The sequence below is a fragment of the Chiloscyllium plagiosum genome, chromosome 12 (assembly GCF_004010195.1).
Source record: "Chiloscyllium plagiosum isolate BGI_BamShark_2017 chromosome 12, ASM401019v2, whole genome shotgun sequence".
Taxonomy (NCBI): Eukaryota; Metazoa; Chordata; class Chondrichthyes; order Orectolobiformes; family Hemiscylliidae; genus Chiloscyllium; species Chiloscyllium plagiosum.
The window spans coordinates 28,914,064-28,986,152 of NC_057721.1; the positions used below are offsets into that span (position 1 = coordinate 28,914,064).

The window sequence follows — 72,089 nt, forward strand, 5'->3', positions numbered from 1 at the left end:
TCAAGTTCATTGCAAGCATTATATTATTTTTGTCTTTGAGATAATGACATAAAGTGCCTTTTGATTGTGGTGCTTCATGTCAAAATTTAATAATGTTAACCCTGACATACACAGGAGCCTGATATAATTTAGCTTTTAAACATTAATCACATCACCAGACAAGTTAAACCATGATATAGCACTGTTAATTGCACTTCGTACTTAAGCTCTTTGCCAAAGCGATTCATGGGGTGTTACACTATCTATATTTATCTTCTGTGATTTAATTTTTTGACGGATCAGCAATTGTCTTTTAGATGTCTAGCAAATGTGTACTTTATTAATGAAAAACCTAAATTTAATAAGACAGTATCCTTTTGTGTTAAATGAAACAACCTGCAATTTGAAGCAATGAGGGGAAAATGTAATCTATTATGCATTTAACACATTTAGTTCAACTTCTTACAAATATAATTAGAGTGTGACACAGTAATTACATAGGATCGGTCACAGATTCATACAATTGCATGTTCTTCAGCTTAGCGCCAGGACTACTGAGTAAATGCCTGACATAAATAAAAAGGGACAATTTGTTTTTATACAAAATAAATATCTGGCAGCAATTCTATCAAAGAAGTTGTGTTGAGGTCACAGATCACAGTTGTGAAGGGTGAGCATTTTATTAAAGTCATTAGCTCCTGAAATTACTGCCTTGATCTGTCAGGCCTGCTATTCTATATTTTATTTCTCATTCAATCTTTTCAAAATTATTTTCTTAATTCTTCTTTGCTGTTATACTTGGAGATTACTGAGCATTGAAAAGAAAGCTATGATGCATCTCAAAGAGTAACAAAAATGTAACTGACGCACACATTACATGAATATGTCATTATATGACAGTTACTAAATACTAGCAATTATCCAGGAAAATATACAATGTAAGTTAGAGATAATTTTACAAAGTGAACCACTCTGTTGAGGTCTCACCAGATGGGAGACCGGGTTATCATGCACAGGTTAATTCTGCAATCCACCTTAAAATCTTCATTTATCACTCGACATGTGATCAATAGTTTAAAAACCTTACATAAAACTAAATTACATAGTGCACATAACTATGTCATCGTTGCCCAATGCACTAGCCACGAGGTGCACATGATTAATTGTGAATATAGATCTAGCTAAATTGCATTATTGATTCGGAATAAGAATGAGTCTTTTGCAATGCGCCTCTTAATCCATAAAAGCTCTGATTCACAGAATCAAAATACAAATTGTGCAAACTTTACGAATCTGACAAAATAATGTCTTTCATTCCATATGCTCTCCACTTCTGTTGTGGCCACTGATCGATCACTATGACAACAGAGCTGAAAAGAATGCCCTTGATTACTGAACTACTACTGTTTCAGATTTGAAGTAAGCTTGTCACAGATGATGTCTTCAGATTAAAGCATTGTGACCCCGGCTGAGATATACCTGCATCACTGGTCAACTGCACAGGTATACGGTGGAAATCCTAGTGTAAACTATAATATTATGTTCAGTGTTCTGCCTAGTTACACAGGTGTCATTTGTGACCTCCTTGATTTTGAGGGAAGGTATTTTCAATCAACCTATTCTGACATGTTTGGACACATCTCTGAAACAGGGCCTTTTGCACTAGAGATAAGAAAATTACCAATGCACTACAAAAGCCCTTGATTTTTGGGGGGAACTAGAGTGCACTAAAAGCAATGTCAAGGCACTGTTCCTAATCAATGAAAAATGAGTTCACCCTGATGAACATCATTCACCTCCATTGGAAGCAAAGGTCTTGCTTCTCAGAAGAGAGAGCCATTGTAAAATATAAACCCATGCAATTCTTACCTTCTCCAAAGCTGGTGCAGTAACAGTTCCATCACAGTTTATTTGTCCAAAATTATGCTAAATTTGTATCATTTTAGGTCCAATTAAAAGACAATGGTTTTACAATTCCAATTATAATTTATCATGAGTGACCTTTGTACCACATATGCTAGGCCTAGCTGAGACAAGTCTTCAGCAACCCAACCTGTAAGATGGAGATCACCAACAAAAAGTATTTGAATATTTTAACAGCTTGCTTTCTGATTAGCCATGGTGAGCAGGACTGCTCATCCCAGCTCCCTAAAAAAACTACAGCCCCAATACTAGTCCAGGCTTTAAAGAAGTCTTTTGTTGTAGCCAATATAGTCTGAGACTCCTTTGGCTTAAATCTGGCAGAATTTAAGTGCATCCAGGAGGGTTTCTTGAAGCAATATGTAGTCCAATTAGGGGTGATTCTAGACCTTTATTGGGGAACAAGCCTGGCCAGGTAATTGAAGTTTCAGTGGGGGAGCACATTTCCATAACCTTTAAAATAGTTATGGACAAAGATAAGATTGGTCCTTGGGTGGAAGTGCTAATTTGGAGGAAGGCACATTACAATAGTATTAGGCAGGAACTGGACAAATTAGATCGGGGGTGGCTCTTTGAGGGTTAATCCAGTCTAAAGTCCAGTTAATCAGATTTCAGAACCAGGATGTTCCTGGAAGGATGAAAAATTAGGACGGCTAGATCCAGTAAAACTGGATGACAAAAGACATTGAAAGATTAGTTGAAAAGAAAAAGGAAGCCTATGTATGGTTTAGGAAACTGAAATCTGACAAAACACCTGAGGAATGTAAAAGAAACAGGATAGAACTTAAACAAGGAATTAGGAAGACTACAAAGGGCCATGAAATATCTTTGGCAAGTCAAACTAAGGAGAATCACAAAGAATTTTATATGAATGTTAGCAGCAAGAGGACAGCAAGAGAAAAGGTAGGTTCACTCAAACATAAAGGAGGAAATTTATGCATGGAGCCAGAAGAAGTGGGTGAAGTCCTTAATGAATACTTTGCATTAGTATTCACTAAAAAAAAGAGCACAGAAGATGTTAAGATTAGGAAGTGTCAAAATTGAGAAGGAGGAGCTGTTGGATATCATGAAAAACATTAAGATAATTAAGTCCCAGGGCCTGATGGAATGTAGCCCACAATAGTGGGGAGGGGCGTGCAAGAGAGAAGATTGCTGTGGCCTTTACAGAGATCTTTATATCCTTTGTAGCCACAGGCAAGGTCCCAGAACACTGGGGAATTACCAATGTTATTCCTTTGTTTAAGAAGAGGAACAGAGATAATCAGTTGTATGGAAATTATCAGAGAAGATTCTTAGGGACAGAACCTAATCAAATTTAGAAAAAAATAACTGAATTATTAGGGATAGTTAGCATAACTTTGTTGGGGGGAGGTCTTGTCTGCCAAATTTGATTGCATTTCTTTCAAGGAAGTGAGAAGGTGATTGATGAGGGTAGGTCAGTGGATGTTGTCTATATGCCTTTATTAAAAAGCACTTGACAAGATCCCTCATGGTCAGCTGATGCAGAAGATTAAGTCACATGGATTGATAGTGAGTTGGTAAGATTGATACACAATTAGATTGATCGTAGAAGACAACGGTTGGTGTGGAGAGTTTTTCTGACAGGACATCTGTGACCAGTGGTGTTCCACAAGGAACAGTGCTAGGAACTCTTAATTAGAAGTTATACAAATGACCTAAAAGAAAATGTAGATAATCTGATTAAAAGTTTGCAAAGTAAAAATTGATGGTGTTGAGAGTAGTGAGGAAAGGATATAGTGTCAAAGGGTACAGCAAGATATAGGTCAGTTGGAAAGTTGGGCAGAGAAGTGGCAGATGGAGTTCAATTCACACAAGTATGAGGTGATGTATTTTGGGAGGTTAAACACTAGAGGCAGGTATACAGTAAATAGCAGGACCCTTAGAAACATTGATATAGAGAGGGATCTTGGGGTGCAATCCCTATCTCCCTGAAAGTAGCAACACAAGTGGATAAGGTAGTAAAGAGAACATATGGCATGCTTGCCTTCATTCGTTGGGGCATTGGTGTAAAAGTTGGCAAATCATTTTGCAATTGTATAAGACCTTCGTCACACTGCATTTGGAATATTGTGTGCAGTTTTTGTTTCAACACCATTGGAAGGGTATCTAGGCCTTGGAGAGGGTGCAAAAGGGATTTACCACAATGTTGCCTGGGTTGGGGTCTATTAACTACAAAGAGAGTTTGGACAAACTTGGATTGTTTTTGCCAGACTGTAAGAGGCTGAGGAGTGATGTAATGGAAGTCTATAAAATTATGAGAGCCATGGATAGAGTGTGTAGTCAGAGCTTTTTCCCTGGGTGGAACTATCAAATACTATGGGGCATAGGTTTAAAGTGAAAGGGGAAAGGTTTAAACGAGATGTGTGAGGCAAGTTTTTTTATACAGAGGATGATAGGTGCCTGAAACATGCTCTCAGGGGAGGTGATAGAAGCAGATATAATAGCAAGCTTTAAGACACATTTATGAGACACATGAAAATAGAAGGAATACAGACCATGTGCAGGCAGATGGGATTAGTTTAGAATGGCATTATGGTTAGCAGAGACACAAAGGGCCAAATGGCCTGTTCTTGTGTTGTATAGTTTTATGTTCCATGTTCCAGGTACCACACAGGAGAACACAACATGATCAGAATTACAATTAAGTGTTGGAAATTGGATTAAAAGGTGTTTAGAAGAGAGGAAACAGAGACTAAATGGGTAAAAGTGTCTGGCAATGTCCATTATCATCCAATTGTGGGACCATATTCATTCACAATGAATATTGATGAATTGTGTATAAAAGTAGAGGTATCATTATCCAAGTGAGCAGACAAGATAGCAATTACAGAAACATGGCTCAGAGATGGACAGGACTGGCAGCTTAATATTCTAGTATACAAATGTTACAGGAAGGACAAAAAGGGAGGCAAGAGAGGAGGGGGAGTGGTGTTTTTGATAAGGGATAGCATTACAGCTGTACTGTGGGAGGATATTCCCGGAAATACATCCAGGGAAGTTATTTGGGTTGAACTGAGAAATAAGAAAGGGATGATCACCTTACTGGGATTGCATTATAGACCCCCAAATAGTCAGAGGGAAATTGAGAAACAAATTTGTAAGGAGATCTCAGTTATCTGTAAGAATAATAGGGTGATTTTGTTCGGGGATTTTAACTTTCCAAACACAGACTGGGACTGCCATAGTGTTAAGGGTTTAGATGGAGAGGAATTTGTTAAGTGTGTACAAGAAAATCTTTTGATTCAGTATGTGGATGCACCTACTAGTGAAGGTGCAAAACTTGACCTACTCTTGGGAAATAAGGCAGGGCAGGTGACTGAGGTGTCAGTGGGGAGAGCTCTTTGGGGCCAGCGACCATAATTCGATTAGTTTTAAAATAGTGATGGAAAAGGATAGACCAGATCTAAAAGTTGAAGTTCTAAATTGAAGAAAGACCAATTTTGATGGTTTAGGCAAGAACTTTCAAAAGCTGATTGGGGACACATGTTCGCAGGTAAAGGGATGGCTGGAAAATGGGAAGCCTTCAGAAATGAGATAATGAGAGTCCAGAGACAGTATATTCCTGTTAGGGTGAAAGGAAAGGCTGGGGTAGGTGTAGGGAATGCTGGATGACTAAGCAAATTGAGGGTTTGATTAGGGAAACAAAGGAAGCATATGTCAGGTGTAGACAGAATAGATTGAGTGAATCTTTAGAAGAGCACAGAGGCAGCAGGAGTACACTTAAGAGAGAAATTGGAGGGCAAAAAGGGGACATGAGATAGCTTTGGCAAATAGAGTTAAGGAGAATCCAAAGGGTTTTTATAAACACATTAAGGACAAAAGGGTAACTAAAGAGAGAATAGGCCCCTCAAAGATCAGCAAGGCAGCCTTTGTGTGGAGTCGCAGAAAATGGGGGAAATACTAAACGAGTATTTTGAATCAATGTTTACTGTGGGAAAGGACATGGAAGATACATAATGTAGGGAAATAAATGGTGATATCTTGAAAAATGTCCAAATTACAGTGGAGGAAGTGCTGGATGTCTTGAAACGCATAAAAGTGGATAAACCCCAGATCCTGATCAAGTGTACCCTACAACTCTGTGGGAAGAGCTGAAAATGTGTTGCTGTAAAAGCACAGCTGATCAGGCAGCATCCAAGGAGCAGGAGAATCGACGTTTCGGGCATAAGCTCTTCTTCAGGAACTCTGTGGGAAGCTAAGGAAGTGATTGCTGGGCCTCTTACTGGGATATTTGTATCACCGATAGTCACAGGTGAGGTGCCGGAAGACTGGAGGTTAGCTAACATGGTGCCACTGTTTAAGAAAGGTGGTAAGGACAAGCCAGGGAATTATCGACCAGTGAGGCTGATGTCAGTGGTGGGCAAGTTATTGGAAGGAATCCTGAGGGGTAGGATGTACATGTATTTGGAAAGTCAAGGACTGATTAGGGATAGGCAACATGGCTTTGTGCGTGGGAAATCATGTCTCACAAACTTGATTGAGTTTTTTGTAGAAGTAACAAAGAGGATTGATGAGGGCAGAGCGGTAGATGTGATCTATATGGACTTCAGTAAGGCATTTGACAAGGTTCCCCATGGGAGACTGGTTAGCAATGTTAGGTCTCATTGAATACAGTGAGAACTAGTCATTTAGATACAGGACTGGCTCAAAGGTAGAAGACAGAGGGTGGTGGTGAAAGGTTGTTTTTCATACTGGAGGCTTGTGACCAATGGAGTGCCACAAGGATCAGTGCTGGGTCCACTACTTTTCATCATTTACATAAATGATTTGGATGTGGGCGGCACGGTGGCTCTGTGCTTAGCACTGCTGCCTCACAGCACTGGGGTCTTGGGTTCGATTCCCACCTGTCTGTGGGAAGTTTGCACGTTCTCCCTGTGTCCGCGTGGGTTTCCTCTGGGTGCTCCGGTTTCCTCCCACAATCCAAAGATGTGCAGGTCAGGTGAATTGGCCATGCTAAATTGCCCACAGTGTTAGGTGCATTAGTCAGGAGTTAATATAGGGTAGGGAAATGGGTTTGGATGGGTTTCTCTTTGGAGGGTCGGTGTGGACTTGTTGGGCCAAAGGGCCTGTTTCCACACTGTAGAGAATCTAATCTAATCATATGAGGTATAGTTAGTAAGTTTGCAGATGACACCAAAATTGGAAGTGTAGTGGCCAGTGAAGAAGGTTACCTCAGATTCCAACGGGATCTTGATCAGATGGGCCAATGGGCTAAGAAGTGGCAGATGGAATTTAATTTAGATAAATGTGATGTGCTGCATTTTAGCAGGACTTCTAGATTTAATGGTAAGGTCCTAGAGAGTGTTGCTGAACAGAGACCTTGGAGTGCAGGTTCATAGCTCCTTGAAAGTGGAGTCACAGGTAGATAGGATAGTGAAGAAGATGTTTGGTGTACTTTCCTTTATTGGTCAGAGTATAGAGTACAGGAATTGGGAGGTCATGTTGCGGCTGTACAGGACATTGGTTAGGCCACTGTTGGAATATTACGTGCAGTTCTGGTCTCCTTCTTATCAGAAAGATGTTGTGAAACTTGAATCTGTTCAGAAAAGATTTACAAGGATATTGCCAGGGTTGGAGGATTTGAGCTATAGGGAGAAGGTGAATAGACTAGGGCTGTTTTCCATGGAGCGTCAGAGGCTGAGGGGTGACCTTATAGAGGTTTATAAAATTATGAGGGGGCATGGATAGGATAAATAGACAAAGTCTTTTCCCTATGATGGGTGAGTCCAGAACTAGGGGGCATAGGTTAAGGATGAGAGGGGAAAGATATAAAAGAGACCTGAGGGCAACTTGTTCATGCAGAGGGTGGTACGTATATGGAATGAGCTGCCAGAGGAAATGGTGGAGGCTAATACAATTGCAATATTTAAAAGGCATCTGGTTTGGTATATGAATAGGAAGGCTTTTCAGGGATATGGGCCGAGTGCTGGTGGGTGGGACTAGATTGTGTTGATATCTTGTCAGCATGGACGAGTTGGACCAAAGGGTCTGTTTCCGTGCTGTGCATCTCTATGACACTATGACAAGAATGGAATAAGAGGCACAATCAATAATTCAGGGTAACGGTTGAAGAAAACTGAAAAATCATGGACAGTGCTTGCCAAACTTTATTGAACTATGATCCCATTGCAAGGCTTGAAAATTCTCACCATTGGTGAAAACTGAGAAGTCTGATGGTTGGGGGAGAATACTTAGGAGGTTAATGAGTGGCAGAAAGAAGATGTGAGAGTGCAGGGAGAAGAGGGTGAAACTTGAGCTCATAGCTTACAACCCCAAAATTTCAGCTCACAATCCCACATGCAGTCTCAACCTAAAATTTTGGAATCCTGGCAAAGATCCAGAGTGGGCATCAATAGGTATTGTTAGTAGAATAGATGTTAACTCTGACTGAAAGCTAAAACATGAAAAGGATCCAGACACTGTGGACTGGATATCAAATGATGGACAGAGCTCTTGATCCTTTGTCCTCCATTCCGATATTTACCCTCTTCTGGCTCTATGCTTTGTGATTTCTAATTTTCCTTATCCTTTAACCTTCCCTGACCTCTGTTCTGTTCTAATTGTTCCTCCCCATGTTTTTAATAGGATAAAATCCATCAATTTTCCATTTCTCTTCAATCCTAAACAAGTTGTATTGGGCATGAAAGAAAATATAGCACAATTATTTATTAGGAAAGAAACAGTTCTATATTTATACCTCAACTAATAAGACAGAAACAAATTATCGAGTCATAAATCCCTTGCAGTTTGGGGGACCTTGCTGTGCACAATTGAGCTGGTATATTCTATCATGATAACAGATCATCACCCAAGGTCATCGATAGATGCATTGAACTTTAGTTTCAATGTTTTTTTAAAAAAGTAAGTGATTTAGCCAAAATGTCAATGGATATAAATGTAGTGTTTTCTGGAGAGAGAGAGAGAGAGAAAGACCATGGAATATCATTCCTGATGAAGTGTTAAGGAATTCCAAGGGGATGGAATTAAAAGGGAGAAAATGCATTACTAACTTGAACTGTAAGCTCTTGGGGGTTAACTCAGACTGTGAATGTGATGAAAGAAAAGTGCAGCAACCTGGGAGAGATATCTTTGTTTCTTCCCCTTTCACCATGGCAACCGTGAGGGCCCTTCATCCTACAGCACCCTTTCAATCATAATAACAGGGGTAAAAAGCCAATTCAGTCCTGGTCTGTATGTGCTAGTGGAAGACATTTTGCTAGTGAGGGTAGGTCCTTGTGTATATTAGCCTGGGTTTGAGCTTTAATGTGATGTGAAGATCACAGCTGAAGAGACATCCTACTGGTCACCTCTTTGATGCAGATAGAGGACTCCCTTGCTCTGAATGTTAGAAGTCAACTAGTCAACAAACCAATCAAGAGGAAACAGGACAAAGGAAGGGCTCTCTTGCTCTGAGTGCTGCTCGTCAGCCACTGTCAAAAAGAAACAGGATGAAAGGATTTCAATTAGCCTGTAGAGCTAAACATCTCAAACCTAACTGTTCAACGGCCAACATCACACCATGTATTCCTTACTGACCTGTATATCTATTAGCTTTCATTTTTGTTTGGACTCACTTCTCATTTCTAATCTGTGTATGTATATTGTGTCATTATTTACTCTCACATTTTAGCAACTAATGCACTCACTCTTCTGTTAACTTAAGAAAACCTGATTAAAATAGGTCCTTTTAAAATATATATTCATTTGGTCTGATAGAAACATATCTACATGGGAAAGATCCTTTGTAAATTAACCCTTTTATGATCAACTGAATACGTGGGTGAAAAAGATGAGGAAACACTTCATCCCTCATCAGGGTGCTTGACAATTTGATGTATCCCATCTAGAAACATGATAATGTTGGGTGCTCCCCTAGAGGTCTGGTTGTAACAAACTGTGGCCTTTTCTGGAATCTGCTCATTACAATTGTCTATGTTACAATAATAGCAATACAATAGAGCATAACTGTTTTGGGGATACTCCCATATATAACTCCTGGAGCTGTGAAAAGGTGGTGCCTGTTAACTATTAGACCACAATTTAAAATAAATTTATTTGATCTTATTAACAGGCACAAAACTAGTGTCAGGTGAAAGTTATACAAGTACATGCATAAGGAATACATGCATATGTATTCAATTTTTTAATCTGAAGTTTGTAGAGTGAATGAAATCTGCTCACTTGACACTAAGTTCACACATTATTGCTGTATATGAAAGTGAATAACAATCAGACAATATTATTTACTTTAATTTGGCATGTCTTCATTACAGAACTTAATAATGCAAACGTACGAACTTTAATACCTCATCTATTTGATTTGGCATTATCAGATAACTCCTGTGAACACATCATTCAGTGAAGGAATATATAATTAGTGCACCTGATTTCAACAATAGTCTTTTTTAAAAATGCTGCTAATTTTGTTGAAAATAGATAGATCTAATAATGTTTTCTCCCAAAAATAAATTCTGCAAAATAGATTATTTGCATATCAGCAATTGTTTCAGTACCTCAGATTCACGTTTCGCTTACTAGAAATTAATCTTCATGCATGAAAAGATTTGCTTTTGAACTAGGCTTAATATACAAATAATCAGTCTCACAGTATGCTACAATTTGCCATTGAGAAAAGAATATGGTTTCAAAGTGAAAATGAGAATTACAGCATTTTCAGGTAACAAGTATATGCAGTATTTCTTAGAACTTGTTTTCTGCTACGTGCTGGTTTGTAGGTTTCTGAAACTTGTGTAATTTATAAACGCTGTTTTTCATTAAGTTCATTGTGGTTTAAAAGTAAACTCTCTCATTACACATTAATTACATGTGAATAACTTCATAAGTAAAAACAAAATACACAAACGAGGACTTGGAACAAAATGAGAAATTAATATCATGCTATTTGAGGAAGTAAATGTTTGCCAACTGAACAGGTTGATTATAAAAAAAGATTGATTTGACCAGTATAGAAAATGCTGTGTGCACCAATGTACTAGTTACAATAGACTGTGTAGCACTGGGATTTTTAGAATCAACCTGTTATTACATACCTTTGGAGCAAGTGGGACTTTGCCTCGGAGATGTGGAGACCGTACCACTGCACCCAAGAGCACAGAATAGGCTTCATTATCAGATATTTTCTAAATTAATTTGTTCAGAGATGTTAATAGACATCTCTAGAGCTGGTAGGACTTGAACTTGGGCCTCCTGGTTAGTTGTGACACTAGGAGAAAGTGAGTACTGCATCCTTCACCAGGATGAAGAAGGGCTTATGCCTGAAATGTCAACTCTCCTACTCCTTGGATGCTGCTTGACCTGCTTTGCTTTTCCAGCGCCACACTTTTCAACTCTAGTTGTGATACTATTCTGACAAGAGCCCTTCAATTTTAACAACAGCTGGAACGACATGAAGTTCAGATTAATTGTGATAGCTGTAGTAAATGGGCACATTTAAGAGATGAAATAAGGCAATCTCAACTTCTTTGATCCAAACTAAACATCCTTTCCTTAGAACTACTAGTCTATGCTACACCAGCATTTACTAATGTAGGTGTCAACACTCAGGTTTGCTACCATATTTGCCTCCTTCTTCCCTTTCCCCACTGTTCAGTGATATATTGCCAGGCAGCTGCAAGAGTGGACCAGAATACAGTTAATGAGAACTGAGGAGAGACCTCCTTTAAGTATTATTTGTTCCTCCAGTCAGGGTCTTCAGTTGATGACATCTTTGATCCCTCCAGGTCTGTCTAAGCTTTCTCCTTCTTCCTCAAAATTGATTGCATTCAGCACTGTGAGATTCTAAACAGAAGCAATGAGTAGTCTCTGGCCTGCCATTATTCTGTTTGGAGTTTGGTATGGAAACAAAATAACTCTAGGTCCAGAAATTGCCACCAAAATGTTGGATTTGATCTGCACACTTCCTCCAGATTTATTCAGGTGTGACATTCAGTGAGTGATACCATGATGCTAAATACCCAAAATCCTTCATTTGTGGATGAAGATTCATCAGATGTCATTACAGTGCGTGTTGTAGCTGAGGTGACATTTACTTTTTGCATTTTTACTTGGATTATATCTTCATTTGATGATGTAAAAGCCCTTCACATAGCCATTTCAATCAGAGCTAAATCATAAGCAAAGCCAAAGACTCTTTGGCTCTTGTTGAGTTTCTCTAAAATTGTGTGAAATTGGTGAATAGTCTAGACTATACTTCAGATCTATATCTGATATAGTCAAAATGGGTACAGCAAATACAGAAATGAAGGTGGTGGTAACATAGTGGTAATGTCACTGCTCTAGTAATCCAGAACTCCAGGCTCATGTTAGAGGAATATTGGTTTGAATTTCGCAATGGCAAATAATAACATTTGAATTCAACACATCTGAAATTGAAAGCTAGCCTAGTAGTGGCCATGCAACCATCGTTATAAAGACTCATCTAATTCACTAGTGTCCTTTATGGAAGAAAACCTGTTATCCTTATCTGCTCTGTGACCTATGTGTGACTCCAGATGCGAAGAAATATAGTTGACCTTGAACTGCCTACCAAACCATGCAGTTCAAGGGCATCCCATCAATAAAATTTCTAAAAACTGCTAAAGTGGATTTATTTATGGCATGTGTTTACCTCCACATATTTGTTCTGCATTCACTGTGTCCAGATATCCATTATATACAGGAACAGGAAACGTTTTCCCCATTGAAGTCATGAAAATTGTGAATCTAAACAAATTTTTGAGTTGTCCGAGAAGCCAAAATGAAGACTGAGAAACTGTCAATGACAGATCATCAACCCTTTCCATGAACAGGATGTTTTACACTCTCATAGTTTCAGCTTCTGTTTTGGTACCATTTGAGAGGTTTTGGTTCTCTTGTGCTTTTATTGGGGGTTGCATTTCATCTATTTGTTGTTGATTGTATTTTCTCCGATAGTAGATTCGTGATAACAAAGTGATAATGAACATCTCCATAATGAGAAGCTGCTGGTTCATATCTGGAAGAGATAGATCTATAATGAGCTAGTTGAATGACTAATCTGTCAAAAGATTTATTTAATTTTGACACAGGTTACCTAGGCCACTTGTGCAGAAGTATAAATAATTCTCAGCAGAACCTCACAAATTGCTCTATCAGTAGCAAGCACAGATTTCAGCATAAGATAGTGTTACAATCCTATTTCTGATCTGACATTAAGGCCAAAGAGGCTCTGTACCTGTAACCAAACCTTTATTTGCATGAAAGAAGAGTCAAATAAATGTTTTATATGTATACTTTAAGCAGGCCTGCACCATAAGAAAAACTAAATTACTCTGTTTGTAAGGTATGTATTTTTTTTCCTAAGCACATTGCATCCCTAAGGAATATAGGTATACACTGGGTTAGTAAGATACCACCTAAATTATCTTGATAAGTAGTAAGTACAAGCTGTTTCCTCAACCAGATAGTAAAGGAAGTCTGTCATATAGGATTTGTTCAGTCCATCATCAAAGCTGTTCTTTGACTGAGTGCCAATGATAGATCTCTGAGTAACAAAGGCTAGAGATAATACTGATGTGGACAATCAGAAACCTTTTTTGAAAATGGTTTGCAGGCACATTTCTCAGATTTAAATCCAAACAGTACAATATTTTTTCAATTTAAAAGATATAGTACATTTCAAATAAAATATTATTTTAAAAAACATACATCCTCCTCTGGCAGTGGGTGAAAGTGGAGGTGCACAGGCGATGCCACCTGACAGTGCTGTTATGTTGATAATGGCAGCTTGGAGTTGAGTGAGAATGAATGAAATCTGCATATATAATACAAAATTAAAGCATCAAGTAAGACAAACATCTTGAGAATTAGACATGCATTTCAACAAATTTCTTGAGGTTGACAATTTGATGTCCCAAGGTGATGAGACAATTAATTAACTGATGAAGGAATTGATTTGACAAACACAGGTTGAATGTTATAAGTTTCAGGCCTGTCAAATTATCTCCAAGGTACAAGTGTCAATCATGTAAACAGACCACATGACTTACATTGTTTAAATATATGTTGGTCATTTGCTTCAATGGTCCACATTGCATATACTTATCAGTTAACACTTATCCTCATGCACACTTTGCCAAACTTTTAAAAGATGGGGTAAAATATTTGATGAGACAAGATTAGAAATGAATTGGTAGGGTGAAAAGTGTAGATGTGCAAATGTAAAGTGTACATGATTGTAGAAAATACCAGTCAAGGAAAATTACAGTTAATACAAAGTTAGAATTATTGCTAAGGAGGCCATTCAGCTCATGAAGTCCACAAAGGCTCCTGAGAAAATAATCTGCTCACTGATACTCAGTTGGATTCTGCAAGGGCCACACAGCTCCTGACTTCATTACAGCCTTGGTTTAAACATGGACAAAAGAGCTGAACTCCAGAGGCGAGGTGTAAGTGACTGCCCTTGATATCAACAAAACAAAAACAGAAATGGCAGGAAAGATGCAGCAGGTCTGGAAGCATCTGTAGTCATACATTAGAGTTAACATTTTGGGTTTAGTGACCTTTCCTTAGGACTCTTGACATCAAGGTAGCATTCACCTGAGTAGGGCATCAGAAAGCGCGAGCAAACTGAAATCAATGACAATCAAGAACTCTCTACTGGTTAAAATCATACCTAGCACAAAGAAAGATTGTGTAGTTATTGGGATGTCAATCCTCTCAACCCCAGAATATCAGAGCAGAATTCCTCAGGGTAGTGTCTGATATTCAATCATCTTCATCTGCTTCAATGACCTTCCCTTGATCATAAAGTCTGCTATGGGAATGTTCACTACTGATTGTACAATGTTCAGCACTATCCATGTTCACGTGCAATAAGACATGGACAACATCCAGGTTTGGATTGATAGTGGCAAGTAAATTCATAATAATTAATTACATCTCCAACAAGAGAGAACTTAACCATCACCTCTTCATGTTCAATGACATGACCATCATCGAATCCCCCACTATCAAGGTCCTGGGGATTACCATTGACTAGAAACTGAACTAGACCAGCTATATAGATACCATGGGTACAAGAGTATATCTGAGGCTAGGGATCCTGCGTCAAATAACTTACTCTCTGTCTCTGCAAATCCTGTCCATCATCCACAAAGCACAAGTCAGGAGTGTAAGCGAATATCCTCACTTGTCTGGATGATTGTAGCTTCAACACGACTCAAGGAGCTTGACCCCATGCAAGTCAAAACACCAAGCTTGATTGGTACCTCAACAATATTCACTCCCTCCACGACAAATGCGCATAGCAGCAATGTATACTATTTACAAGGTGCACTTCAGTAATTCACCAAAGCTCCTTTGACAGCACCTTGCAAACCTCTACCACCTAAAAGGAAAGGAGTTCCAGTTGCAGGGCAGCACCACAACCTGCAAGAACCCATACAAGTCACAAATTACCCTTTCTTGCAAATATATCGCCAATCTTTCACTGTTGTTGGGTTAATATCCTGGAACACCTTTCCGAACAGCAGTATATATGCACCTACACCCAATGGACTGGAGCAGTTCAAGAAAGCAGTGCATTATTATCTCCAGGGCAATTAGGGACATTAATAAATGCTGGCCTAGCAAATAGTGACTACATTCATGAATGAACAAAATAAAGCCCCACGCTGACTCTCGGAACAGCAATCCAGTCAGTTCCATTTTGAGCTTTATCCCTAAAGCCCTGCAAGTTGATTTCCCTCAAGGGTTCATCCCTTAAGGCACGGTGGCTCAGTGGTTAGCACTGCAGCTTCATAGCATCTGCGATCAAGGTTCAATTCCAGCCTTGGGCAACTGTCTGTGTGGAATTTGCACATTATCTCTGTGTCTGTGTGGATTTCCTCTCACAATCCAAAGATATGCAGATCAGGTGAATTGGCCATATTAAATTCCCCATAATGTCTGGTGCGTTAGTCAGAGGGTGATGGGTTGGTGTGGAATTGTTGGGCTGAAGGGCTTGTTTCCACACTGTAGGGAATCTAATCTAATATCCATTTGAAATTATTGTTCATTTCTACTGCCACAAACATAGTAGCAAGAGTCCAGGTCATTAATACTTGTTCCATATAAATGTTCTCCCTCACATTCTCCCCTTGCATCACTTGCTCAAAACATTAAATCTGTGTTCATTAGCTAATGAGAACTATTTTCTTTATTTTTATCTACCTTATCTGTCATAATCTTGTACAATTCTATCAAATCTCCTCTCAACCTCCTTTGTTCCAAACAGAACAATATCTTCTCCAAGCTAATATTTTAGCTAAAATTTCTCATCCCTGGCATCATTTTAGTAAATCTCCTCCGCACCCTCTCACAGATTCTTATATCCAAAGCCATCTCTGGTGGGGAATAACAATACTCCCTCTAAGCCAACATGACTGAGCACATGTGCAGACGCTCCAATGTTCCATGAATGGCAACTGTGGATGGCACACCAATCACAGCATTGTCTTCCAGCTCCAGGCCCACGCAGCCTGGTAAGAAAATTAGAGGGAATATCAGCGTGCAAATATTATGGTAAATCAGACTCTGCAGGAACCCCATTCCCCAGGGCAATAGACACAATAGAGCTTATGCTATGCCCCACACTGTGGCTCTGAAATTTTTGCTTCCATCCTGCAAATGAAGGTCTACAGGTTATAAATCTGTGCAGCTACTTTGCATTAATAATGTCACGTCACCTTCAAACTAAACTGGAAAGGAACAAATGCCACTCACTAATTCTGAAGTCACTCCACCCTGGTTTCTGGTTTCTCCCATGTGCCTATGGGCCCAGAGCAGGTCCACTAAAGATGGTGTCCTAGGATGATCAACCTGATTTGCCTTTCTCCAGGGAGTGTTCTGATTGTATCCTCCATAGATGCTGTGATCAGAACTGCACTTATTACACCAAATGCGAATTACCCAGAGTTTTACAAAGCTTAAGCATAACTTCCTTGCTGTGGCACTCAATCCCCCAATTTACAAAGCCCTAGATCCCATATAGTTTGCTAATTATTCTCTCAGTAAATCCTGTCATTTACAAAGATGAATCTACATGAGTCCTCTGGTCTCTCCATCCCTGCACACTCTGAAGAACTGTGCCATTGAGAACATATTGCCTTTCATTATTGCTTCTGCTAAAATACACTCCTTCACACTTTATTAAATTCCCTCTGCCATTTGTTTCTATTTCCTGTGATTGCAGCGTAGAAAGTATCAGCTTGCCAATGTTGTTGAAGCTATCCTTAGCAGTTTGACGAATGGTATTTGACATGTTAAACATCTGTTTATAAAGAAAGGACATCTTTGGCTACAGGTATTGAATCTGCCTTTGGAAATTCCAGGAGAGTTTAAAAGTTTTTTTTTCCCCTGAGTCTACAGTTCCTGGACAGGACTGAGTATTTCTACATCAAGTTAGTAAAAGAATCTCCGTGGACTTTCACCACATAAAAAAATGTAACAGGCTCAATTAACTAAAGTTTACAATGGTGAATTATTTACATTGATGGATAAAAAAATAACTTGTACTGATGTCTATATAAATAAATCACACCATTTTATCACTGCTATCATGGGCTGACAGTGCATTATTTTCTACCTTCAGAAGTGCAGTATAGAACATTTGGACAACCTCTAGTGAAAACAAGTGAATTTCGCAGTAATTGTTATCCTGTTTGCTACATCCTATCGATGCTGAACACAAGATCATTCATTTCTGTCTGTAGGATGTGTGCCTGGGTATGGATAATGTATTTTTTTAAAGTGAAGAAGAGTAAAAGGGAACCAATAATTGGAGCACTCATCTTGTTTTACATAGTATTTTAAAAATTAGTATTCTGTAACTTAATTTATTTTCTTCATCAATATGATATGAAATATGCCCAGCAATGTGGACAAGGAACAGGAGTATGTGACTCGGCCTTCACGCTTGCTCCATCATTCAATATGCCCATGGCTGATCAGATTTTAACCTCAACTCTACATTCCTGCATATCCCCGATAATCTTTCATCCCCTTGGTAATTAAGAATCTATCTACCTCTTCCTTCAAGATCCTACATCCACTGTATTTGAGGAAAGGAATTCCAAAGACTCTGAACCCTCAGAGAAAAAATGTTTCCTCATTTCTATTTTAAATGGGGATGCCCTTATTTTAAAAGTACAACCCCTAGATTCTCCCTTAAGAGAAAATATCCTTTCAACATCTACCCAGTCAAGTTCCGTCAGGATCTTATATGTTTCAATGAAGTCACCTCATTACTCTTCTAAACTCCAGAGGATACAGGCCTAGCCTGTCCACACTTTCCTTATAAGACAATCTGCTCATTCCAGTATTAGAGTCGAGAGTGTGGTACTGGAAAAACACAGCCGGTCAGGCAGCATCCAAGGAGCAGCAGAATTGACGTTTCGAGCATAAGCCCTTCATCAGGAGCGAGGCTTGTGGGCCAGCGGGGTGGAGAAATAAATGGGAGGAGGGTGGGGCTGGGGCTGAGGTAAGGTAGCTAAGAGTACAATAGGTAGATGAAGGTGGAGGCAATACGTCAGAGAGGAGGGTGGAGTGGATAGGTGGGAAGGAAGATGGACAGGTAGGACAGGTCATGATGGCGGTGCCGAGTTGGAAGGTTGGATCTGGGATAAGGTGGGGGGAGGGGAAATGAGGAAACTGGTGAAATCCACATTGATGCCCTGGGCTTGGAGGGTCCCAGGAAAATGGGGTGTTTTTCCTCCAGGCATTGGGTAGTTAAGGTGTAGCAATGGAAGAGGCCCAGGACCTGTATGTCCTTGGTGGAGTGGGAGGGGAAGTGCTTGACCATGGGGCGGTAGATTGGTTTTTGCGGGTATCCAGAGATGTTTTCAAAAGCGCTCTGCAAGTAGGCGTCCTGTCTCCCCAGTGTAGAGGAGACCGCAATGGGAGCAATGGACACAATAAATGAAGTGCAGGTAAAATTCTGATGGATTTGGAAGGCTTCTTTGGGGCCTTGGATGGAGGTGAAGGCACAAGTGTAGGCGTAGGCTTTGCAATTTCTGCGGTGGCAGGGGAAGGCCTTAGGTGAGGAGGGTGGGTTGGTGGGGGGTGTGGACCTGACAAGAAAGTTGTGGAGAGAATGGTCGTTACAGAACGCAGATAGGAGTGGGGAGGGAAATATATCTCTGGTGGTGGAGTCCATTTGTAGGTAGTGGAAATGGTGGGGGATGATGCGATATACAAGGAGGTTGATGGGGTGGAAGGTGAGGACTGGGGGACCATCCAACCCCATCACTCCGTGGCCAAACTCTTCAGCTTCCCCCTCCTACTCCACCAAGGACATGCAGGTCCTGGGCCTCCTCCATCGCCACACCTTAATCACACAGCACCTGGAGGAAGAACGCTTCATCTTCTGCCTTGGACCCTCCAACCAAAACGCATCAATGTGGACTTCACCAGTTTCCTCATTTCCCCTCCCTCTATCTTATCCCAGATTCAATCTTCCAACTCGACACTGCCTTCTTGACCTGTCCTACTCTTCATCTTCCTTCCTGCCTATCTGCTCCACCCTCCTCTCCAACCGAGCACCATGACTCCCACCTTCATCTACCTATCTCACTCCCAGCTACTTCCCCCTGCACCCCCCCAGTACCACCCCCACCCTCACCCCCTCCCACTTACTTCTCCACTCCCTTGGCTTACAAGCCTCAATCCTGATGAAGGACTTTTGCTTGAAACATCAATTCTCCTGCTTCTCGGATGCTGGCTGACCTACTGTGCTTTTCCAACACCAGACTCTCGCCATTGATCCCCAGCATCTGCAGTCCTTTCTCCTCGTTCCAGTATTAGTCTAGTAAACCTTCTCTGCACTGCTTCCAAAGCATTAATATCCTTCTGGAAGGTTTGTGACTAATACTGTATACAACAATAATAATCCAAATACAGTCTCACCAATGCCTTGTAAAACTGAAGCATAACCTCCCTACTCATGTCGTCAATTGCCCTCACAATGAACAAATGTTCAACTTGGTAATTAGCTTTCTTAAAGCGAATACAGAGGTCTAAATTTTCCTCTCCATTAAGTGGAATAGGCAAGGTTGAGAAAATTGGGAAAATATGAAGGAAATGGAAAATTCAGATTTTCACATTGAGAAAAAAATTCCAATTTTCCCCTTCAGGTTTAAGTAGCAAGTTCTGCATCTTGCCAATGAGCAGCAACTACCTTAGTTCCATGCATTTGCACCTAAACTGAACTTGCCTCACTTTCACCTGGATTTGCCTCATTTCCATGCAGCTGCTAATTATTCTTTCCATCCTTGAGCTACTAGACAACATCAACCCTGACCCATGAAAGTTAGAGTGGCAGATAATCTGGTCGTAACAACTCATCAATTGCTTTTCTAAGCTTTCATCCAACTCTGTCTTCATAATATCCCTGTGTACTCCACGGACACTATCCTCTTCCACCCTTCAACTAAGCAAATCGCATTGCGAAATGTCCAGCCTCACCACATCACCAGGGCTTGCTCCTGGATCAACTCAAAGGCCACTTCAGGACTCCACTTTGGAGTGTAAGGTCACCTACAACTTGCATGTTTGTGTCAGGTTGCTTTACACACAGGGATACGTGCATAACATACATCTACATGGGATGTATCTTATGGCTTTTCCCTTCATTTCTAAATGCTCACTCGGTTTGCACTTACATGGAGGCTGTCAGAATCCGTGGCATGCTTTGCTTTTTAGCCTATAGGAAGATGCAGTACCTTGGAATCATATTCATAGAGATGTGCAGCACAGAAACAGACCCTTTGGTCCAACTCGTCCATGCTAACCAGATATCCTAAATTAATCTAGGCCCATTTGCCAGCACTTGGCCCATATCCCTCTAAATCCTTCCTATACATATACCCATCCAGATTCCTTTTAAATGTTGTAATTGTGCCAGCCTCCACCACTTCCACTGGCAATTCATTCCATACATGCACCACCGTCTGCGTGAAAAAAGTGCCCGAGGTTCCTTCTAAATCTTCCCCCTCACACTCAATCTATGCGCTCTGGTTCTGAACTCCTTCACCCCAGGGAAAAGATCTTGTGTATTTACCCCATCCACACCCTCATGATTTTACAAACCTCGATAAGGTCATCCCTCAGCCTTTAATGCTCCAGGGAAAACATTCCCAGCCTATTCAGCCTCTCCCTTTCACTCAAACCCTCCAACCCTGGCAACATATGTGTAAATCTTTTCTGAACCCTTTCAAGTTCATGTGGGGGGACCTAGAATCAGGGGATGTAGAGTCAGTATGGTTAGAGCTGAGAAATTCTAAGGGTAAAAAGACCCCCTTGGAAGCTATCTACAGGCCCCCAAACAGTAGTCTGGATGTCGGATGTAAGTTGAATCAGGAGCTGAAATTGGCCTGTCGCAAAGATATTACTACAGTTGTTATGGGGGATTTCAACATGCAGGTAGACTGGGAGAATCAGGATGGGATTGGACCTCAAGAAAGAGACTTTGTGGAGTGCCTCTGAGATGGATTCTTAGAACAGCTGGTGCTGGAGCCGACCAGGGAGAAAGCAATTCTGGATCTGGTGTTGTGCAACAAACTGTACTTGATCAGGGATCTTGAAGTAAAGGAGCCATTAGGAGGTAGTGACCACAATACAATAAGCTTTAATCTGCAGTTTGAAAGGGAGAGGATAGAATCGAAGTGACAATATTTCAGTTGAATAAGGGGAACTATGGAGCTATGAGGGAGGAGCTGGCCAAAGTTCAATGGTGCAATACCTTAGCAGGGATGGCAGTGGAACAACAATGGCAGGTATTTCTGGGAATAATGCAGAAGATGCAGGATCAGTTCATTCCAAAAAGGAAGAAAGATCCTAAGGGGAGGCAGGGGTGGACGTGGCTGACGAGGGAAGTTAAGGACCATATAAAGACAAAAGGGAAAAAGTATAACATAGCAAAGATGAGTGGGAAATCGGAGGACTGGGAAGCTTTTAAAGAACAACAGAGGATAACTAAAAAGGAAATACGCAAAGAAAAAATAAGGTATGATGGTAAACTGGCCAAAAATAGAAAGGAGGATAGTAAAGGCTTTTTTAGGTATGTGAAAAGAAAAAAAATGGTTAAGACTAAAATTGGGCCCTTGAAAACAGAAACGGGTGAATTTATTACGGGGAACAAAGAAATGGCAGAAGAGTTGAATTGGTACTTTAGATCTGTCTTCACTGGGGAAGACCCAGCAATCTCCCAGATGTAATAGTGGCTGAAAGATCTGAACTGAAGGGAATTTATCTTCGGCAGGAAATGGTGTTGGAGACACTGTTGGTCTGAAGGCTGATAAGTCCCCGGGGCCTGATAGGAGGTGGCTCTAGAAATCGTGGATGCATTGGTAATCATTTTCAAATGTTCGATAGATTCAGGATCAGTTCCTGCGGATTGGAGGGTGGCTAATGTTGTCCACTTTTTAAGAAAGGAGGGAGAGAGTAAACAGAGAATTATAGACCAGTTAGTCTGACCTCAGCGGTGGGAAAAATGCTGGAGTCAATTATAAAGGACGAAATTACAACACGGGGAACAAAGAAATGGCAGAAGAGTTGAATTGGTACTTCACTGTGTTCACTGGGGAAGACATGAGCAATCTCCCTGAGGTAACAGTGGCTGAAGGACCTGAACTGAAGGGAATTTATATTTGCCAGGAATTGGTGTTGGACAGACTGTTAGGTCTGAAGGCTGATAAGTCCCTGGGACCTGATGGTCTGCATCCCAGGGTACTGAAGGAGGTGGCTGTAGAAATCGTGGATGCATTGGTGGTCATTTTCCAATGTTCTATAGATTCAGGATCAGTTCCTGCGGATTGGAGGGTGGCTAATGTTGTCCCACTTTTTAAGAAAGGATGGAGAGAGAAAACAGAGAATTATTGACCAGTTAGTCTGAACTCAGTGGTGGGAAAATTGCTGGAGTCAATTGTAAAGGATGAAATTATGACACATCTGGATAGCAGTAACAGGATAGGTCAGAGTCAGCATGGATTTATGAAGGGGAAATCATGCTTGACTAATCTTCTGGAATTTTTTGAGGATGTAACTCTGAAGATGGACAAGGGAGATCCAGTGGATGTAGTATACCTGGACTTTCAGAAAGCCTTTGATAAAGTCCCACATAGGAGGTTAGTGTGCAAAATTAGGGCGCATGGTATTGGGGGCAAAATACTGACATGGATTGAAAACTGGTTTGCTGACAGGAAACAAAGAGTAGTGATAAACGGCTCCCTTTTGAATGGCAGGCAGTGACCAGTGGTGTGCCGCAGGGATCAGTGCTGGGACCGCAGCTTTTTACAATATATATTAATGATATAGAAGATGGTATTAGTAATAACAGGGTGAAATGTGGCAGGGTGAAATGTGTGTAGGATGTTAGGAGATTACAAGGTGACCTGGACAGATTAGGTGAGTGGTCAGATGCATGGCAGATGTAGTTTAATGTGGATAAATGTATGGTTATCCACTTTGGTGGCAAGAACAGGAAGGCAGATTACTACCTAAATGGAGTCAAGTTAGGTAAAGGGGCAGCACAACAAGATCTATGTGTTCTTGTACATCAGTCAATGAAAGCAAGCATGCAGGTACAGCAGGCAGTGAAGAAAGCTAATAGCATGCTGGCCTTCATAACAAGAGGAATTGAATATAGAAGCAAAGAGGTCCCTCTGCAGCTGTACAGGGGCCTGGTGAGACCGCACCTGGAATATTGTGCGCTGTTTTGGTCTCCAAATTTGAGGAAAGACATTCTGGCTATTGAGGGAGTGCAGCGTAGGTTCACGAGATCAATTCCCGGAATGGTGGGACTATTTTACGTTGAAAGACTGGAGCGACTGGGCTTGTATACCCTTGAGTTTTGAAGGCTGAGAGGGGATCTGATTGAGTCATATAAGATTATTAAAGGATTGGACACTCTGGAGGCAGGAAGCATTGTTTCCGCTGATGGGTAAGTCCCGAACCAGAGGACACAGTTTAAAATTAAGGGGTAGGCCACTTAGAACAGAGTTGAGGAGAATCCCCTTCAGCTAGAGAGTGGTGGGTGTATGGAATGCTCTGCCTCAGAAGGCTGTGGAGGCCAAGTCTCTGGATACTTTCAAGAAAGAGTTGGATAGACCTCTTAAGGATAGTGGAATCAAGGGTTATGGGGACAAGGCAGGAACAGGATACTGATTGAGGATGATCAGCCATGATCATAATGAATGGTGGTGCTGGCTTGAATGGCAGAATGACCTACTCCTGCACCTATTGTCTATTATTGGAAATTTGAGAACTCAATGTTGAATCCTCTGGGCTGTAGGTTGCCTCGGCAGAAGATGAGGTGATGTTCCTCCAATTTCCGGTTTGCTTCGTTATGGCAATGGAGGAGACCAAGGATGGTAATGTTGGAAAGGGAGTGGGATGGGGAATTAAAATGGGCAGTGACTGGGAAGTCTGGTTGGCCCCTACGGGCCCAGCTGAGATGCTCGGTGAACCATTCCTTAAGTTTAGGTTTGGTCTCCCCGATGTAGAGAAGACCACATTGGGAGCACCTGATGCAGTAAACTAGGTTGAAGGAGAGGCAGGTGAACGTCTGTCTCACCTGGAAGGACTGTTTGGGGCCTTGGATGGGTGTGAGGGGGGTGGTGTATTAGCCAGTTTTGCATCTTTTCCGGTTGCAGGGGAAGGCACCTATGGATTCGGGTAGGGTTGGTGGGGAAAGTGGTGCAAACCAAGGACTGTCAAAGGGAATGGTTCTTGCAGAAGGCAGAGAGGGATGGAAAGGGGAAGATGGTCTTGGTGGTGGGGTCTAGTTGGAGTTGGCAGAAATGCTTAAGAATGATGCATTGGATGCAGAGACTGGTGGAGTGGTAGGTGAGGACAAGGGGGACCCTGTTGGTTTAGCATCCTTTGCCAGTCAGCAGAAAGATCCTATTCTACTACCCTATTCACCAATAACCCTTCTGGTCCCTGTTGACAAAACTTACAATGAGCACATAGCTTCCTATTCTCAGTAAGTCCTTAGTAATAACAGTGGCTCTCCGAATTGTGAAGGGTAGTTCACACTTTGAAGTGGTGTACAGCTTAGGTTGAAATATATTGCCAGTGGCGTGCATTTGACAAAGTCCTGGCAGCAATGACAGCTTCCACCTCTCCTGTTGCATTCCATGACACAGGTGTTGATGAGTCTATTTGTATAATTAATAAGCTGAACAGCAGGAAATTGCATAAGGAAAATCACCTTAGGCGTTGGCAAACCACTCATCTCAGCTCAAGTAAGTACCTAAAACATGCACAGTCCAACCTTACCTGATAAAGAGTGAATTTTGGAATTATCTTCTGATTTTTTAGTTCATCTTTAACTTTGTTAAAAACAATTCCAATGGGCCACAGTGCAACTATTGTGGACACACCAAGGGAAGAGTTAATCCATATTGCAGGTCCACTAGCAGAAAGCTGTAAAATAAGAAATTATAAACTGTTATCTTCACTGAAAACACATTCACCTATTATTAATTCTATATCACGTGTTCTTTGGTGTCTTTTGCTGTATATAATCAATCTTATGTAGTAACAGCTGAACTCCTCTTTGTACCTAACTGTTGATGCTGCAGTTGAGATTTGAAACCCAAATATGGACCACATATGTGAAGACATACAGCAAATCGTTAATGTAATAACATATGACACGACATGAAGAAGTGAAGAGTTAGAGTTCTTAGCCAGTCTTCTTTCAGCACAGTTCTCTCTTCAGAGCTTTCTCTACAGCCATTCATCATTTTCATTGAAAAGTACATTGCAGCAACCACTGAAAAATTATGGTGTGCATTTTTAGACTGGATTAGCCTTATTTTAAAAAGCTTTTTTTAAAATACAAGGATCATTTAGTTACCTCAAGAAGAAGCAAAATTTGTCACATGTAAGATTTATCAACTGATCACCAACACTTTATTTAACTTATTTCTTCCCAACTTGACACTATTTTGTCTCCCTTCATCCAAGTCTCTTTCCACTTCAATGTGTGAGTCTTCTGATGCTTTATACTGTTTCCATAATTTCCAGTGTCCTGGCTTTAGCCGCCTCCTGTTTGCCATGGGAGTATGATCCCTCGACATGTCCACCCCATCAGGATGATCTGAAGGCTCACTGCTTCTTTCTTGAAAGGAGCCCTGTATTGTCCCACCCATTACCATCCTTCTCCTCTGGCTGAGCTCACTTTCACTTCGAACAATCTCTCCAAATCAAAGATGTAGCTACAGGTAGCCACATGTGTCTCAGTTATGCTTGTCTCTTTTGGGGTATGGGGTAGGAGTAGGTCTATTAGATCCCTCCCCACACAATATTTTTTGATAAACCAATGATTTCTTCAATATTGCTTCTTCTCTTCTCTGTAATTGGAAAACTTGACCAATTTTACATTTAGTTTTTATCCTTCTCTCACGTTCATCTGATCCACCTTTGAATCTTTCCTTCCCTATCTTGACTTTGAATTCCATTTCTGAGGATAAGCAATGCATCAATATCCACTATAAAACTACAAATTCACACAGTATCTTGTCTACACTTCCTCACACTCTGCTTCCTTGGGGATGGCTAACAAAGCAATGGATAACACTTTGAATGATAGGACCTAGGAAAGGACTGAAGATCAGAGGGATATCTATCCACAGATCCCTGAAGGTAGTGAAGCAGTTAGATAAAGTGATTATGAAGACATATGGGAAACTTGCCTTAATCAGCCAAAACACAGTACAAGAGCAGGGAGGTTATGCTGAACTGCATAAAATGCTGGTTAGGCCACAACTGGAGTACTGTATGCAGTTCTGGTCACCATATAATGGGAACAATGTACTTGTATTAGAGACGGTGCAGAGGAAATTTACCAGGATTCTACTTGAAAAGCTGGTTTAAGCCATGAACAAAGATTGGAAGGCTAGAGTTGTTTTCCTTGGAATAGTCAGGTTTAAGAGGGTATCTGATAGTGATGTATAAAATTATGACAGCCATGGATAGGGTGGGTAGGAAGGCACATTTTATGAGTAGAAGCTCAATAGCCAGACGCATAGATTTAACACAAGAGATGGAGGGCTAAGAGCAGAGTTAAGGACAATCATTTTCATCTGGAGAATCTGAAACTCACTGCCTGAAAGAGTGGTTAAGTTTAAAACTCTCATAATAATTCAGCAGTATTTTGATATTCACTTGCAATGCCCTAGCCTTCAGGGCTAAGGGCCAAGAGCTGGGAAATTGAATTAGTGTAAACAGATGTTTGTGGACCAATGTGAACACCTCAGGCTGAATAGTCTCCCTCTGTACTGTAAGCATTTATGAGACAAGGAAAAAATAACATACATCATCCAGACTAAATGTCCCATTCACCCAAAGGACTAATGTGAAGATCATTAGGACTGGCCGTAAGAAAGCAAGCTGAAATGTTCCCAATTTCAATAAGAACATCAAGCGCCTGAAAGAACAGAAACAAATGTTAGCATTTTAGACAATAGCTTAAAAATGGTAAATGTAGATATTTTGTTCACTTTTAACATATTTAACCTAACAAATTAACACTTTGTGAAGGGCAACGACAGGCTTTTGTTGTTGCATTAAGTTTAGATACTCTGAGTTAAATTAATTACTGTAAGTTTGCAAACACTGTCAGGATAGAGGATAACATATAGGTATTATTTATATTATATATTTATGTTAAATATATGCACTGATACAAATTGTTACAATCACTTGTGTTAATTTACCAATGATTATTCAAAATGTTTTAATATATTTACCTCCTTTTGTTCTTATTAATTAATCTAATCCTGAAACTCTACATCATTCTTTGAAGTGAGAGAAAGTGCCAACAAAACTTATGTGAAAGTGTCAAAAAAAACAAACAATCCTAAATAGCTACTGTGAAGCAGGAATTTGAATCAGGCAATTTTCCCTTGGGAAAATTAAGGTCATAGTTCACCAAGGTAGACTGTATCAGAAGATCATCTACAGTTTCATAGAAACAGAAATATAGAATATAAGCGCGGGAGAAAGCCATTTGGCCCTTCAAGCCTGCACCACTATTCAATGCTGACCATGCAATCCCAGTATTCCTTTCCCAATTTCTCTCCATACCCGTTGATCCCTTCATCGACAAGGGCCATATCCAGCTCCCACTTGAATATATCTAATGAAGCAGGCCCCAACAGCTTCCTCTGGGAGAGAATTTCACAGGTTCACAACTCTCTGCGTGAAGAAATTCTTCTTCATCTCTGTCCTGAATGGCCTACCCCTTATATCTTTCTATGAGAGCCCCCCCCCCATCATTCTTCTAAATTCCAGCAAGTACAAGCCCACTCAATCTAGTCATTCTTCATATTGTCAGTCCTGCCATCTGGTGAACCTTCGCTGGACTCCCTCAATAGTATTGAATATCGATCCACAAACTAGAAAACCAAAACTGCACACAATGGTCAAGGCATGGTCTCACCAAGACCCTATATAATTGTAGCAAGACAACCCTACTCCTATACTCAAATCCTCTCACAATGAAGGCCAGCATGCCATTAGCTTTCTTCACCACCTGCTGCACCTACATGCCAACCTTCAGCAACTGTTCCACCATGACACCCAGGTCTTATTGCATCTCACCTTTTCTTAAACTGCCACCATTCAGATAATAATCTGCCTTCTTGTTTTTGCGACCAAAGTGGACAATCTCACATTTATCCACATTATATTGCATTTGCCAAGTATTTGTCCACTCAACCAGTCTGTCCAAGTAACCCTGCAGCCTCTTAGCATCATCCTCACAGCATACACTGCCATCCAGCTTAGTGTCATCTACAAATTTGGAGATATTGCTTTCAGTTCTTTCGTGCAAATCGTTAATGTATATTGTGTACAGCTGAGGTCCCAACACTGAATCCTACGGCACCTGCCACTGTGAAAAGAATCCATTTATTCCAACTCTCCACTTCCTGTCTGCCGACCAGTTCTCTATCCCATCAATACATTATCTCCGATATCATGAGCTTTAATGTTCATTACTAATCCTTTGTGTGGGACCTTGTCAAAAGCCTGTTAAGATACACAACATCCAATGATTCACCCTTGTCCACTCTTACTGGTCACATACTCAAACAAATCCAGAAGATTTGTCAAGCATGATTGATTTAGGCAAAAATCGTAGGTCATGATATATTGTACATGAGCATGTTTTGGATTAGTGTGCAGGCACAATTGCCCACAATTGACTTAGTGAATCCATGCTGACTAGGACCAATTCTATCACTGCTTTCCAAATGCTCGGTTACTACATCATTAATGATTTCCCCACCACTAATGTCAGGTTAACTGGCCAATAATTTCCTGTTTTCCCTCCTCCACCCTTTTTAAAGAGTGGGGTTATATTAGCTACCCTCCAGTCAACTGGAACTCTTGCCGAGTCTACAGAATGCTGGAAAATGATCACTAATGCATCTGCTATTTCTCGGGTCACTTCCTTAAAAACTCTGGGTGAGGAGCATCAGGCCCTGGGACCTAAGGGTTTTAATTCCATCAATTTCCCCAATACCGTTTCCTGACTAATAAAGATTTCCTTCAGTGGTTCCTACATGCTTCACCCTCTATTCCCCCAGCATGTGCTCAAGGTCATTTGTGTCCTCCTTCACTGCATTGTTACTGCTTGAATGCACAATCTCCCATTACATGGCTTATAGATACAGTGTAGCCAGGAGCTAAGATTTTCAAGCCAGGCATTTTTAAAAATTTTTTCATTGACAAACTAGTGGCAATTTGTTCTGAAGCTTTAACATCTGAATTAAATAAAGCAAAGTGCCTGTAAGATATTGCTCTTCATTCATATTCAATGATTTCACCTGGGACATCACAATATATGACTATGATGGCTGGACCAATTGTTGCTGTGATGTTCTCCTTGCAAGACTTATCACTAATTCTCATTACCTGTACTCATATGTGAAAAAAATGCCAATACTCCGAACTGAATTCAATATAAGCAACTGTTTCAATAAAAAACTGGGAATAGGCATAAAATTGAACAATTTTTAGAAAGTGAAATATTGTCTAAAAATATCCAGAAAATTACGGAAGAATATACACAATTGTCAGTCTCTGCATAAGTTTATTGTCAATTTTATTAAATATCTAGTTCCAATGGGGGAGCTGGTTAGCACAGTTGGTTCACATGTGATTCAGATCAATGTCAATAACCAGGGTTCAACTCTCATTTTATTTAAGGTATACTTGTATCCTCAGCCTGCCTCTGAAAGTGATTTGGAGACGCTGGTATTGGACTGGGGTGTACAAAGTTAAAAATCACACAGCACCAGGTTATAGTCCAACAGTTTTAATTGGAAGCACACTAGCTTTTGAAGCGACGCTCCTTCATCAGGTGGTTGATGATCACCTGAAGGAGCGGCGCTCCGAAAGCTAGTGCTTCCAATTAAACCTGTTGGACTATAACCTGGTGTTGTGTGATTTTTAACCTTGTAAACCACTGATGGAATCTGCAAAGGAAGCAGTTCAGGATGAAGCATCAGCAGACAATGAGTGAAGGACTTGCCTTTAAGCAGAACACACATGATATATCCAGTACAAAGATTTTCAGAATAGAACTCTATCCCACTGTGAAATATATTATAAACTAGAAGAGTAAAGATTGTATTCATTAAGCTATAAAATCTTCACAAAAACATTTCACTGCATCTGATCTGGGCAGTGGGGTTGAATGGGGGTGGGTGGTAGCGAATGGGGTGGGAGGACGGGGAAGGGGTGATAAAGAAGGGAAGTGTGAATGGGAGAAAGGAAGATAGGTGAGAGGACAGTTCTCACTCTTCCTGGCCCCTGGTCCTCACTCCCTGCCTGCCCTCACTGAACAGCTCCTGGCTCCCATACCGCACCCTGACTCTCTCCCTTACCTCCTAATGAACCCTCTTTTTAATATTGTGATTCTGGGCCTTTGCAGATGGTGTCATCAAAATCGTTAGTCACGACATATTGTGCGTGAGCATATTTCCGGACTAGCGCCCATGCACAATTGCCCACAGTTGTGGATGTTAACAGATACGTATGGTGGCACAGTGGTTAGTACTGCTGCATCACAGCGCCAGAGACCCGGGTTCAATTCCTGCCTCAGGCGACTGACTGTGTGGAGTTTGCACATTCTCCCTGTGTCTGCGTGGGTTTGCTCCGGATTCCTCCCACAGTCCAAAGATGTGCAGGTCAGGTGAATTGGCCATGCTAAATTGACCGTAGTGTTAAGTGTAGGGGTATGGGTGGGTTGCGCTTCGGCGGGTTAGTGTGGACTAGTTGGGCCGAAGGGCCTGTTTCCACACTGTAAGTAATCTAATATAATCTAAAAAAAAATACTTCTGCCTCCAAATAAAATGGTGATGGTATTTTCACCAGCTCTCTAATTGGTAGGACAGACTCCCATCACCTACATTAAATACTGCCCTGTTTCCAAATCAATATAGAATCATAGTAAATAAGGCCAAATGGCCTATTCCTGCTCTTTCAAGCCTGCTCCATTATTCAATCTGATCATGGTTGATCATCTAACTCAGTATCCATTCCCTGACTTCCGTTCATACTCTTTGATCCCTCCAGCCTTACGAACTATAACTGACAATACATGTAGTTTTTCTATAACGTGATGGTTGCACTTAGTGTTGGCGATGTAATCACATTACAGTCAATGCACATTTTAAAAGTTTGTGCTTTAGGAACAGTGTCCCCAATTCGTCAATCGTATTGCAGCGAATGTGTTAACAAAACATGCATGATAGCAGAATGAGCTGTCGTTCCACAAAATGTTTTTCTCAACCAAATCTATAGCTCACCTTGAAATCTTTGCAAAAGGCAAACAAAGACAACAGCAACAACAGGGTCCTGTACTAATCTTGACAGGTGTATTCTGAAATCGTTTCAAGAATAGCTCATCACCTCCAAATTCTTCTATCATCATTCGCTGGAATTTATGGATGACAATTGCAAAATACCTGGAGAAGTAATGATAAAGTAGTTAAAGACATTTATCTGACAAAGTACAGTTCAATTAAACGATTTAGTATCATTCCTAGATATATAATGCTGAATGTTTTAGAATTTTTCACCATGAACTTCCTTGGTACTGACAGCATTTTCCTTAATGTTCATGCTGTCCTCCTAATGAAATTAATAATGATGGTACTACATTTGTCTTACGTTTCAAAACATCTAGTTGAAGGAAGCTTGGAAATGGATAATTTTTGAAGTTCTATTCCACTCATGAAAGGGTGCATTAGATTATAAGTACTTTGGGAGGACTGTACCTTATAATTGCAGAGTGTGTTTCTAGCACTAATACAAATTAAGAATAGAAATTAGTCACATCTCACCAAAACTCCCTTGTCAAAACAAGTTAGAGCTATATTGCCAAAAACAACACAGGTCCACACATGGTGGATATCCACAAAGTGTAGATGTAGATTTGCTCCCATGTTTTCTGACCACTATTGGTTTGTGAATCTCATCTATTTAATTATTATAATATCACAAAGCTAGTCCTTTTTTTTCCTAACAGCTGTTACTTGGTAAATTTCACTGTACACTTACCGAAACAATTTGCAAAGTTAGGTCCAGGGCTGCCTACTTAAGAATATTTTGAGTAGTCTGCCTAGTCCATAATAATAACATTTATTTATTCTTCATATAATTATATTTTACTTATTATACATATACTTGCAACTGACCCAGTGCAGTTGGAGCTTATATCTGGGAACAGGTTGCCTGCTTAATTGGCAAAGATCCAGGAAAAGAAAATGATTTGAAAATATAAGTATTTTGTGATAAGTACTAGAGAATTAAGCTAATCTTGTGACTTGAGGGATAACTCTGATTTGGCATTCCACATGACGACTTAATTCAGTGAATCAGGTTCATAAACTTTAGACTCCCATCTCTAAACCACAGTTTCTGTGAGCATGGTTCTCACTCATAGTATAAGGTTGTGAGATTACCCATTTCAGATTAAAGGTAACTGTCATCAAATTATTCTTGACCTCCTTCCACCTATCACATTTCCCCCAAGTCCCTCCTCCTTACCTTTTATCTTAGCCTCTGGGCACACTTTCCTCATTCCTGAAGAAGGGCTCATGCCCGAAATGTCGATTCTCCTGCTCCTTGGATACTGCCTGACCTGCTGCACTTTTCCAGCAACACATTTTCAGCTCTGTTATTAACTATTCTAACATAGCTCATAATGAAGAAATGAAGTAAATGGCAACTGCTTTGATTCATTCCCATTCAATATTAGACACTGTAACATGATGGAGTAGCATAATTTATGGTAGCTTTTTTTTGTTTTGTACTTTTGATATCATTGGCTTTCCTTTACTTAAGGATGATATCTAATGTGTCTTTACCATGGCTCTTCAGGTAACTGAACAGGCCACTTCTCGACCCACAGATTTTCGACTCTGTGCAGAGAAGTGCACTCCAGATTGTGAGATTTGCTACCTTATCTTTTCTTTTGGTTCCCACTCTGCCTCACCACCAAAGCATTTGCACTCAAAGCGTGATGAAGCAAGATGGACAAGTTGTCACCATTTTGAAGGATGAGTAGTAAGCTCCTCACATACATTAATGTCAATGCTGCTGCACTCCAAGGAGAGTGTCAGAGTATCTTTGAAGTGTCTGTTTTTACCTTCCCTGGAACATGACCCATTTCAGAATTGAGAAAACAAGACCAGGCACAGAATACACTTTAGGCCATCTGGACCTACTGTGCAGTCCACAATTGTCCTAGTTGATTTTGCATAAGTTTTGCCTGAATGTTTGTAGAACTGACTCACAAAAAGCAGTATGTTTGACAGCCCTCCCACTGAATCTGGAGAATGCAGCTAATGCATTGCTGGGAGAATTTTAATCGCATTTTTGTGTTGCTGGAACACTGTCTGGTTCTTATTGAAACACATGAGTGTGTTACTTTAAAACTCACATCAGAGATATGGAAACAGATGTTAGACTCTTCCATCTCCAACGGCCACAAAAACAATTTATTTTTGTATAAAAATGAGAGATTCAGTTGAAAGGATCTGGATTTCTTGGTCTAGGCACTAAGTGCTTTTAAGGCATTTCTACTTCCCAGAATTTAATGAAGACCATTAAAATATAATACGACCTGGGTGTAATAGTAAACTCAAAAGGAATACTTACACTGCTGTCGTCAAATCTGTGATCATTGATGCTAGAGGAATCCACATCCCTACACAGGATGTAGATGCAATCACCTGAAACAAAAATATAAAACCTTTTTTTTAATACATCAAGTCCTGCTTAACATTGTCTTAACATTGAATTACTTTAACAAAATTATTAAAGTAACCTCAACATATCCGTTCCATCACTGAGTTTTTTTTAATTCAGTCATAGGATGTGGGTTTCTCTGGCTGGACAGCTTTTATTGCCTGTCCCTAATTGCCCTTGAGTAGATGGGGGCAACTGCCATCTTGAACTGCTGCAGTCCACAATAGGTAGACCCACAATGCCTTTAGGGAGTGAATTCCAGGACTTTGATCCAGGATTTAACTTTGTTTGCCACTTCCTGTTCTATGGTCTACAATGCACCCATTATCCTATTTTCTAGTGCTTCCACTCCAGCCCTTGGTCTTGAGGTTTCTTTTCCTCCTGGGTTCCAATTTCTATTTGTACTTTTGAAATCCTCGGTGTATGGTGCAGCCACTGGAGACTTCAACTGCTCATCCCTGGCAATTCTGTGTTTCCTTTCATTTTCCCTGCCATTGCATGGACCTTCGTGTAAAGTAGCAGATTTCAGAACTGCAAGTCAATGTGTCACACACTGACCCTCAGAAAGGATATGCAGCTTAGAGGGACATTCCAACATGTCTCTAGGTTTTTACCTTAAACAGCCCATGTTCCTACTCTGGTTCTCACATCTACCCTGCCCCAGTCCCTCTTCTCCCTGGCTCTTGTTCCTGCTCTGTCTTCTTATCTCAGACCTGGGGTTTCTTCTTTCGCTGCACCCCTTCTGAAATCACATGGATGACCTGGGCTCCATCTGGTGGCAGAAGTTGGTGTGTGCCAGTAATCCTGGGTCTTCACTTGCTACCCGCACCAACTAATCTTTGCCATTAGGTGGAGCCTAATTAATCTAAATGAACTGTACTGTAGATGAGCATTTGAAGTCACAGAGATGTACAGCACAGAAACAGATACTTCGGTCGAACTCGTCCACATCTACCTGATATCCTAGATAAAGCTAGTCCTACTTGTCAGTATTTGGCCCATATCCCTCTTAAACCCTTCCTATTTATATACGCATCCGGATGCCTTTAAAATACTGTAATTGTACCAGCCGCCGCCACTTCCTGTGGCAGCTCATTCCATACACATACCAGCCTTAGTGTGAAAAAATTGCATCTTAGGTCACTTTTAAGTCTTTCCCCTCTTACCTTAAACTTATGCCCTCTAGTTTTTGATTTCCCCACCCCGGCAAAAGACCTTGACTATTCACTCTATCCATGACCCCCATGATTTTATAAATCTCTACAAAGTTACCCCTCAGCCTCCAGGGAAAACAGCTCCAGCCTATTCAGCCTCTCCCTATTGCTCAAACCTTCCAACCCTGCCAACATCTTTGTAAGTTTCTGTTAAACATTTTACAATGTATGTTGATTAGTTTGTGTGTCTTTTATATTTTGTGATGTATCATGTTTTAGAAGTTATTTTAGCTAGGAAAGGGTGGCACTGCATATTCATGCTTTTATATTTCAATTTGCACATTGATTTCTCCAGATACAAAATGTCCAAAGAAATCTAGCTCTGGCTTTACCATTTATTCCCATGGGAACCCATTACTCACTGAAAGTTGTTTCACTTAAGGTCATGATTATCAGATACACAATCAAACATTTACAATGACATTATGTACTTTAAAAGTTAACATTCCTTAATGTTGTGAAAAAGAATTTCTAAATTGTCTGTTGAAAATTAATTCCTGAATTGATATTTGTGGGATGAAAATGTCTAATGGCAAATGATGTACAGTGATTTTAGTTGTTTCATTAGGTTTTAGATAGCTTATATATTTACTTTAACATTTAGGAATTTAGCTGTTAGTCAGAATAAGTTTCTTTTTCTTTGTTATAGCTTCCTTTTTCCTGTTACTTAAAGTGCTACATTGAGCTGTTCTTTGAAGGACATGACAGGAGAAGAGCCCTGAAATTACACCAAATAATTATAAATAATTCAAACAATAAACATTATTTTTTGTTTTACTTAAAAGACATGCATTAATACATCACTGAAATGTGTGGGGAAGAGAGGGATATCAGATAAAACACAAAATTCCTTAAAAAATAGCCCTGTAGTTTTTAAGCAGAGTTCCAAATTAAATTATACAATTTATATGGTCAGGTGACTGATCAATTTCAAACCTCTTGGGTGAAATCAAAGAGTTTAATAAGTTGAAAGGGAAATTATGAAATCTTATGAAAAATTGAAGATGATTTCTGAAAAGAAGGAAAACGTATAATTTGTAAGGTTTTGCAAACGTACTTACAGGTGCAGCCCCGCTCACCCACATAATAGTTGTTCTCCTGTTTGTGGCAGGGACCTTTCTTAACAGGTAGATAATTTCCTCAAAATACACAAGATTTGCAATTACAGCCATTAGAGTGAGAACAGTGTATAAGATGATAGCAGGCAAACTTAAATCTGTAGAAATAAATAATATTAGTTATTTAAATGAGTTCTCTCCATTGTCACTTTCACAAACAATTTTACAAATTTATTGATAACATTCATTTGCATTTGTGCTCAAGAAAATATTAATGTCAAGGGGCTGGCTTGGGGTGAGATAGTGATACGGAAACAATCAGGAGGTATGGACAAATGGAAAAAAAAAATCAAGAGCTTTCTGAGTGTCCCATGTTCTGTAATGCTGCATTTTGGTGACTCAATTTTTCCAAAGAGAATCCTGCACTTTTCAGGGGGCTAGTTCTTCTAGGGAAGGTGCCACCTGTAAAAGAAGGACAGGTTGCACCTAAACTAGAAAGGCACCAATATCCTGACCAAGAGGTTTGATAGTGCCATTTGGGAGAAGTTAAACTAGGTAGAGTGGGGGAAGCCAGAGCAGCAAGTCATTAAGTATAGGGACTGGGGAAGAGCTTGAGACTAAAGACTAAGAAGAAGCACAGTCTGGGAGAGGTTACTGAGCTCAGCAGAACTGGAGGCTTGGACTACATTTACTTCAATGTGAGAAACATAACATATAAGACGGATGAATTTAGAACCTGAATTAATGCATGCAATTATGATGTTGATGCTATCCCAGAGATATGGTTGAAAGAAGTCAGGATTGGTAGCTTAACGCTCCAGGATATTGATATTTTAGATAAGACTGAAATAACTCCAAAGAGGTCGGTATCCCATTACCAAATCACCCTTAATTTACACATGGAAAATCCTTGACAATGGTCCAGCTCCCTCAGCTCCAATCAGGGAACTCACTATGAGGAACACCTGGCTGACCTCTTTACATTCACTATAGAGACAGAGGGAAAACAAAAACGGTGGACTGGATGGGGTGGGGGGGGGGAGAGATGGTGATGTTGCATATCACAGGGAGCATTAGGGAGCATGTCGCAGCTGTCTTGAGGGAGGATACCCTGGAGGACCTTGCAGCAAGATATTATGGGTAGAGCTCAGGAATAGGAAGAATGCAGTCACAATGCTGGGATTGTATTACTGACCTCCTAGCTGTCAGCAAGAAATATGTAGTCAGATTCTGGAAAGATGTTGGAATAACAGTGTTGGTGTAGTGGGTGATTTTAATTTCTCCCTTAGTGCTGGGGGATTGTGTGGGGAGCACTTTGTTAGGTGTATTCAGGAGAGCTTTTTGAAACGATATGTAGATAATCCAACGAGGGAGGGGGCCATACTAGACCTGATGTTGGGAACTTAGCTCTGCCAGGTTATCAAAGCTTCAGTGGGGAGCATTGTGGGAATAGTGACCACAATTCCATATGTTTTCAGATACTTATGAATAAGGACAAGTGTAGACCTCGGATAGAGATGTTAAATTGGGAGAAGGCTGACCAAAACCGAATTACATAAGAATTGGAGAATGTGGGTTAGGAGTGGCTGTTTCAGGATAAAGCCACAACAGACATGTGGGAATCTTTTAAAAACCAGTTAATCAGAGTGCAGGACATGCATGTTCCTGTGAAAATGAAGGACATGAATCACAGGATTTGGGAACCTTGGATGACAGGGAAAATTATCAGCTTCGTCAGAAGAAAGGTCTAGGCAACTAAAAACAGACGAAGTCCTTGTAGAATATGAGGAAAGTAAGAAGGAACTCAAAAGGGGAATTAGGAGGGCTAAATGGGGCTATGAAATGTCCTTGGCCAACAGGGTTAAGGAGAATCCCAAGGCATTTTCACCATATACTGGAGCAAGACGGTAGCTAGGCAAAGAGTAGGCCCACTCAAAGATAGAGGTGAGTAGCTATGTATGGAGCCAGAAAGAGTGAGCGAGATCCTTAATAAGTACTTTACACTGGTATTCACCAAGGAGAGGACCATGAGAGATGTTGAGGTTAGGGAAACGTGTGTGAATATTCTCAGGCAAGTCAACATAACGAAGGAGGGAGTATTGGGTGTCTTGAAATATATTAAGCTAGACAAGTCCCCAGGTCCAAATGGGATCTATCCCAGGATTACTGTGGGAGGCAAAGGAGGAAGTAGCTGGGGTCTTAACAGATATCTTTGCATACTGTTTGGCCTCAGGTGAGGTTCCAGAGGACTGTAAATGGCCAATGTGGTTTCTTTGTTTAAGAAGGGAAACAAAAATAATCTGGGTAATTTTAGGCCATTGAGCCTGATGTCAGTGGTTGGGGAGCTGTTGGAAAAGATACTGTGAAACAGGATTTATTTACATTTGGAAGCAAATGGACTTGTTAGGGATAGTCAGCATGGGTTTGGGTGGGGATGGTCATGTCTCACCAACTTGATTGAGTTGCTTGAGGAGGTGACAAGAATAATTGATGACAGAAGGACAGTGGATGTTGTCTACATGGAATTTAGTAAGGCTTTTAAAAATGTACCTTGTAACAGGCTGGTAGGATCTGAGGACAGCCAGCAAGATGGATACAAAACAGGCTTGGTCATGGAAGACAGAGAGTAGCAGCTTTTCACAAGGGAGATCACTAACTAGTGGTATTTCACAGGGATCAGTGCTGGGACCTCTATTGTCTGTTTTATATATATAAATGATCTGGAGGAAAATCTATGTGGTCTGATTAGTAAGTTTGCAGATGACGCCGTTGTGGGCGGCAGGGTGGCAGTGGGCGGCATGGTGGCACAGTGGTTAGCACTGCTGCCTCACAGTGCCAGAGACCCGAGTTCAATTCCCGCCTCAGGCGACTAACTGTGTGGAGTCTGCACATTCTCCCCGTGTCTGCGTGGGTTTCCTCCGGGTGCTCCGGTTTCCTCCCACAGTCCAAAGATGTGCAGGTTAGGTGAATTGGCCATGCTAAATTGTCCATAGTGTTAGGTAAGGGGTAAAGGTAGGGGTATGGATGGGTTGCGCTTCGGCGGGACGGTGTGGATTTGTTGGGCCGAAGGGCCTGTTTCCACACTGTAAGTAATCTAATCTAATCAAAATTGGCAGAATTGCAGGTAATGAGGAGGATTGTCAAAGGATACAGTGAGATATAGACAGATTGCACATTTGGGCAGAGAAATACAGGTGGAGTTTAATCCAGACAAATGTGAAGTGATGCATTTTGGAAGATCATATTCAGGTGTGAATTATACAATAAACGGCAGAACCCTGAGGAGCACTGACATACAGAGGGATCTGGGTGTATAGGTCCACAGATCCCTGAAATTGACAACTCAGGTGGATAAAGTGGTTAAGAGGCACATAGCATGCTTGTCTTCATCGGCTGGGCATTGAATACAAAAGTTGGCAAGTTGTGTTACAGTGGTATAAAACTTTAGTTAGGTCACATTTGAAATATTATGTGTAGTTCTGCCACCACATTGCCAGAAGGGCATGGATGCGTTGGAGAGAGTGCAGAGAAGGTTTACCAGGATGTTGCCTGATCTGGAGGGTTTAGGTATGAGAAGAGGTTGGATTAACTAGAAAGATGGAGGCTGAAGGGTGACCTGATAGAAGTCTACAAAATTATGAGAGGCATAAATGGAGTGGATAGTCAGAAGCTTTCTCCCCAGGGTGGAAAGGTCAACCTCAAGAGGACACAGGTTCAAGGTCAGAGGGGGGAACATTTAGAGAAGCGCAGGGATAGTTTTTCACACAGAGAGTAATGGGTGCCTGGAATGGACTGCCAGAACAGGTGGTAGAAGCAGGCATGTTTAAGGTTTATCTTGATAGACATATGAACAGAAGGCGAACAGAGAAATAAAAACCATTTATGGGCAAGTTTGACAACATCCTTCTGATGAGAAGGAGACCAGAATTGCACGCAATATTTCAAAAGTGGCCTAACCAATGTACTGTACAGCTGCAACATGACATCCCAACTCTTATACTCAATACAGTGACCAATAAAGGAAAGCATACCAAATGCCCTCTTCACTATCCTATCTACCTGTGACTCTACTTGTTTGTGATTACAAGATTTTATCATCAAATATTTAGCAAAATAAAACATTTTGAAAACCGAACAATAACAGTCCATACCATAACTACAAAGCAATCATTACTGCACTCGTTATATGAGCCTTTTCAGATCAGCTGAATGTTGCGCAATTGCATATACGATTTTCTTCCTCTCCAATGAAAATGAGAAGGGTAGATCCTTCTATTAATTTATTGTTAATGGAAAACATTTCCCGTGATGCTGTGTAATCGCTGGCAACAATTGTGTTGACACAGTATTGCTATTTTCGGGATGTAGTTGAAATATTTTTAATAAAACGTAGCCTGCCAAGAAACCTGCTTAGCATTATTTTGGAAAACGACCAAAGCAGGGAGCTGATCAGTGATTCCATTATATGTGAGACTCAGAACTGTAGGATTGCATAAGAAAGGACTGTAGGATTGCATATTGAAACACTTTCTACCTACCAACTCTTTAAATGGAGATTTTCACTCTTAGTACAATTTGCTTTGTTTATTTTCAACGCAAATCTTTTCTTCACTTCTTCAGATTTTTTTTTCATAAATTTTTAGTTAAAAGAAAGCAAACAGGTGAACTGCTCCAAAGACTTCAGCAGTTTGTTTCAAGGTTAGAAATTTAGGACAACCATTGCTGCAAGCAGCCTTTATTTAACAGTTACTGAAAAGTTACTTATGAACGTATTTTTGTTTATTTTACTATGGAGCAAAAGCTTTGGCAACAATTGTAAATTTACATCAATAATCAGGTGTGATGACCAAGCTGGACTCAAAATTTGCCTTCCTCACGCCTCCCCTCTTAAGGAATAATTAGAAGGACTTGCAGGTCAGTTGCCAAGCTGGTGAAACACATCATGAACACTGTTTTCATGGTCATTGGAGGGTGGGATATGAAAATGATGGCGCACTGCCCACTAAGTCACAAGGCCCCAGGCCCAAAATGAAGCAGAACACAATTGTATCGTCCAGCAGATTGCAGGACAGTTAATATACCGAACGAAATCATTGACATGTCAATTGGAAACGTATTTGCTCGATATATCATTGAACTAGCTGCAAGTTAAATACCGACAGCAGAGAAGTTTGGCACTTGTATAAACTGTAACAGTATATGGTCTGAAAATGCTGTGACCAGCAAATTAAGCAGTTATCCACATCAACAAATTGAAAAGGACAGAATAGAAAGAGTTGCACATGAACGGGTGAAAACTAGATAAGAGAACGGTATTACTGCTGCAAGACTGGATGGATTTCCGTGTGTCTAATCGAGCAAAGTTCAGTAACAGCTCGATTGCAGCTTCTCACCACATCAGCTCCGACAAGAGTTGGAATCAATTCGGGAGAGCAGAGCAGCAACTTCGAGCAAAAGGCCGGAAAGTTAGCAGTGACAGGGGCTGGGAGAAGCCGCAGCCCCGCTCCTCAGACTGAGTGCCTCCTGAGGAAGGGAGTGTTCCCTGAGGCTGGGGAGGCACCGGGACTCTGGCCCTTTTCATCCACCTCCCCAACCCCCCGAACTGGAGCTGGGGCTGTCCCCGGGCTCTTTGTTGCCCTGCGCGACTCCCCAGGCTCCTTTTCCATTGACCAGTTTGAGTTCAGCTGCTCAGGTTGCAGGATTTGAGCAGCATCTTCACCCTCCCGGTATCGAGTGGCTGATTCACAAAACGCTGCTCCCCACTGAGTAGACCGACAAGGGTTGGACAGAAGCCAACTTGCTTACTTACTCTTTAAAATATCCACGGCCCTGGGTGGGCTGGAGCCGCAATAAATTTCCAGGCTCTGGTTTGCTCCGTCAGACATCTCTCCAAGACACACACACACACTCACAGGAACTGTCTGTGAGGAGTCAGCAGTGAGACTGAGAGCAGGCTCAGCACCGCTGTCCAAACCAGGCTGGCGAGTGCTGCACAATGTGGGGCTGTTCCTTCTCTCCATGCACCTTCACCCATTCTCACTCCCACACGTCCTTCAATACATAAACATCAATAATCAAAGCCGTAAAGTAATTTAGAGATTACAAACTATTGAAACTGAAATGTCAACTCCGCTTTTGCTGGCTGCTCCTGGGGAAATAGATGGGTCAGCCGCCATAAAATGATTCCAATGCAATGGGCATTATCTTTTAATTTTCCGATCCACATTACGGGAACAGATTGTCTGTTGATTTGGAGTCATACAGTCATAGAGATGGAAATTCATGTGGCTCTGCCTAATAATGTTACTGCATCTGCAGTCATTGTCTTTACCTAATAATGTTACAACTTTATAACCAAAATTCAATGATAAGTGAATGTTTTCTAATTATAATCAGATTTTGTTTATTCAGTAGCTGACTGGGACAGCATTCATTGAGCATGACCAACTAATTTACGAACATACAAAATGACAATAGAGTTAATGAGAATGAAGTGCAGAGGGCAGGAAGAATTAGTGGTATGAGAGGACGAGGTAAGTGTGAGCACTTGACTGGATATCACGCATGTGTTGCTGAAACTTGAGGGATATGAGGCTTTGTGAGGTGTGTATGCAGAATCAGAGTTAGAGTGAATGATTGCCACGTAGGTGGGAGGCAGAGGATAGAAAATAGCGCCATTCATCCTTGAGGAGCTCAGGAGATTTTTGGCTTTGCTCTGGTACTGTTTACCATCCTTTTTTTGAGATCCAACAGGACTGACATGCACTGCCAACAGCGCTCAGGCTTGATGCCTATGATGTGACTGTCTTGTGATTTTATTCAGCGGGATGTGACATCTTTTTGTGACTCCATCCAGCAATATCAACTCAGGATGTGCTTTATGAAGTGGGGAGCCAATACAGGCTTTTTAAAAACTGACATCTCTTTAAAAAGTGACCACCGCAGGCTGAGGGGAAAGTCATACCTGCAGACAGCGAGGTCTGCAGATGGTGGAGATCAGAGTTGAGAGTGTGGTGCTGGGAAAGCACAGCAGGTCAGGCAGCATCCGAGGAGCAGGAAAATCGACGTTTCCGGCCGGAGCCCTTCATCCAAAGTCATACCTTCCAGAATTAGTGTGGTGGCCAACTAACCTTTAATTATGGTGCCAGACCATTCGGACATGGAGGTCCCACCCACCTGTGATCCTGCCACATGATTCGTCCTGTAATTTGCTCAACTTCTCACTTGTATAGACAGAGAAGTGTGTGATTGTAGGCAGCAACATGCCTCAGTCATCAGCACATATAATACTATCCAACAAGACTGATGCTATGTTTAATTTCAAAAGGGTATGAGGTGAATAGCCTTCTCCTGTGCTGTAACAGTTCTACGATTCTAAAAAAATTCCTGTAGCTTTTCAGCTCTGATCAAATGGCTGAAAAGCTGTCAGTTTCTTTCTTTGCTGGATATTGGCTAGCTCAGTTAGCTGGATGGCTTGTTTGAGATTCAGAATAACACCAACAGTGGGGGTTCAATTCCCACATTGGCTGAGGTTATCATGAAGGACTCACCTTGTCAACTTCTCCCCTCTCCTGAGGCATGGTGACTTTATCTCCATTTTCTTTTCTGTACAACTTAGGGTTATTTTTGTTTTTGCATTTTGAAGGACCTCTTCATTTGTTTTATAGATTGTATTTGCAATTTTAAGCATATGTTTCTTTTCAAAGGCCTTTGTTTTCTTCCATAAATCTTTCCTTGTGCTCCAGGTTTCTGAGTTTTATTATTGTTAACACATACTTCACCTTTACAAAATCACCACTTCTAACTTCAACAACACACCTACCATCTTGTTTTGTCATTCATTCTAAATAGACAAAGCCTTCCTTCCATTGAATCTGACTGGTCTTGGCAATGTGACCCCACTTATCAGCTTCTAAGGGGAATGACAATGCTGATTCTCCTGGCTGGGTGCAGACCCAGCTGTATTCACCACTCCCAGTGATGTAACTGAGAGATAATATCTGCAGCTTTTGGAGGTGGGATCTTGCATGTTAAAGGGACAGGAGATGAAAGCTCATTAACAATTAGGTTGTCATAGGATCTGGGTTTTCCATCAAATCTTCACTGCCACCACTGCACAAACAAAATCCAGTCCTCTTTATGCAAACATTCAAAATTCTGCCTCTGGGTGACATTGATGCATCAATACTGGTCCCTTGACCCTTTTCCATTAATGCTACAAATCTGTCCATGATTGTCATAACAGTGCCATTTGTCAGGGCTGAAGCGAGTAACCTTGATCTTCCAGGAGCCATCGTTCCAACCTCTTCTCATATTCAATCGGTCTGGCATAATGATTAGTACAGCATAAAAACATTGCAGCCAGTTGTTGGGAACTGGCTTCTGGCTCGCACATTAGCCTCCAGAATCCCATTTTGTCCTGATTAGATTAGACTCCCTACAGTGTGGAAACAGGCCCTTCGGCCCAACCACTCCACACCAACCCTCCAAAGAGTAACCCACCCAGAACTATTTCACTCTGACTAATGCACCTAACACTATGGGCAATTTAGCAAGGCCAACTCACCTGACTCACACATCTGTGGATTGTGGGAGGAAACCAGAGCACCCGGAGGAAACCCATGCAGAGAGAATGTGCAAACTCCATACAGTCACCCAAGGCTGGAATTGAACCTGGGACCCTGGTGCTGTGAGGCAGCAGTGCTAACCACTGAGCCACCATGCCACCCCGCCACCCCAATTCCTGTTGAATTGTGGACAATTAGTCAGGTAGTCAAATAGGAGCTATCATCAACCCTACACTTAAGGACTTTGGTAAAATTACGCAACCTGGAAATGTGCTATTTCTAACCAGTGGGAGAGAAATGAATGCAACCTCTTGATTAAAGCATCTTCACCTCTTTATTGCAGTAACAATAAGGGTTGGAGCCATAATTAATGAGAGTTTTGTCACCTTGACATGTACTGGCAACATCATTAATATGAACTGCAGATAATTCCAAGCAGATGTCTCAAATATGTAATTGTTTCCTTGATCACTATCAACATTTGAAGGTCATGCCATTCAGTCATTGTCAACTGGCTTATATTTATATGACCTCAAGATGTCACAAAGTGCACTAAAGCCAATGAAGTAATCTTGAAGTATGGTTTCCAATGAAATGCAAAGAAACACAGCCATCAGTTTTCACATAATGAGTTCCCACTTATGGGAAAGTTGTAATGCTTGGATAATCAGAGTATTTCAGCAGTGTTGATTGAGGAATATAAATTGCCCAGGGAGGAAATCCCCTGTTCTTCTTATTATCATACCACACAATCTCTAATACCCACCTAAGAGAGCAGAAAGGGCCTGCATTTAATATCTCAAACAAAAAAAATTGCCACAGCATTTACTCAATACTGTATTGAAGTACTGGCTTAGATTAGTGTCTGAAAGCTCTAGTGTGGACTTCGATCCACAATATTCTGACTTTGAGTCACAAGTTGCTACCAATCAAGCCATAGTTGACACACTTGATTGCATCTGTTCCAACTTATCCTACACAGCTACGTTGAGCACTAGGAAGCACTGAATGTTTTACCATAAGAAGCTTGAAACAACCATATGCTTCAATAACCATCAATGTGACAACTTGCTTCAGCTGCGAAATGTGACATCTGAAATTTGGCATGCTACAGTGTCAATGAACAACTGTTGGCAATAGAGCTAATCCTCAAGTTCAGCAAGTATTTCCATTGCCTCCAAACCAATTTCAGAACATTGACAATTAAGTCTATTATTCTGTAGCTAAATCAAAATGAAGGAATAGTAATGCGGATAATAAAATCATAAAGAAAATCTTCTTAAATTATATTGTTTAATTGCCCTATCTCAGGTTTATATCAAAGGCAGGAAAGAGGGCAATTATTGGTTGTGGTTGCAAACTTTCTCATTTAGAGAAAAGGACAAATAGGAAATATTTTCTGGGTTAGGGAAATCTGCAAAAGGACATGATATCATAGGAAATTACAACTGCCCAAGTTGATGAATGCAAAAGTGAGGAAGGAAAACTAAGAAGTTAGGAATATCTCCGTCGGTGATACAGATTGCTTTCTTACTTCTTTATTCATAGGCTGATGAATAAAGTGATTTCTTGGAATTTAGGTTTTGGTAATGATCCATGTCTGGTAGTTTGGGAAATTCTAGTATCCATGGCTGTAATACTAAAAGAGTATTATTTAAAGTCATATAAAAAGGCATGGCCAAAAATAGTAAATTTGAAATAAGATTTTCAAAAATTCTCTGACAAAATGCAAATGCAATGTTTATTTTTATGAAAAATTAATTAAAATACAATAATAGTTCAGACCAGCACTGTAGAAAAAATAGGAAGTATAAAATAATGAGATAATGACCAGAGGGCTGACATCTCTTGATTTCACATTTCATGAGAAAGAGGATTAATAGATTTAAAAATTTATGAGGAAACAGGATAACATGAGATGCAAGATTCCTGAGAATGCATCAATTAAAAGATATTATATATAAGCATATATGCACACAGTAATCAAAGGATGAAAAAAAATCTTTTCTCCATCTGGACATGATCCAAGATGAGCAGTAAATCTTTCAGTTTTGCAAGCTCAACATGCACATGTACTTTCTTTAATGGTATATTCAATCACACAAAAAAACACAGAAAATCTTGGCTCCAAGTGAGTGTTTTTGCTAGTATGTGCTCGCCTGGTTACTTGTAAATGTCACTTTCTTTGTGCATTTCTTTTATTTAGAAATCAAGTTAGGGTACTGGACTGGAAAGAGCCCTGACTTAATGAGGTACACAGATATATTTTTATATTCAGAAGGTAAAGCCTACTACAAATGGAATAGCTTGCCCAAATTTATTTGTATTTGGTTTTTTTTATTTTTCTTATTATTCACCATTCTAATATTAATTGTCTTTCTCAAAAGTCATTTCTACGTTTGTCTAGTTTATTTCCATGTTTGAAGAAAACAGCAAAACAGACAAGGTCATAAACAAGCAGTCAAAGAATTGACTAACTAACAAAGAATAGTCAGACCTTTTAAGGGGGCAAGAAAGAAAAGGCTGTGATTAATAGCAATTGAAGAAATGTGTGCAATGTGATTACAGATGCCAGTGGAATGAATGTCTACCCAAGAAGTTTGTGTTGAATAGCTATTGGCAGGAGAGACATGGTGGCAGGAAATATCCAAAGCAGGAAAATAAATTATGTGGTCACTAAAAGTTGCATGCTGAATTTTCTACAATTGTATTTCCCTAAAAATTAAGGAAAGAAATTAGTTATTTTGTGAATAAATTGTGGTTTTCTGCAAAAGATTAGTTTCTCCATAAATAATCGATAAATATAATTTACAGACTTTTAATACAATGTATGTATGATTACATTTCCATTTGTAGAAAATGTTTTGCAAAACTTAATATAATACAAGTCACACCACGTACTTCCATTATGAGGTCAAGATGATTATTTTATTCTTACATGCTTTACACCAGCATTAGTCATGAGTTGACTAATAGCTAGTATTTCAACAAAGATAAAAAAGCAATAAAATGACTTTACAGATGGTAATCTGTATGTTCTCCAGAGCAATGAACTATAGGTTCAGTGGTAAGTCTGTGGGCTAGATATTCAATCACGCCCAATTTTTAAATCACTCAACAATATACTATGTCTCCAACCTACAAGTAGGAAGTGCATGCACCTTTCAAGCCAGTTGGGCACTGTCAACCTGTTTGAATTTAGCTTTTTCATTATCAATGGGAATATACATCATGAGTATTTAAAATGATGAGTAACTGAGTTAAATTAGAGCTCTGCGTTTGCTGAACCCATCCCAAATTTGGCCCAGCAACAAGGGTTGCTAATTAGCTAGTTTCAAATCACTGCTAGTTAAAGGGATGATATAAAATTTAAGATTAGTTACTGTTTAATCATTTCAGGCTGCTAGTTGGTTGTTTGATTGTTTCTTTGCACATATTACAATGCTAGACAAGGTGGCAATGGATCAGCACTCTTTTCCTCCCAATCATCAACATGCAGCCCACACTGGGAAAGCCAGTGTTCCTCCCAGCAAAGCAAATTCAACAAATCAGCACTTGAAGAATCTTGGTATCATGGAACCAAAATTGAGCAACAACATGATTTCATCCATCTAGCCACTGACTAGGTTTGCTTGGCTCTGTGACTATTTACTGTACATGTTACAAGACCATACATTGTAGGAGCAGAATTAGGCCATTTTGCCCGTTGAGTCTTCTCCAACATTTCATCTTGGCTGATATGTGTTTCAAGGTTGAGAGTGTGGTGCTGGAAAAGCACGGCAGGTCAGTCAGCATCCAAGGAGCAGGAGAATCAACATTTTGGGCATAAGCCCTTCATGATTCCTGATGAAGGGCTTATGCCCAAAATGTTGATTCTCCTGCTCTTGGGATGCTACCTGACCTGCTGTACTTTTCCAGCACCACACTCTTGACTCTGATCTCTAGCATCTGCAGTCCTGAACTTTCTGCTACCTGATATGTTTTCAACCCCATTTTCCTGCCTTCACCCTATAACTCTTGAACCCCTTATTAAGCAAGAACCTATCTATCTCCGTCTAACATATACTCAATGACTTAGCCTCCATAGACTTCCGTGGCAATGAATTCCACAGATTCACCACCCTCTGGCTGACTAAGTTCCTCATCATTCAAGCTCTAAAGGGTCATCCATTCTCTTTGAGACTGTTCTCTGTGGTCCTTCTCTCTCCAATTAGTGGGAACATTTTCCCCACATCCACTCTATCTAGGTCTCTCAGTATTATAGAAGTCTCAATGAGAACCATCCTCAACTTAAACTCCATCCAGTCCAGACCCAGAATCCTCAACCACTTTTCAAATGAAAAGGGATTAATCTTGTAAACCACCTCTGGACCCCTCCAATACCAGCACAATCTCCTTTAGATACTGTGCTCAAATCTGCTCACGATATTCCAAATGTGGTCTGGCCACAGCCTTATGCAGCCTTAACAGTGCATTCTTGCTCTTGTATTTCAGCCCTCTTGAAATCAATACTAACATTGCATTTGTTTTCTTAACTGCCAACTGAATTTGCATGTTACAAGAATCCTGAACTAGGACTCCTAAGTCCCTTAATGCTTCAGAGTTGTGTCCAGTTCTGGTCGCCCGACAATAGGAAAGATACAGAGACTTTGCAAAAACGATTATCAGGATGTTGTCTGGACTGGAGGGCTTGCCTTATGAAGAAAGGTTGAATAAGCTCAGACTTTTTCTCTGGAGAGAAGGAGGAGAGAGGAGACCTGATGGAGGTATACAAGATAATGAGAGGAATAGTTGGGGTCAATAGCCAGAGACTTTTCCCTAGGGCAGGATTGACTGGTACGAGGGGTCATAGTTTTAAGATATTAGGAGAAAGATACAGAGGGGATGCCAGAGGAAGGTTCTTTACACAGAGAGTTGTGAATGCATGGAATGCGTTGTCAGCGGTGGTGGTGGAAGCAGAGTCATTAGGGACATTTGTGACTGCTGGACATACACATGGATAGCAGTGAGTTGAGGGATGCATGGGTTAAGTTATTATATTTTACATTAGGATTATATTTTACATTCGGCACAACATTGTGGGCCAAAGGACCTGTTCCGTGCTGTAATTTTCTATGTTCTATTTCTGAAGTTTTTCACTATTTAGAACATAGTCTACTCCACTGTGCTTAAAAAATAACTAAATAATTATTTTGAACATTTGATATTGTCTGCATCAAACAAGGTTTTAATACTATCATGATGGCTTATTCAAATAATTTGTCTCCAGTTGTGGGGCGGGATGGGGAGAATTTAAAAGACTCCCTTTCGCATTGGAGTGTGACGAACTGCATTAAGCAAGGACAAAAGAGTAAAAGGCAGGAGCATCAGTTGCACTAGAGATGAGGAGGAAAGCATAACAAAGGAAGCCTTATCCACAATTCAAGGAACTCTTTAACTTCACTGAGAAATATTACCTGTGGCACCTTTGCTTTGAAAAGAAAGCCATCATGAAATCAGCAATAAATCGCCTTTTGCATTCTACCAGGAGAACATTTTGGTTCTACATCTACAAAACATCCACATTTAATTCCCCATGGACAGAGGGAAGCAGGATGCAATTACACTGAACTTTGCCCACATCACGGGTTTCAGCCAAGTTTTGCATGTTCCCTACCATTAGCCTGGCATGAACTAGCGGCATATGGGTTTTGGCCTATGTGTATGATGTTTAATAATTTACATGTCAGGTTTTATTAATTTAATATGAGAGAGAGAGAGAGGTTATGGGGTGATAATAGGAATTTGTTTACATTGGGAGTATTTTACAAGGAAACAAAGTAAACATTGAAGAACATTAGCTTGCTTTCAGTTAGAAGAATCACTTGTTTAGTTTTTGTTTAGAATCATTTTTCTTTAGTGGGGAATCCCCAGTTTGGAAAGCTTTATAAATCAGTCCAGAAGACTTGCTTAAAATTGGATGTATGAAACAGTTCTTCTTAGAGAAAGAAATTAGTTCAGAAAAATTAGGATATAAGATACCTCAGTGAAGGGGTTTTGGTTTAAAGCTCCAGAACAGAAATGTTTGGGTAGAACCCAGAAGGGGTTATTTAATCTAAGAAAGTTTAAGTTCAGTTGTGTGACTAATCAAGATAAGGGCAATCAAACTCTCTAGATCAGGAATTGAAAAATAAACCCAGATAATTTAAACGTATAGATGTAATAGAAAAATGAATTCTCTCTGGTGTTAGAGCAATAGACAATAGACAATAGACAATAGACAATAGACAATAGACAATAGACAATAGACAATAACTCTTTCTTAAATGAATCCAGTGACTGGGCCTCCACTGCCTTCTGGGGCTGAGCATTCCACACAGCCACCACTCTCTGGGTGAAGAAGTTTCTCCTGAGCTCTGTCCTAAATGGTCTACCCCGTATTTTTAAGCTGTGTCCTCTGGTTCGGCACTCACCCATCAGTGGAAGTAGCACTGTGAAGTAGTGATGATAGGTGGAATTGTGTCTTTAGTTGTGTTTCAAAATAGTATAAATTATATTTTGTATAAATAGCTTGGTTTATTACAAAATAGAAGATTCTGTTTTATGTTAAAATCAAATCTATAGCAGTGTGTGCTTGCGTTTCCATGATAAATCACCTCATTAAATACAAATAAAACAAAATATAATCCATTGAGTTAGTTTTCAATCTGGGATCTGACTTGGTCAGTAGTAACTTCAGCTGGCATTATAACACCATTAAAAATAAGACTAGCTACTAAGCAACAAGTAGAGTCTGCTCACAGTGACAGTAACATAACCAAAAACAACCTGACTATGTAAATAATCTGAGTATTCAGAAAATGTTTCCATTGCATAATATGTAGAGGAACTGCTGAGTGCATTGATCCAGATTTATGAACAGCTGCTTCAAGTGTATCATCATGAAGGATCAGCCTTCACCTGAGCAATGAAATGCATTCAGTGCTAATTAATCTACTCCAATTATTTTATAAAGTGTTTCACAGTAGCTATAGCTTGAAAGATAAAGTTACCCCTCATAGAGTTCATTTCAAATGGCTTGGTGGTCATTCCAAGTTCTTCTTCATAATAAAGCTTTGTCTAGGATGTGTAAACCTGAGCTCAATTTGCAGCTTTAGCAACCACGTCTTTCCTTCTAAGTGATTCCCTGGTGTCTGCAGCCAACTCACACCTCTTTTCAGGAGTTGTTTGTTGTCTTTAATGTCCCCAATATCCAGCTGCTCAAACTGGATATGTTATTTAATCTGATGAATGGTTTTGGTAGCATTGACTATAAGCTTGAGTGATGATAAATTATCGGGCGCTATACTTCAATAAGTTGAGAGACATGTGCAATAGAAATTATAGTTAAATACATTCCTGCTCCTACCCAGCTGCATTTATCCAATTTCCAGATGAATCAATTTGTAGGTAATAGTCAGCCTAACCAGAGACGAGCAATTGTCACAAGTTTTGATGCCTACAGGTAGAGTCTAGGGAACAATGGAACAAACCAGCAAGCAGGGGTATTGTAAGATCATGCCTGAATTATAGATAGGAGGTTGTTCACAAGCTCATCAGGGAAGACAAGCAATCTTTATTAAGTATTTACACTACATACATGAGAGAGTAAGAGGTGACATTTCTGGTACCCAACCCCCTCTTTGTGATCTGACATCATTGTAAAGACCACATTTGTTTTTTCTTGTTATTTATTGTGGAACAAAATATGAAAATGATTACTTTAAGTCAAGGACTATGAAAGGAGTTGGTATACATTTAACAACATGTAACTGAACTCGTTGAGAGTTGTGTTTGCATTGTTGTTTTGGTCAATCAGAGGGGAAAGATATCTAAGATGCCACAGCACCATGGGTGATTTTTGACTGGTTTGTGAAGTTTAGGCCAGTTGTGGAGGCCAGGCCTCATCAGCATAAGACCACTCTGATTGGCTTCTGGGCAAGTGAAGAGAGAGACTTGGAACAATACAAAGGCAGAAGCAATAGAAAAACAGTCTGTCCCTTCCTCTGCAGACAAATAACCAAAGCCTGAAAAATAATGATTTATTCTCTCCCAGTTCCTGTAAACATTGTCTCAAGCCAATAACTAAAAAACTGAACAATTAGCGTACCAATTGTACTGTATCTGCAGTAAAGAAGTGAAAGGATATGGAAACAAGAATCTTGGAGATCAGAATGACTGGGAAAAAAAGGGGACAGCTCATTGAAATCATTGGATTGTTGCTATTGAACTATACTTCCTCTCCTTCCCCCCATAATATCCATGTTTTTGTTTCTGTTTTTCTGTGTCAGTCTATAATGTATGAAAGTATTTAAGAGGAAGCTACAGTTTCAGCTAATAAAGTTACATGTCAATAATTCATAGTTTTGTTTGCCTGTGATCAGAATTGTTTTCTTTGTTATAACTAGTCATTCCCTGTTAAGTATCAAACCCTGGTCAATTTTTTCAAATAACCTGAGTTCATCAGACAGGAAGATTGGGACTTTGAGCAATTTAGTTAAACCTTTAATGTTTGTGATGACCCCAGGAGTAGTGGAGCTCAAACATCAGTGCAAATTCCAAAGTTGGTTGTGACATCATCAGTACACAGCTCCTTGTGCACATGCGCAGTAGCTATCATAAAGATAAAGGTACTGTTAACCCTTTACTTCACATCTCCCCAAGTCTTTTTCCCCATTTATGGTTTACGCTAGTTACACTAATTGCTCATCATTCTACACCACCCCATCTCATGTCTGTGGGACATTTCTGGTGAATGTATATTGAGTTCCTTTGGAGGTTGTTGGGGTCTCTGTACATTCCAGACTCCTTCTCTGAGGAACTTCATCCCTCATCTCTGCCATCAGTGTTTATGCAGTCATATTTTCTTCTGGGGGATCAGTGTATGCAGCCCATCAGGCAACTCGCTTATTTTTCAGTGAATCAAGACACTCCTAATTGTTCAGTTGATGGCACTTAGTTCCAACAAAGCACATGGTGCCCTCCTGCTGCTGGTCCCCAAATAACACGTGCAATCCCCTTGTGAAGACAGCAAGCCCTTTGTGTCTGGTTGAAAGTACAGGCTCAGTCGGTCCTTAGCATTTCTCTTTGGCATGCCTGCTCATTACTCTGCACTGTGAAGCTTGGTGTCAGTGGATGGGAAAGAGAAGTGAATTGGATTCACCAGCTGCAGCTTACCCAAGCTGGCATGTGGCAAAACTGTTCTGCAGTGGTGTAGATCAGTATTTGAGTTAGGTTAAATGAAAATTTTCATTCTCTCTCAGTAGGTCTTTTACGGTACCCCTCATGTGGTTTTGCCATTGGCTCAAGGATATTGCAGTGAACTTGTAATGTGAACAAATCCATATAAGACCACAAAGAATTAGACACATTTGTTCATGAATTGTGGCTCATTTTTTGCGATGACCAATAATTGAAAATAACCTCTTCAAAGAAGTGATAACAGCTTCTGAGGTGGAGTGATTGAGGTTCTAGACATCAATCCATCAGGAATAATAGCCCACTTGGATGAGAAAATCATTTCTTTAATTTCAAATAGATCTATTGCAAGGTGTTCCCATGGCTTTTAGGAAATGAGGAGGGCAGAAATTCTTTCTTCTACACTCTGTAAGAGGCACAGCTGGCACAATTGGATACCATGTCCTCCAGGTAATGTGAAATACCTGGCCACTGTGTGATTGTAGTGCCCTGGTGCAATATGGAAATGCACAGATTTCTGGTGGATTTTCTGAAGAATTCAAAATAGGGAACACTTAAAGCAGCCACTTCCCATCATAAACCACAAGGTTATTATTTATGAAGATTTGATGGCACTGTTTAAGATCCTGCCACAGAACAAGGTTACTGAGGCCATACACCCCCTGGCCATCATTACAGGACATGGAATTTGCGCATGAAGTCCATCAAACAATTGAGCCTCTTGATATTCCTACAATTTATTCACTGTGCCCGGCAAATACTAGGTGATGAAAGTATCAATGTCTGTCCATTTGTCTTCCTTCCTTGGGCAGTTGATGATTATTCTTGAGAGAATCAGCAGTAATCTGCTATTTCCCTTGCACATGCTCAATAATTATGTCATAATACAACATAAATGATGATCATAATGGTATTTTATTTAAATACCAGATCTGCAGGCCATAAGCTGAATTGCAGTTCTAGCACACATCTAAAAGGTTATGTATAAGTTAACTAATCAGGCTAACAAATTCCAATCATTTAACAATCGTGTAGTGACATAAATGGACCTTAAGCCTAAACTTCACCCTAATTCAGTGGGGAGCAGGGAAGTAGTGGACAGGAGATCAAAAGAAGGGTAAAATAGATCAAACAGGTAACAGATAAGACAGTTTATATGCTGTTGTAGCTGAGTTTCCATGTAATCAGCTAGCACTGCATTGTTATCAACATACAGGAATTCTCTGCTCAAGATGTCTTCACTTCCAGTTATAATAGATTGTAGAACTTGACATTTAATAAAATGTGCAAAAGAATTTCTTCTTTTGGCGAGCCTTTAAAGCAAAAGTAATTTGGATACAATCAAGATATATTTGTATTTGAGGTTGGATCATCTCTACGACTCTGACTCTAATTGAGAAGTCTTCTTTCGGCATACAAAGAATAAAAGGATGATAAAAGGAAGAGCGAGGCTGATTAGAGAATTGATAGGGCTCTATATCTAGAGTTAGGGAACATGGGTGAGATACTAAATGAATAATCTTTGTCTATCTTCACCCAAAGAGAAAATGGAAACCCAATAATAGTTTAGGAGAAGGTAGCCAAGTCACTGGATAAACCCACAGTTGACTAGATGTGACTAAATATCAGTGTATGCTACAGCTGAGAATCAGGCTGAATATAGATATCACAAGGGGAAAGTAAAATAATAAATAGGAGTGAATAAAGAATATGAGAAGTGAATTGTGGCTAAAATAAAAATGGAATTCTGGTCTCCTTCTATCAGAAAGATGTTGTGAAACTTGAAAGGGTTCAGAAAAGATTCACAAGGATGTTGCCAGGGTTGGAGTTATAGGGAGAGGCCTAACAGGCTGGGGCTGTTTTCCCTGGAGCGTCAGAGGCTGAGGGGTGACCTCATAGAGGTTTACAAAATTATGAGGGGCATGGATAGGATAAATAGACAAAGTCTTTTTCCTGAGGTGGGGGAGTCTAGAACTAGAGGGCATAGGTTTAGGGTGAGAAGGGAAAGATATAAAAGAGATATAAGGGGCAACTTTTTCATTCAGAGGGTGGTACGTGTATGGAATGAGCTGCCAGAGGAAGTGGTGGAGGCTGGTACAATTGTCATGTTTAAAAAGCATCTGGATGGGAATATGGATAGGAAGGGTTTGGAGGGATATGGGCCGGGTGTTGGCACGTGGGACTAGATTGGGTTGGGATATCTGGTCAACATGGGCAAGTTGGACCAAAAGGTCTGTTTCCGTGCTGTACATCTCTATGACTCTCTGACTCTAATTGAGAAGTCTTCTTTCTGCATACAAAGAATAAAAGGATGATAAAAGGAAGAGTGAGGCTGATTAGAGAATTGATAGGGCTCTATATCTAGAGTTAGGGAACATGGGTGAGATACTAAATGAATAATCTTTGTCTATCTTCACCCAAAGAGAAAATGGAAACCCAATAATAGTTTAGGAGAAGGTAGCCAAGTCACTGGATAAACTGAAAATTGAAAGGAAGGAGGATTATATAGACTGGCCATGCTTTAGGTTCATGAGCTGAATCTTATGTAGTTTTGGTAAAGTGCTGGTTGCATTGAGTTTTTTGAACGGGTTTTCCCAGAAGGCCTAGTAGAATTTTGTGTTTTACCAAATTCACCTCATTAATTATCTACGGCGTTCCTCTCGATCCATTATTTTCCCCATTTTACCACATGCTATTCGCGGAACAATTTGCCCCTGCCAGGGTACGACAAATTGGCCATCAGCCTAGCACTGACACCATCTTTCAAAGAATATTACACACCTGAACAAGCACTGTCAGTCCAAAGCTGCCCTGCACAGTTCATGACTTTTGCTCAGATGTGGCAGATGAGGGAAATTTAATTCCCTACATTGTGGGCAGGGAAATGGAGGTCCTGGTAGACAGGGTAATGTATAGGGAGAATCTCCTCATCTTCTCATCTCCTCATCTGCCATCGTCTGCAGCAAAAGAGGCCACGGCACCAGACCATGCCCAGCCTGATCTGTGGTTGCCACTCAGGTCAGTGCATTCTCAGCCATGTGGAGGAACGCGCAACACTACAGAAAGAAGGCTAATGACATACTCCACTCAACCTGTGTAGGTGCCATTATCTTCTCTCTAATACCTTACACTCTATCTCTGCTACTAGACCCACCTTGCAGCAAGGAGCATGTTCTACCACCATCATTATTATCTGCAACATTTTCCCTCAGTGGATGTCGCCAACTCCAAACCCTGACTCCAACAACTGTGGAAGCCCTCTGCACTGCTACAAACTCATTTGGGACACATTCCCACCTGCATCATAGATAACAACTGTGCAACCCACATTTATCTCCCTTAATATATGTCTGTCTATCTTTTCAGGAGAAAAGAAGCCCCCCAAAAGGGAAAAAAAGATATTTAGCTCCACACAAGAGGGCAGTTTGTCCTGGATGGTGGCAAGTTTCTTAAGAGTTCTTGAAGCGGCACCTATCCAGACAAATGGAGAGTATTCTATCACACTTCTGACTTGTGCTTTTGTAGATGGGGGAGGTGAGTTAACATCTGCAGGATTCTTGACCACTGACCTGTTATTTTCTTTACATTATTTGTAAGGCTAGTCTAATTCAGTTTCTGGTTGATATCTATTCCCAGGATACTGATCGTGTGGGAGATTCAATAATGTAATATCATTGAATGTCGAGGAGAAATTATGAGATCTGTGCTTGTTGGAGACGGTCATTGTCTGGCATGTTTATCCCACATATGTTACTTATCTGCAGAAGGCTAGATGGTGTCAGGTTTTGATGCATGCGGACATGGAGTATTTCAGTATCTGAGGAGTTGTGAGTGGTACTAAATGTTGTATAATCATAACCAAAGATCCCCCCGGGGTGGAACAGTGACTCAGTGGTTAGCACTGCTGTCTCACAGTGCCAGGGACCTGGGTTTGATTCCAGCCTCATGTGAATGTCTGTGTGGAGTTTGCACATTCTCCCTGTGTCTGTGTGTGTTTCTTCCAGGTACTACAGTTTCTTCCCACAGTCCAAAGATGTGCAGGCTAGGTGAATTGGCTATGCTAAATTGCCCATATTGTTCAGGAATGTGTAGGCTAGGTGTATTTGTCAGGGAAAATGTAAAGCAATAGGATAGGGGAATGGGTCTGGGTGGATCTCATTATTTCAGTGGACTTTGGAGGATCGGTGTGGACTTGTTGGGCCTAATGGTCTGTTTCCACATGGTAGGGATTCTAGGATTCTGACCCATTATACAAAGAGCATCCTGACTCTGACAGCCCCAAACAGCTGAACCAGTCCCTGAACTAGTATCAAAGGCTACCCTAGTCTCTCTGGTACCGAAAGCCCTGAACAAAGCCTATCTCCCTTGATTTGACTAAGGATTGCTAACAACTGGTAAGCTTCCAGGCCTTGTGTCAGCAGTAAACGACAAGGCAATACAACATTACTTTGAGTCTGGTATCTCTGGTCAAGGGGACCAAGTTCTAAAAGGCAAGATAAGGCAATGCAAGGCAGGAATTCTCTGAGCAGGCTCAGAGTGGTTGCCAGGAGAGAAAGTGGTGATACAGCCGATCCAGTCCATGATCTGGGTGCATGTCCCTGAGTGCACATTCTCCTTGCTACAGTATTAAAATGATAGTTACCAGTGCAATCCATGGCACAGCATTAAAATGCAAATGCATTCTGTGTGTGGATTTGAGATGTGAGTTCCTAGAGACTGGCCCATGTCAAGTGCATGTGGCCAAGTCCAATGGAGCATGCCCTCTGATAATGGTACCTGCTATCAACATGGAGGTTGTTTGGAGTAAGCAGTGGGCTGCATTCGCCTGGTAGCCTCTCTGACTACCATGTCAAGATTTTGTGATGTCTAGCTTGGTTGACACATTTGGGAAGATAGGAGATGAATATAAATGAGGTATATTGTGCCATCAGTAAGACATTTATAAAGCAACAGTCCCCATTATTTGGCAACTTACAATGGGAGAACTACAAAGAAACTTGCCTTGTTGCTCAACAGTTGCATGAAAAGATACAGTGAGTTACTCTTGACATCAATCTCACTGTAGCCCATGTCATTCAGGCTCCTGTAAGATCCTACCTGATAATTCAGCAGGATTGGATGAAATGCATTCAACAACATTGAGGGAAGCAAGGGTAGAAAATACAGGCACAATGACCATAATTTTCCAATCCTCTTTTGATACACAAGTGGTGTCAGAGGACTGGAGAATTGCACATGTTACACCTTTGTTGAAAAAGGTGTAAGGATAAGTCTGGCAAATATATGCCAGTTAGTGTAAACTAAATGAGAAAAGCTTTAGACGTAACAATTTGGGACATTATGGCCATTTGGTAACTTGTGGATTATTTATGTAAATCTGGCTCAGATATGTTATGGACAAATCAGATTTTACTAACTTGATTTAGTTTTTTGAGGAACGTTGATGAGGGTAATGTTATTCATGTGACATACTTGGATAGCCACTCAACAGGCTTGTCAGCAAAGTTAAAGCATGCGGAATTAAAGGGACTTAAAGGGAATTAAAGTAGAAGCATGGCTATAAATTTGCACAAATTTGAAAAGAAACAAAACATGGTTGTGTGAAGTTGTTTTATGAACCATAGGAAGGTGTATGATGGAATTCCCCAGGGGCAAAGCTCTACATTTCTTGCTAAATATTAATGATCCAGACTAAATATACCTGGCACAACTTCAAAATGTGTAGATGAAACAAAGCTTGAAAGAATTGTAAATTGTGAGGAGAATGGTGATAAACTAGAGTGATTTTTTTTTCGCAGAGAAACAATGTAAAGGATATAATCATTGAAAGTGGCAGGCCAGATTGAGAAAGAATTTAATAACAGCAACTTAGACATTTTGAATACAATATGAAATCATTGGAAGTTAGAGCTTTTATGCTACAGTAATACCCTACCCCTACAAGAGCTCCTGACCCATTGGAATAAGGATCAAGAAGGAAATGTTAATTAATTGGCAAGCAAAGCAATAATGCCAAGGAAACTCTTTTCACATATGTTTACGATTTGAATGCACTATCTAAGAATGTGATTGAGATAGGTTCAATAAGGAGTTGAAGGAGGAATTGGATTGCTATCTGAAAAGGAAAGATGTGTAGGGATACAGGGAAAAGGGTGGAAGAGGATTAGGGTTAAGTGGCAATAGGTAAATAGGTAAATTAAGTGGCACTGGTTAAATTGGTCCTACAGAATACAATGCAGATCTGATAAGCTGAATGGCCTCTTGTAGTATAATAATTCTGTGATTGTATGAACCTTGGTAGCTTAAATTCTATCACTGTGTAATTCCAAAGCATGTTAATCATTTATGAGAGATGTCATTTGAACTCTATAACCATAAACTGTTTCTGTGCAAACTCTTATCTGATTTCAAATGAAAGGTTAATTGCACATAACTAATGAAAGTGGTGGAATTACTACAACAGAACATATAGAACAGCCACATTCATAACACATTACAAATGTTAACATTTTCATACATAGAAAATAGCTCTTAAATTTAAACTTGATATTCCCTTGTGCTAATGAAATAAATAAGCTCAAAGTTACTGCTTTCTAAATTATGCTATAAGATTCTTAGATCATAGAAACAATATATTATTGTTTGGAGAACTTGAACTTTAGCACAACAAGATCAGATCCAACCAACAGTACCTTTACCAGCACACACATTACTCTCCAGCCCAAGGTTCTCTGATGCTATGCTGGAGGCTTTAGTCCTGTCAGTTGAAAGGTTACGTTTCTTCCTTGTTGCCAGCAGGCCATCAGGAATATACTGCAAAGGGAGAGGGAGCAGTCGGCGCGGAAGTGAATTCCAATAGTCTAGCTCCAATAACCAAGTTCTGGTGCAGTAAAAAGAAATGGTCAGGTCAGTGAATGCATCTTCCCATGACGTCGCCAACTAACCACACATGAGATTCTCTTCTGTTCACAGAAGAGCAATTAGCAATCAAGACTTATACCTAATGAATGCTTCATCTCACTCTCATATATGTACTGATGTTGCAACTCTACATCCATATCTTGCAAAGTCTATAGTTCCAGCTAAAACAGGCACATCACCTAAACATAATGCAATACACTTTGCTGCCTTTTTGCTGGACAATGTCACACAGAACAAGAGATGATAGTATGGAATTAGTGCCTACATCTCCTGGATACTTTGGAGGAGGCAATATTCTGGATTATGGGATCAATGTCAACTGAGGTCATTCCACTTAGAGTTACCACGAGCATGCACAATAACAGTATGTCCTGATCTCATACCCCTTCTCAAATCCACTATCTGACTTGAGGCACAAGCTGCAGATGATTTGTCCAGGGGCATGCTGCTTTCCACACTAACTCTCTTTCTTCACTACTAACCTTCCTGTCTGCATTTATATGTTTACAACCTCACCATGAAGTACACAAGCCAGAGCAGACATCAGATAAACGCAGCCACTTGATCTGACAGTTATAGGCATCAGCTCAGAGATTGGCAACTGCCTTTATCTTATAAGGTAGTATGTAGATGAGATGGTGGAGCTCCTGGTCAGGATGGACTATAGTCAGGTGAAAAGAATCATGATCGTGGAAGATTGCAGATGAGCTCTGTTTCAGGTGACTTATGAGAACTTTTAAGGAACAGCATTCAGCAAAAAGTTGGTGAAATACATACTGAAAAACCCTATGGATTAGCTGCCTGACTCAGAGCTCATTTCCACCAGCAAGGAGCTAGAAGAAGTCCAGGGTTTAGCACACACATTGGAGTGCATTTCTTTCCCACCATGGCAGACATGATCATAAGAACACTGAAGCTCAGCCATGATGTCTAGTGGCCAAAGTGTCAATTTGCATTGCAACATAGTCAGAATCCACTGTTTGAACATGGAGGTTGAGGTAATCAGATCCATGCTTATTTCCATGCAAGTCCAGCCTTGTGTCATATAGATTCAGACAGCTGCCATTGCAGCTCAGTGGGTCATGCAGGTTGTCCCAACAGCCTGGCTAGATAGCCCCACTCTTGCCCCAGGGAAGTGGCAGTGACTTTCTTCTGCAAATTCTTGCTCTTCTTACTCAGGATGGCAGCATTTGATCTTAGTTGGGCTTCTTGATGTAATACTGAGTAAAATGCAGTCTTGATGCCAGTGTTGTAGCTGTTGGGTAGAAATACAGCAAGTTCTAGAGCACAAGTCTTCAGTATTATTGCTGGAATGTTGTCAGGTTCCATAACCTTTGCAGTAAACAATTTCTTCAGCTATTTCTTGCTATAATGTTGAGTGAATCGAATTGGCTGATGACTGGCACCTGTGAAGATGAGGACAGAAAGGAGAAGCTTATATGGATCAATCATTGGCACTTCTGGCTGAAAGGTTTTGCAAATGTTTTAGCCTTATCTTTTGAACTGATATGTTCTGCTCCCCTCCATCATTGAGAATGGGAATATTTGTGGCACATCCATCTCCAATGTGTTGTTTAATTAACCACCACATTTTACAACTGGATGTGGCAGGACAAAACAGCTTATATGTAATCTATTAGAATCAGTTAGCCCTGCTGGTATCTTGCTGCGTACGCTGGTCAGCGTGCAAATAATTCCGTTTTGTAGCTTCACCTGGTTGACACCTCATTTCTAAATACAACTTGTGCTTCTTTTGGTATCCCCTTCTGCACTCTTCACTGAGCTGGCTTTGATCCTCTGACTTGATGGTCTCAATAGAGTGATGGATATGCCAAAGCATGAGGTTGCAGGTTGCATTTGAGTGGAATTTTGCTGCTGCTGATGGACGACAGTGACTCATAAATCTCCTGTCTTGAGTCACTAGTTCTATTCAAAGTCTACTTTATTTAGTACTGTCATAGTGCCACAGAATGTGATGGATGGTACTCTCAATGTGAAGGTGGAACTTTGTCTCCACAAGGACTGTCCAAGTGGTCACTCTTATCAATAGTATCTTGAACAGATGCATCTGCTACTATCAGATTGACAAGAATAAGGTTAAATATGTTTTTTCCCTCTTGTTGGGTCCCTCACTATCTTCTGCAACAGAATCCAGCAGCTATGCCCTTTAGGACTTGATCTTGATTGATTGTCATGATTTGGAGATGCCGGTGTTGGACTGGGGTGTACGAAGTTAAAAATCACACAACACCAGGTTATAGTCCAACAGATTTAATTGAAAAATTGATTCACTTCTTTCACTATCACTGTATTCTAACAGATGAAAGGCTTAACAATCAATTTTTCAATGTATAATTTCAGTTACATCACACTGCAAATTTTTGCTATAAATTCTGTGTTACGATCGAGCCCTCCACTATCACCTGATGAGGAGTGTCGCTCCGAAAGCTAGTGTGCTTCCAATTAAACCTGTTGGACTATAACCTGGTGTTGTGTGATTTTTAACTTTGATTGATTGTGCTATTCTCAATGATGGACATTGAAGTTCCCCACCCAAAGTTTAATCTGCACCCTTTTCATACACAGTGCTTCCTTCAAATGATGTTCAACATATTGATACATCAAATATTTATTCATCATCTGGGGGAAGGGGAGCATGATAGATTGTAATCAGCAGTATTTTACCATGTTTGACCTGGTGCCATGAAACTTCTTGGGGTCAGGAATCAATGTTGAGGATTCCCAATGCAATCCCCCCCGCCTCACTGTGCCATCATATTTGCTGGGTCTGTTATGTTGGTGGGAAAGGATAGGTCCAAACCTGTTAATAGTATTGTTTGGGACATCATGTCTAAGGTATGATTCTATGAGTATCACAGAAGCACAAAATTGATACGGTGCTAAAGGAGGCCATTCAGCTCATCCTGTGTGATTGTTCAATGACCTAGTGTCAATCTGCTGCCTTTTCACCATATTCCTGGAAACAAGAATTGACCCTAGATCTTTTGGGGTCAAATCATCCAAAAGTGAACTTCATACCTTAGATGAACGAGCGAACTGCAGATGTCTATGTCAGACTGTTGGTTGCCTAACGCGTGAGATAACTCTCCAAAGTTTGGCACTAGCCTCTAGATGTTAATAAGATGATTTTTCAGACTCAACAATGCTGAGTTTGCCACTTTTGTTTCTAATGCCTAGTTTGATGCTCAGTGATCCATCAGATTTCATTCATATTTTGAGATCTTTTAGCAGGTTGATACTGCTGAATGTCTTTCTAGACAATTTCAGATAGCAGTTAAGAATCAATTACATTGCTGTTGGGCCTGGAGACACATGTATGCCGGACCAGGCAAGGTCAATAAAATATGGAGCTGGAGAAAGCATAGCAGGTCAAGATCAGAGGAGCAGTCTTGATGAAAAGTCCTGCTCAAAATGTCGACTCTCCTGCTCCCCTGATGCTGCTTGACCTGCTGTGCTTTTTCCAGTTCAACATTTTATCGACTCTGACTTTCCAGTATCAACAGTCTTCCCTATCTCCAAGACCAGGTAAGGTCAGCAGAATCAGATGGACCTATTTTGATTCATCTTGATAACAAAAACTATGAGACAAGGAGAGTCAATCTTTTCCATTCCAGAACTGAACTCTGGCAAAAACCCTCAAGTTCTCATCTCTTTACCCTTACGCAAGTAGGCCAATAATAGAACCAATACTAACAGGGTAACAATGAAAATGAGGGACAGATCCTAATACATGAGTGAATCTGTCATTTGTTCCCAAATTTCAAAGGTCCTTTCACCAAGTGATGGTACATATTTGTATGGCATCGTTAGCCAATGTCATAGCTTGTTTCTACAGTGTGTAATATATGCTCTGCATTCACTGAGCCTCATTATGAATACTTATAATGTGTTCCGATAACAGTGGGATTACATAGTAGATCTTGTTCAGACATTGTATCAGAGTTTCCTTCCTTTCCTTCACCTGTACGTTAATAATTTATACCTCGCTTCTACCAATCCTACCTTTGTCACCCTCGCTGCTAGCTGTGAGTATAAACACACTGTTGTTTTATGTTTTTTATGTTTTTATGTTGTTTTTAGCATGGTTGGTTATAAGAGATGAATTAGAATATCCTTTATATGTCGTGTGCACTCAAGTATGGAAGCACAGGAGTACAGCGAAGTTTACAATGTTACCCCACATGGCACCATCTTAGGTACAAAGTACTTAGGTACAGATCTTTGATACAAAATCGAGAAATAAAAGAAAAAAAGAAAAAAAACCACTTTACTTACAGTTATCCATATTATAAGTTAGAAAAATGAGAAATAAAGTTAAAAAGATAAGTATTACAGTCTTTCCATGAAGGGCCTGCAGTAGATCAGCGCAAGGGGCTTTCACACATGGTCTGACTGGACTCGCAAACTACTGACCACTTGCACCACTCCCCAGTCCATAACCTATCCCTCTCTGCTCAGGCCTCCAGCCTGCTAGCCTTCCATGCATCATTTGGAGTTGATTGATTGTTCCCATGTTGGTACTCTTTCCGTGAAATGGTAACACAATATCTCCCTGTACCCAGGTATGCAGTGTAGCTGGTTCCATTGTAGCCCATATAACATCCATTACACAATACACTGTTGCATTAAACCCCCAGCTTACTTCATCTGACTCATATCATCTGTGGACACACTACCAAAGAGATTTCTACACTAAATCTATCTATACTGGTGCTTCCAGTATTTCCTTCTATTTTTCCCACATAATAACACATTACATAATAAACCTGCTAATTACTAAACCTGCTAATTACCTCAAAGTTCTCCAGTCTATATACTGTCTTATTGGATAACGATGCTGGCATAACTGGAATTATCATAACAATACAGTTAACATACTACTATTTATATTACATTCTGCATCAGGCACAAGTAGAATTGTTAAACCCCCAAGCTGGTAGCCTGTCAGGCAAGCTCTTGTACTGTGGCAGGTTAAATAAGTGAGCAGTTGTTATCAACAGGGTGCCTCACTCTCATGAATTTGTCTCACGTTTTCCTGTATCTGCTCAAGAATACATGATTCAAAGTGTTGGAGGTATCATTCCTGACTGTACTGTTTGATAGAATTTTGTGCACGGTAATCCATCTGTTAATAGTCCAAGCATAACTATCTGCCACTGTGGCCAAGCTCTGAATTACACATCAAGTCTTGCTCCACACTGAGCTGTCTCTTCTGGATCCCATGTCCCTTTTCAACTATTTTGACAACTTAATGTCCAAAATGTTTGGTCCATGGTGGCCAAATCAAGTGAACTGCCTACTGAGGTCACTTTGTTAAATGCCATGGTGACATCATCAACCAGACTTAGTCGATCCTTTCGCTGAATTGGGATGCAGCTGTCCTGTGTGGACGTTTGTTTAACCAAAGCTGTAAATAATGCTTGGGTCTGAACCAAACACCACTTTGGCAAACCAGTATTGGAGATGTGTAGAAGTAAGGGTTACAGCTTATGGTGTATGTTACTGTAAAAAATGTTCTCATCCTTCACAAACACTAGACAGTTTTCTCATTCTGGGCTTAGAGCCAGACTAGATGGGTTTGTTACTTGTAGCTCTGGTTCTCCATCCTCTGCTGCACAGTAGATGATGGATGCAATTATTGTTGCTACTTTTCATGGTAGGTTTGTTGCTCTATGAGCATTCTCCTGTTGGCATCTCCAGTTTCGTTGACCCTATCACTATCTCCTTGCTCATGCAGTCCATCCTCAAGATTGGTGATGAAATGTTTTTGCCTCACTTTAGATGTACATGATGGCAGTCAATGCTATTGTTGTCGGTCTACCTGAGGAAGATTCAAGTGCTACCATGGTGTGGTTTGTAAGCTTTAAGCAAAGGGCAGCTGTATTTTTACTTATTCCTCCTCTTCCACTTATGCAGCATTAAGGAAACTGCTGTGATGCACAATAAGTGATTCAGCGTAAAGGTAAGATGCTCCTAGTCAAAGAAGCAAACAGTTCCATTGCACAGTAAATGTTCATTTATTAATAGGTCTGAGGAGTTATTGGGGAGGCAGTTTGTATCCCAACAGTCCATGCCACTACTGCAGTTAGTAAGGTTCGATTACCCCCATGACTAATTACTCTGGAAAAGATGTACAGTATTAGTTAATGAATGACTTGCCTTCAATTGTGACCAGTGTTTCCAGTGCCCTCTCTCTTTCATATCACTCTTCTTTATTACTTCATAAAGTCCTTTTCACATGCAGGCAAAATATAGTTTCTCTGTTGTCAGTCTCTCCATTGCCTTAACCCTGACTCTGGACATCTCAGCCTGTCCTGTTCCTGCCTTTACTTCTGAACTTCTAGTCTCTGTCTGTGCAGCTGCTTGCACAGCTCTCTCACAAACAGTTTAACTCTCTCTCATGGGTCCTACATACTCAAAGCCAGTCACAAAATCCTAAGGAATTTCATTTGGCTTCCTGCCATTAGTTTATATGGAGTGTATCCAGTCATTCTAGAGGGTGTTGCCATGAAACCCATTTGGATACTAGACAACAGACCAATCCATCCCTCTCTTGTCTCCTGGATGACCTCAGCTAATGCTCTCTTCGTTGTCTTATTCATTTGCTATACCACGCCTGAGCTTTGCAAATGGTAGTTGGTGAATTATTTGTTCAATTCCAAGCAATTTAAAAATGTTATGAATGAGTATGTGGATGACCTTTACGAGAAAAGGTGCAAAACTTGACTTACTCTTGGGAAGTAAGGCAGGTCAGGTGACAGTGGGGGAGTGGGTCAGTGGGGGAACACTTTGGGGCCAGCGACCATAATTCTATTAGTTTTAAAATAGTGATGGAAAAGAATAGACCAGATGTAAAAGTTGAAGTTCTAACTTGGAGAAAGGCCAATTTTGATAGTTTTAGGCAAGAACTTTCAAAAGCTGATTGGGGGCAGATGTAAGCAGGTAAAGGGACAGCTGGAAAATGGGAAGCCTTCAAAAATAAGTTAATGAGAGTTCAGAGATAGTGCATTCCTGTTAGGGTGAAAGGAAGAGCTGGTAGGTGTAAGACTGCTGGATGACTCGAGAAATTGAGGGTTTGGTTAAGAAAAAGAAGGGAGCATATATTAGGTATAGACAGTATGGATCGAGTGAATCTTTAGCAGATTATAAAGGTAGTATGAGAATACTTAAGAGGGAAATCAGGAGGGCAAAAAGGGGACACGAGATAGCTTTGGCAAACAGAGTTAAGGAGAATCCAAAGGGTTTTTACAAATATATTAAGGACAAAAGGGTAACTAGGGACAGAATAGGGCCCCTCAATGATCAACAGGCAGCCAATGTGTGGTGCAGCAGGAGATGGAGGAGATACTAAACGAGTATTTTGCATCAGTGTTTACTGTGGAGAAGAACATGGAAGATATAGCATGTAGGGAAATAGATGGTGACATCTTGAAAAATGTCCATATTACAGAGGAGGAAGTGCTGGATGTCTTGAAATGCATAAACGTGGATAAATCCCCAGGACCTAATCAGCTGTACTCTAAAACTCTGTGGAAGCTAAGGAAGTGATTGCTGGGCCTCTTACTGAAGACTAGAGATTGGCTAATGTGTTCCCTTTTAAGAAAGGTGATCAGGAAAAGCCAGGGAACTACAGACCAGTGAGCCTGACATCAGTGGTGGGCATTTTGTTGGAGGGAATCCTGAGGAACAAGTGGGCATTTTGTTGGAGGGAATCCTGAGGAACAAGATGTACATTTATTTGTGATTCGGAGATGCAGGTGTTGGACTGGGGTGTACAAAGTTAAAAATCACACAACACCAGGTTATAGTCCAACAGGTTTAATTGGAAGCTCACTAGCTTTCGGAGCGATGCTCCTTCATCAGGTGATAGTGGAGGGCTCGATCGTAACACAGAATTTATAGCAAAAATTTGCAGTGTGATGTAACTGAAATTATACATTGAAAAATTGATTGTCTGTTAAGCCTTTCATCTGTTAGAATACAGTGATAGTGAAAGAAGTAAATCAATTTTTCAATTAAATCTATATGGACTTTAGTAAGGTGTTCAAAAAGGTTCCAGATGGTGGAATCTCATGGAATATAGGGAGAACTAACCATTTGGATACAGAACTAGCTGAAAGGTGGAAGACAGAACGTGGTGGTGGAGGGTTGTTTTTCAGACTGGAGGACTGTGACCAGTGGAGTGCCACAAGGATTGGTGCTGCGTCCACTCCTCTTCGTCATTTATATAAATGATTTAGATGTGAACATAGAAGATGTAGTTAGTAAGTTTGCAGATGACACCGCCATTGGAAGCGTGACAGACAGCGAAGAAGGTTACCTCAGGATACAATGGGATCTTGATCAGCTGGGCTAATGGGCCAAAGAGTAGCAGCTGGAGTTTAATTTAGATAAATGAGAGGTTTTGCATTTTGGAAAAGCTCATCTTTGCAGGACTTATAAACTTAATGGTAAGGTCCTAGGGAGTGTTTCTGAACAAAGGGACATTGGAGTGCAGGTTCGTAGCTCGTTGAAAGTAGAGTTGCAAGTAGATCGGATAGTGAAGAAGGCATTTGATAAGCTTTCTTTTTTTGGTCAGAGCATTGAGTATTGTAGTTCGGCGGTCATGTTGTGGTTGTATAAGACATTGGTTAGGCTACTTTTGGAATATTGCATGCAATTCTGGTCTCCTTCCTATCGGATGTATGTTGTGAAACGTGAAAGGGTTCAAAAAAGATTTACAAGGATGTTGCCAGGTGTGGAGGATTTGAGCTACGGGGAGAGGCTGAATAGACTGGGGCTATTTTCCCTTGCACATCGGAGGCTGAGGGGTGACCTTATAGAGGTTTATAAACTCATGAAGGGCATGGATAGGATAAATAGACAAGGTCTTTTCTCTGGGGTGGGGAGTCGTATTTGATGGGGGAGGGGGGTTGTTGGAATCCAGAACTAGAGGCTATAGGTTGAGGGTGAGAGGGGAAAGATTTAAAAGGGACATAAGGGGCAACTTTTTCACACAGAAGGTGGTGTGTTTATGGTATAAGATGCCAGAGGAAGTGGTGGACACTGGTACAATTACAGCATTTAAGAGGCATCTGGATGGGTATGTGAATAGGAAGGATTTAGTGGGATATGGGCCAAGTGCTGGCAAATGGGTTAAGATATATGGTTGGCATGGACGGGTTGGACTGAAGGATCTGTTTCCGTGCTATACATCTCTATGACTCTATGACTGCTCCTGTGGCCCATTTGGTCAGAGCTGATGAAACGTGGATTTTGACTGGACTTCCCAGGCTATTTTGAATGTGCACCAGACATCACTGACAATGTTTTTCTCTGACTGTTCACTTCCCTTGCTACCACCATCAGTTACCCAACCTCCTCTATGTGGCATGTTGTGCATTCCTATATTGTATTTTCATAAAGGTTTGCTGAATGCAACATCATGCTGCCACTCTTCTAGTCCTGCCAGATGCCATTAGTATCTTTTACTGCCCCCTGGTGTTCTACCGCCATTTGCTACTTCTTCCATATCCCTGTATAAATCTAACATGACTTGGAGATGCCAGTGGTGGACTGGGGTGTACAAAGTTAAAAATCACACAACACCAGGTTATAGTCCAACAGGTTTAATTGGAAGCACTAGCTTTTGGAACGCCACTCCTTCATCAGGTGGTTGTGGAGTACACATTGTGGTTCGAATACCATGATAGTTTCACTTCTTTCATGTGTAAATCACAAAATCTTTTTTAAAAATTGCATTCTCAGGTTAACTGTAACAATTGGTGTTAGCTAGACAATATGTTGAAGATGTTAGTCTCTGTCTGTGCCGCACACATATATACACTCTCTCTCACAGACACTCACAACCCCCTACCCCAGACACACACACACACTCCCACACTCACACATGCATCCCCTCACAGATTTAAGACACTCTACACTCACATACACACACATATACACTCTCTCTCACACTCACAACCCCCCCTAACCCAGATAGACAGACACACACATCCACATATACATATAAATTTGTGGGGTGAATTTGTACTTGCAGAGTTACATTGTACTTTGCTCAAAAACTGCATGAATCTATGTACGACTCTGTTATCTCACTTTTAAGATTAGAATCAGTCTAAACATCATGGCACAGACAGAGAACACAGGGAGCTAACACCTTCAACATATTGTCTAGCTAACACCAAATGTTACAGTTAACCTGAGAATGCAACTTTTAAAAAAAAGTTTTGCGATTTACACACGAAAGAAGTGAAACTATCATGGTATTCGAATAGATGAAAGACTCAACAGACAATCAAGGTATTTTTCAATTTATAATTTCAGTTACATCACACTGTAAATTTTTGCTATAAATTCTGTGCCTTGCAATTGTGGCCTCCATAACCGCCTGATGAAAGAGCGACACTCTGAAAGCGAGTATGCTTCTAATTAAATCTGTTGGACTATAACCTGGTGTTGTGTGATTTTTAACTAAACTTGATATGTTAACCTCCAATGGCCCAAATGTTGCTACTGCCACCTTTTGGTCACAGCCAGTTGCAGCTGCCTTCTTGACTGCCTTACTGGCCTTCACTGGCATAAGGTCAAAATCCTACAACTTCCTTCCTAATAGCACTGTGGGTTAACCTACACTTCCCCATAAATCACTACAGATTATAATAGTTTGAAAAGGACCCACCCCCATCAAGGACTATTAGGTGTAGATAATAAATACTGCTTTTGTCATGATGCCCAAATCCTGGTAAGACTGTTTTTAAAACATCCTGAGGTCATCAACATTCAGGATCCCAAGGCTCCCAACAGTTTGTAATGGGTTGGTACACACCCCTTCCCACCCTACCTCTTGCAAAAATGCCATCCTGTATTCCCAATTCCTCTGCCTC

At 40.6% G+C, this 72,089-nt stretch overlaps 1 protein-coding gene across 2 annotated transcripts; it reads right to left on the minus strand.

Annotated features, from left to right (window-relative positions):
• Nucleotides 1–11,485: 11,485 nt before the first annotated feature.
• On the minus strand, nucleotides 11,486–42,512 carry LOC122555549 (organic solute transporter subunit alpha-like). Of its 2 annotated transcripts, none has more exons than XM_043701574.1 (8): nucleotides 42,288–42,512; nucleotides 36,482–36,636; nucleotides 34,117–34,190; nucleotides 31,761–31,919; nucleotides 27,259–27,370; nucleotides 25,216–25,362; nucleotides 13,606–13,711; nucleotides 11,486–12,913 (listed from the first exon to the last, which is right to left on the minus strand). In XM_043701574.1, exons 1-8 carry the CDS (start codon nucleotides 42,496–42,498, stop codon nucleotides 12,735–12,737), a joined length of 1,143 nt encoding a protein of 380 aa, XP_043557509.1. In that variant the 5' UTR covers nucleotides 42,499–42,512; the 3' UTR covers nucleotides 11,486–12,734. The 2 variants fall into 2 exon arrangements, with proteins under 2 accessions (XP_043557509.1, XP_043557510.1); XM_043701575.1 differs by lacking the exon at nucleotides 42,288–42,512 and adding an exon at nucleotides 41,872–42,150.
• Between the last annotated feature and the right edge of the window lie 29,577 nt (nucleotides 42,513–72,089).

Bases quoted from the DNA above. Each gene is read 5' to 3' on its own strand.
- LOC122555549 (XM_043701574.1), bottom strand. From the start codon at position 42,498: ATGGAGAGAAGGAACAGCCCCACATTGTGCAGCACTCGCCAGCCTGGT. The intron at 36,637-42,287 runs GTAAGTAAGCAA...TTATTTCTACAG, and splicing joins GGCCGTGGATATTTTAAAGA to ATTTAAGTTTGCCTGCTATC. The intron at 31,920-34,116 runs GTAAGTATTCCT...TTACTTCTCCAG, and splicing joins ACAGATTTGACGACAGCAGT to GTATTTTGCAATTGTCATCC.